Here is a 72089-nt window from a genome sequence, read left to right as displayed (position 1 = left end):
GGACATTTCATAATGTTATAGGGGCCAATCCAACAAGGAGATATAACATTAAAAATATTTATGTACTTCACCATGGAACACCCAAATATATAAAGTAAATATTAACAGCCTAACAGAATGTAATGCAATAATAGTAGGGATTGTTAACACTCCACATACATCAACTAATTGATCATCCAGACAGAAAATCAGTAAGAAAACATTAGCCTTAAATGACACAGACCAGATGAACTTAACAGATATACACAGAACATTCCATCAGAAACAGCAGGAAAGAACAATGAAAACCCAGCAGAATACACATTCTTATCAAATGCACATGGAACATTCTCCCAGGTCATATATTATGAATACTGAAATCCTATCAAGCATCTTTTCTGTCCACAATAATATAAAACTAAATCAACCACAAAAGAAAACTAGAAAAATCCCAAATGTGTGTGGATTAAACAACATGCTGTTGACCAACCAAGAGTTCAGTGAAGAAAGCTAATGAATAATTAAAGTATACCTTGAGAGAAATGAAAATTAAAATAGAACATAGCAAGATATATGGGATGTTACTAAGACAATTCAAAAAGGGAAGATCTTAGCAATACAAGCTTATTTCTAGTTAAAAAAGCCAAAAGCAAAAAAACAAAACCCCAAATCTCTCAAATCAACAAGCTCATTTTATATCTAAAGGACCTACAAAAGAATAACAAACAAGTTAGTAGAAGGAAGAAAATAATAAAAACTCAGAGTGGAAATCAATGAAATAGAAGCTAAAAATGTAACAGAAAATATCAATGAAACTAAGATCTGATTCTTTGAAAAAAAATAAAATTACATATTTAGCTACAGTAAGGGGAAAAGATGTATCTCAAAATCAGAAAATAATGGACATTACGGTGATATCGGGGAAATACAAAAGATCATAAGGGACTACTATAACTTCACGCTAACAACTTAGAAAACCTGGGAGAAATGAATAAATTCCTAGAAATATACATTCTTCCAAGATTGACTTAGGAATAGAAAATCTGAACAGTCCAGTTTATTTTCAAGAATATTGGGATGTTTTTAATTACTGATTCAAATAAACCAGAGCTTCACTGCTGAATTCTATCCAAAATTCAAAGAAGAGTAAAACCTGTTCTCAAACTGTTCTAAAAAGCTGAAGAGGTAGACATGTTTCCAAGCTCATTCTCAAAGGCTTGGATTATCCTGACATAAAAACTAGACAAAAACACCATAGAAAGAAAGAGAGAAGAAAGAAAGCAAAGAAAGAAATGGGAGAAAGAAAGATGATTACAGGCCAATATCCATGATGAACACAGATGCAAAAATCCTCAATGGAACATTAGCAGACTGAATTCAATAACACATTCAAAGATAATACACCATGATCAATGGAAATTTATTCCAGGGATGCAAGGATGGTTCAATATCTGTAAATTAATCAGTATGACACACCGCATTAACAAAATGAAGGAAAAAAATCTTATGATATTCTCAATAGATATAAAAAAAGCATTTGACAAAATTCAGCACCCATTTATGATCAAAACTGTCAGTAGAGGTAGTATAGAGGGAATGTACCTCACCACAATAAAGAGTGGCAAGCCCACAACTAATACCATACTCAATGGTGAAAATCTAAAAGCTTTTCCTCTAAGAACAGGAAAAACATAAAGATTGTCCACTCTTGCAACTTCAACTAAACATAGTATTGGAAGTCCTAGCCAGAGCAATTAGGTAAGAAAAAGAAATGAAAGTCTTCCAAATTGGAAAGGAAGGACTAAAACTGTTACCATTTACAAATTAAATGATTTTATATATAAAAACCCTAAAATCTGCACCAAAAAACTCATTCCCATTTGAATAAATGAATTGAATTTGTAGCACACAAAATACGCAGAAATCTATTTTATTTTTGTAAATAACAAAAATTAATAAAATATTCTTTTTTACAATTGCATTGAAAATAATAAAAAAAGGTAGGAATAAATTCATCCAAGGAGGTCAAAGAACTGTAAACTATAAGGCATTACTGAAATAAATTGAAGATGACATAAACAAATGGTAAAATATTCTATGGTCATAAATTAGAAGAATTAATATTGGTAAAATGTCTATATTGCCCAGAGCAATCTATCAATATGACAAAATCCCTATTTACAACCCAGGACACTTCTCAAAGAAATAGAAAAAAACAATCCTAAAATTTTTATGGAACCATAAAAAAAAGGAAATATGGTACTCTCAGGTATATCGTCTGTCCTAGATCCCTATTTTGTCCTCCACGTGTCCCTATTTTGATACTTTGTTTTCGGAATGGAGATTGGCAAACTCCAACCTGCAAGCTAGGCCTAGCCTTGTCTGTTTGTATACATATCCTGTGTAACTGCCTCAGATAACCAAAGCAATCTTGCTGAACAAGGACAAAGGTGGAAGCCTCAAGCCCACTGATTTCAGAGTAGATTACAAACTTGTAGGAATCAAAATATTATGGTACTGTCATAAAAAGAGATACATAGAATGATATAAAATAATAGAAAACCTAGAAATAAACCTGTGCATATAAAGTCAATTAATTTAAGAAAAAGACAAGAATATAGAATGGGGAAAAGTTAGTCTTTTTAATAAATTTCATTAGGAAAACTGGAATGTCAAATGAAAAGAATGAAACTGGACCACTGTCTTACCCCATATGCAAAAATTAATTCAAAATGGATTAAGGACTTGAGTCTAAAACCAAAAATCATAAAACTCCTGGGGGGGCAGGGACATAGAAAGTAGGCTCCTTCATATCATTCTTGGCAGTATGTTTTTGGACCTGAATCGAAGTGCAGTGGCAACAAAAACAAAAATAAACAACAACAACAATAAAAAATATCTCAAACTAAAAAGCTTCTGCAGAGTGAAGGAAGCCATCAACAAAATAGAAAGCCAACCTACTGACTGGGAAAAATCATACACCCAGTAAGGGGTTAATAGACATGAACAGACACTTCTCCAAAGAAGACATACAAATGACTAACAGACACATGAAAAAATGTTATCATCATTAGCCATCAGGGAGATTCAAATCAAAGCCACATTGAGACACCAACTTATATCAGTTAGAATGGCCAAAATTAATAAGACAGTAAACAACGTGTGTTGGAGAGGATGTGGAGAAAGGGGAGGCCTCTCACACTGTTGGTGGGAATGCAAGTTGGTGCAGCCACTTTGGAAAACAGTGTAGAGAGTCCTCAAGAAATTAATTATAGAGCTTCCCCATGACCCTGCGATTACACTACTGGGTATTTACCCCAAAGGCACAGATGTAATGAAAAGAAGGGCCATCTGTACCCCAATGTTCATAGCAGCAATGGCCACAACCGCCAACCTGTAGAAAGAACCAAGATGCCCTTCAACAGATCAATGGATAAAGAAGATATGGTCCATATACACAATGGAGTATTCTGCCTCCATCAGAAAGGATGAATACCCAACTTTTGTATCAACATGGACAGGACTGGAAGAGATTATGCAGAGTGAAATAAGTGAAGCAGAGAGAGTCAATTATCATATGGTTTCACTTACTGGTGGAGCATAAGGAATAACAGAGGACACTGGGAGTTGGAGAGAAGTGAGTTGGGGGAAATTGGAGGTGGGGACAAACCATGAGAGACTGTGGACTTTGAGAAACAAACTGGGGGTTCTGGAGGGGAGGGGCTGGGGGGCTGGATGAGAATGGTGGTGGGTATTAAGGAGGGCATATATTGCATGGAGCACTGGGTGTGGTGCATAAACAATGAATCTTGGAATACTGAAAAAATTTTTTTTAATAAAATATAAAAAGAACTCATACAGCTCAATAGCAATAACAACAACAAAACTCCAATCAAAAGAGGGCAGCAAATCTATTTTTCCAAAGATGACATATAGATAGTCAAGAGGCATATGAAAGGATGCTGAAGAGCACTAAATACCAGAGAAATGCAAATCAAAATCACAACGAGATATCTCACACCTATCAGAGTGACTATTATCCCACACTGGAGACTATTATCCCAGAGTGACTTATTTCCTACACTGGAGATAGTTTGGGAAATTGGAAACCCTTGTTCAGTGCTGTGAATAAAAACTGATCCAGCCACTATGTAACAATATGGAAAGTGATATGGAAGTTTCTCAAAGAACTAAAACTCTAACTGTAATACAGTCCATGCAATGCTACTACCTGGGTATTTATCTTCAGAAAGTAGAAACACTCACTTGAAAATATATACATATCCCTATGTTTCCTAAAGCACTATTCATAACAGCCAAGATAAGGAATAAAACAGTGTCCATCAATGGATGAATGAATAAAGAAAATTGGGTATAAATACATACAATCGATATTGCTAATATATAAAGACAGAATGAAATCTTGTTATTTGTGACAACATGGAGGGACCTCGAGGGTATTATACTAAGTGAGTGAAGACTGAGAAATTCAAATACCACACGACTTCCTTACAGGTGGCGTCTAAAAAGCAAAACAATTGAACAGTCCCAACAAAACTCGCAAATGCAGAGTATAGATTGGTGATTGCCAGAGGGGAAGGGTATGATGTGCTGGGTGAATTGGAGAAGGGAATCAAGAGGTACAATCTTTCAAACATAGAATAAATATTGTAGGCAAATAATGTACAGCATGGTGACTAAAGTCAATAATATTGTATTGCATATTATGTAATTTTGTATAAGAGGAAACTAAGCTTATTGGGGTGGTCACTTCACATTGTATACAAATGTAAAATCATCACATTGTACACCTGAAACTAATGTCAATTATGCCTCAATAAAAATAGTGGATAATAAAGAGACTATTGACAAATGGCGCTGGAATTGCTGAGTACTCATCTAACAAAAACCCACAACAAGAGCAAAATTATTTCCTTTCCTCTCTCCCTCTTTTTAAAATTTTTATTTTATTTTTAGATTTTATTTATTTATTTGACAGAGCAAAAGAGCACAAACAGGGGGAGCAGTAAAGGGACAGAGAGAAGCAGGCTGCCTGACAAGCAGGGAGCTAGATGCGGGGATGATCCCAGGACCCTGGGATCACGACCCAAGCTGAAGACACTTAACCATCTGAGCCACCCCGGCACACCTCACTCTTTTTTTTTTTTTTTTAAGATTGTATTTATTTATTTGACAGAGAGAGAGAGAGAGAGAGAGAGAACAAGCATGGGAGCAGCAGGCAGAGGGAGAGAAAGAGCCCGACATGGGGATCCATCCGGGACCCTTGGATCATGACCTGAGCCAAAGGCAGATGCTTAATGGACTAAGCCACCCAGGTGCCCTCTCTCATTCTTTATAGCAATTTAACTGTAAATTAATCATATATATAGATTTGAACATTAAAAATGCACCACAAAATTTTTAGAACAAATCAGGGATTTTAAATAATCATAACCTTGAAATCAAGATATTAAAAATACATAATCTTTTTTAAAGGATTTTTTTTTTAATTTTAGAGGGAGAGAGAGAGCCTGTAGTGGGGAGGAGCAGAGGGAAAAAGAGAGTGTCTTAAGCAGACTCCACGCTCAGACCAGAGCCCCTGTCTTACCACCCTGAGATTATGACCTGAGCAGAAACCAAGAGTACCACACTTAACTGACTGCACCACCCAAGCATGCCTAAAAATACATAAACTTGTCATCCAAGTTCACAAATCCATTATACATAAAAGTATAACTTTTCAATGGAAAATGCTGCTGTAAAAAGAAAAACCTCAAAGCATAAAAATTTGAAGCTGAAAAAAACATCTGCAACCCGTAAGCATGAATAGGGCTTGTTTTCTTTGATTTTTTTTTTTTTTTAATTTGACATAGAAAGATCACAAGTAGGCAGAGAGGCAGGCAGAGAGAGAGAGAGAGAGAGAAGCAGGCTCCCTGCCGAGCAGAGAGCCTGATGCGGGGCTCGATCCCAGGACCCTGAGATCATGACCTGAGCCGAAGGCAGTGGCTTAACCCACTGAGCCACCCAGGCGCCCTAGGGCTTGTTTTCTTAATAGCAACTGGTATGATTGCACGGCAAACAAATAGGAACTTAATTGACAAATCACCAGAAAAAAATAAATTCTGAGAAATATATACCAAAAAAATTTTTTTAAATTAAAAGTATTATTATTGCAAGTAATTGTAAATTAAAATCATAAAATATACTTTCTCACCATACATTAAGAAGATACATATAAGAAATATGTAAGAAATAAGAAACATATTTCTTATATGTATATATATGTATATGTATAATATATATGTATATTATATGTATTATATGTATAATATACATATATGTATTATATGTATAATAATAATAATAACACTATTATAAATAAATTTGGAGTCCATGATCAGAAAAATAAGTATAATATGCTCAGGCAATAGGGTACTATGAAACAAATTAAAATAAAACTGTATGCCACAGCTGTCACTGACAAACTCTACCCCCAAAGTACAGTGTTCTGTGGAAAAACAACTTGTAGACCAATATTTGTAGTGTGCAGCATCCAGAATTAGAAAGGGAATGGAAAAGATGATTGACAGATCCTGAATTAACACATAAGAAACACCTAGCAATGGCTACCTCTATAGTAGTAACTATGGAAATTTGATTCCCAAAAGAATGATCTGCTTTTTCTTTTACTTAGACACACACACACACACACACAACCTATACTGTTAGAATTTTATGTGTGCATATATTATCTATTTTTTAAAAACCTAATTAAAATATATTCAAAACACGTGAATTTGGTTGATCTTACTTGAAACCATACCTTGGTGGCATTGAAATTGTTACATTCTACTTTATTTTTGAAAGAATTATATTTTAAAAGCTCACCAAATTGAAACACTTATTAGTTATAGAAAATGTTACTTATAAAATGTTTTCCAGGTACATTCTGTAACTTTTATGAAATCAAAGTCCTATACAGTATGAATATGCTCTGGGCTGAAAAACAAACATGTAAATAAATAAGACAACCAGTTATAGCAACTTGAAGATTCTTTGAACGACTGACGTATATTGCCACGCATTTGAGATGCTGACAAAGGAACATGGAAACGTCTACTCTCCATAATAAAGAATTCCCGGGTATTTTATTATTTTTGTAAGTGACATCTGACTTTCAAGAACATCATTTATTTAAACAGCAAGACAGACCATAGAGGTAGGTTTCCTTTTGAAATGTGACTTTGAAATTATGTATTAGATCCAATACATATTAGATTATCTTGACCCAAGTATATATTAGACTATCTATTTCCCAAACTCCTGATATTTACTAATGAATCAAAGCCACACTTTATAGCCAGCAGCATTACCTTACTATGATCCATCTAGCTGCTTGAGGCTTTGGAACAAGTAAGTACTTTTGAGTGGAAGATAGTTTTCTTCATTGTTCAAAAGTGCCCAATTTCAATAGCGGCTCTGAAATATGTTTCAACTCACATTAACATACTATTAATGTACATAAGGTGTTTATATATATTCAACATGGAAACTGAATTTAATTTAAATCAGAAACAGGTTACTATTTCTAAACAAAAAAATTATGAATATATGAATGTGAGTCTAAATCATAGTATGGAGATCTTTTTTAAGAGATAGTCCGTAGTTAAATGAGTTAATACTAAGGATGTATTTAAAGACTCTATTATAAAAAAAGTGAAATAGGATATGGAAATAGAAAGGACTTGGAGGAAAGAGATTACCTTTAGCATGGACTCTAGGTACTTTGCTGACTTTCACTTCTGATTTTTCTTGATTAGCTCTTAAGTAGTTATAATAATACATGCATTCCTCTTGCCATTATTTTTGTAATGATAAAGAAAACATATGTGGATACTATGTTAAAATTTTTAAAAACATCAATTATTTTCATAATTTGATAGCCATGATGGCATTGATACCAATAACTAATAAAAACAGTATCTCACCATTCATGTAGTAACATACACATTACTGAATTTGGCACTTACTGACCTGGTAAAAGAGAAGGAAGTTTGGTTTTAGCACCTCTTTCCATTAGAAAGGAGGAAACTGGCAAAAAGCATTAAACCTTTTGTTTATTTATTTTTTAAGATTTTATTTATTTATTAGACAAAGAGAGAGATCACAAGGAGGCAGAGAGGCGGAGTGGGGGGGAGCAGGATCCCTGCTGGGCAGAGGGCCTGATGCAGGGCTCAATTCCAGGACCCTGAGATCATGACCTGAGCCTAAGGTAGAGGCTTGACCCACTGAGCCACGCAGGCGCCCAATCATTAAACCTTTTAAAAGAGAGTTGGAAAAGTGCTCATGAATATCTCAGTATCCTGTTTTCCCTTGAACTATAAATGTTCTATGTAAGTTAGGGGAAAAGAAGGTTTTATTTTGTCTGAGTAAGCTAACTATTTTGGGGAGAGGCAGATACACATTCTTTTCCAAGGTTTTTCCTGGCGGTTTTGGGAAAAGCATTTTTTCTAATTCTGTTCATTGGTACCAGCAACAGCTGGTTCTCCTCCCTCTCATGGAGATTGCCACCATTTCCTTTCCCATCCCAGCTGATGAGGGTGTCTATTATTTATGATCGTTAGATTACACTCATCCCTCAGCTTTTGGGCAGGTATACAAACACAAATCGGCACATCAATCTTTTCCTCCCTGAGTTTCCAGTCTACAGATTCACACCTGCCCTTCTCCCATATTTATCAGGCAAAAGCCTGTATTCACAGATGGGCCTAGCACCATGAAGGAAAGGGATATCAAAATTTAAAAGAATTAAAATTTGCAGATAATTCTATAATCTTATTCACATTATTTAAAAAAAGAACATTAGCCCTTGATAATCTATGGTTGCAAATGATCATTGGCAGTGTTTAATTCCTAGTGAATGTCTTTTATATGTAAATACATCATTATCTATAATTAATCATGGATAAAATTTGTATCTTCAAATCATTAAAAATATACAGAGAGAAAATATTTTTGATATAGTAAATAAACAAATAAAGTTATTTGTAATAAAGTTAGTAGCCTGAAAGATATTTTAGAAACACTTAGAGAATTAAAACACAGGTATTCCCCAAAGCAAGTGCATTACATTGATTTGACACTAATGCACCAAGTTGTCCTTATTTAAAGGGCTCCACAGCATTAAAAATATTATTCTCATTTTTACCGGAGTTACAAGGCCTAACAGATTTCTACAGTTCTCTCCACTTGTATAAAATCATCGTGATGTTTTCAGATAGTAATTGTACTACCCACTGTGGTTTTTAGTGAAATAACTGATTTTTTTGTTTGTTTCCTATAGGAAACATGATGGATACTATGCCTATCTTTAAATTTTTTTTTGTTTATTTTTTCAGCGTAACAGTATTCATTGTTTTTGCACAACACCCAGTGCTCCATGCAACACGTGCCCTCCCTATTACCCACCACCTGGTTCCCCCAACCTCCCACCCCCCACCCTTCAAAACCCTCAGGACTATGCCTATCTTTAATGTGAGAAATATAAAACTAAGTTCACTGACTTTTGCAATGTAATAGCATGAATCAAAACTGAGTCCAGAGCTTTATTTTAGGAATCTATTTACAAGGCCACTATAAATGAATGAAAAGTAAAAAAATGGTAAGGGTACGACCCTTAGATCATTCTTATACTAAAGACAGATTTTTAAATACATGCCCTCTGACCTGGGCTCCACCTGAATTTCTAATAGCAACTGTGCTTTAAAGTGCATTCAGCAGTGAAAAAAACTCTAGAGAAAAAATAAAAACAAAGATCTTAAAAATTAGTTTTAAGATGTGTAAGTCAATACTATAATTATGTAGAAACAAATACCACTTAAGTCTGAGAATATCCTTAATATTTTATCTATTCACAATATACCATCCATCAAATAGATTATATGGAATTTAATATAGGATATAGTGAAACTAAGGCCAAAGCTATCATAATAATTGGAGTTTTAAAAATTAGCTTATAAGATAATTCAGTTTTCACTATGTTTAGACTCCATAGAAATGAATTAATGGTGTTTAAACCCGCTTAGTTCTATTAGTATAAGGATTTTAAAGTCCAAAATTTACCTCAAGTATCTATTTCTCTATCACTATATCTAGATCTACATCTTACAGCAACATTTACATATACTTACTATGCTCCTCATTATATCCCTATATATACTCATATGTATATAACTCTTATTTCAAAGGCTGTAGATAAACACTAAAACATCATTAGTTTTTGTTCTCCTTGATATGATCAGTTAGAAGAGATAAACCTATATAAATGATATTGTCTCAGGAAACAGAATATACCATTACTGTGAAAATCATGAATGTCTTCTCTAACTTTGGGGTGTACTGAAATTTCTATGAAGAGTTCAAACTAAGCCATTAGATTACTTCTGCTAATAGTATTGTGTCTTATTATAGTCTCAACTGAGAGCTGTAGGAAAGATCACACGTTGGCCTAAAAATGGCGAATAATAGGGGCACATGGGTGGCTCGGTGGGTTGAAGCCTCTGCCTTCGGCTCGGGTCATGATCCCAGGGTCCTGGGATCAAGCGCCGCACTGGGCTCTCTGCTTGACAGGGAGCCTGCCTCTCCCCGCCTCCCCCGTGCCTGCCTCTCTGCCTACTTGTGATTTCTGTCAAATAAATAAAATCTTTAAAAAAAATGGCGAATAATAAACAATTTTAAAATATAAGAGAAATAATGAACTTTAAAAGACTGCATTTTGACTATAAGTCCAAGACAGCTAAATGGATAAAAGACGTCAATGTGAGGCAGGAATCCATCAGAATCCTAGAGGAGAACATAGGCAGTAACCTCTTCAATGTCAGCCACAGCAAATTCTTTTAAGGTATGTCTCCAAAGGCAAAGGAAACAAAAGCGAAAATGAATTTTTGGGACTTCATCAAGATCAAAAGCTTCTGCACAGCAAAGGAAACAGTCAACAAAACAAAGAGGCAACCCACGGAATGGGAGAAGATATTCTCAAATGACACTACAGACAAAGGGCTGATATCCAAGATCTATAAAGAACTCCTCAAACTCAACACCCAAAAAACAGATAATCATGTCAAAAAATGGGCAGAAGCCATGAACAGACACTTCACTTCTGTGAAGACACAAATGGCTAACTGACACATGAAAAGATGTTCATCATCACTAGGTATCAGGGAGATTCAAATCAAAACCACATTGAGATACCACCTTATACCAGTTAGAATGGCCAAAATTAACAAGACAGTAAACAACGTGTGTTAGAGAGGATGTAGAGAAAGGGGAACCCTCTTACACTGTTGGTGGGAATGAAAGTTGTAGGCACCTTGGAAAACAGAATGGAGATTCCTTAAGAAATTAAAAATAGAGCTACCCTATGGCCCTGCAATTGAACGATTAGGTATTTATCCCAAAGATACAGATGTAGTGAAAAGAAGGGCCATCTGTACCCCAATGTTCATAGCAGCAATGGCCACGGTTGCCAAACTGTGGAGAGAACCAAGATGCTCTTCAACAGATGAATGGATAAAGAAGATGTGGTCCATATATACAATGGAGTATTATGCCTCCATCAGAAAGGATGAATACCCCCAACTTTTGTATCAACATGGATGGGACTGGAGGAGATTATGCTAAGTGAAATAAGTCAAACAGAAAGAGTCATTATCATGTGGTTTTGCTTATTTGTAGAGCATAAGGAATAACATAGAGGACATGGGGAGATGGAGAGGAGAAGTGAGTTATGGGAAATTGGAGGGGGAGACAAACCATGAGAGACTGTGGACTCTGAGAAACAAACTGAGGGTTTTGGAGGAGAGGGGAGTGGTAGGTTGGGTAGGCCTGATGGTGGGTGTTATGGAGGGCACATATTGCTTGGAGCTCTGGGTGTGGTGTATAAACAATTCTGGAACACTGAAAGGAATAAATTAAAAAAAAATGATAGTGAAAAAAAAAAAAAAAAGACCAAGACAGCAGTATAGGAAAAGGCTAAAATCACCTCCCCTCAAGGATTAAGCTAATTCTCTGCCTAAATGTAGACAAATTTCTCCTGAAGAACTGTGACCTAATTAAACAGCTTCTGTACCACGAATGATAGAGGGACCACATATTAATGAGAAGAAAAGACAGAGACACAGTACTAATGAAATCCCTTCCCCTGATGTGGCAGTAGAGAGAAATACCACTGAGGGGCTCATGCACGGACTTGCCTGCTCTAGGAGCAGCAAAATGGTAGTGTGTTGTATCAGTTGTGTTTCTATACACTATTCCCAAGCTATCAGAAATAAAATTTTTTAAAAAGTTTAACTGCATCAAAAAGAATAAAATACTTAGGAGTGTATTTAACCAAGGAGGTGAAAGATCTGTTCTCTGAAAACTAGAAGACATTATTAAAAGAAATTGAAGATGACATAAATAAATGGAAAGATATTCTGTGTTTATACATTAGAAGGATTAATAGTGGTAATATATCCACACTACAGAAAATAATCTATAGATTCAGTACAATTCTCATCAAAATATCAATGGCAGTTTTCATAAAACTAGAACAGACAATCCTAAAATTTGTATAAAACCCTTAAAAGATCCTAGATAGCCAAAGCCATCTTGAGAAGGAGAAAGCTGTACTATTACAGTATCAGACTTCAAACTATACCATAAAACTACAGCAATCCAAACAGTGTGTACTGGTCAAAAGCAGACACAGTCATCAAAGGAATAGAATAGCACATCCAGAAATAAACCCATGAATATACAGTTAATTAATCCATGACAAAGACAGGCAAGAATATACTATGACAAGAAGACAGTCTTTTCAATAAATGATATTGGGAAAACTGGACAGCCCCATGCAAAAGAATGAAACTGGACCATTATCTTATACAATATGTAAAAATGAACTAGAAGTTGATTGTAGACTTGAATGCAAGACCTGAAACCATAAAACTCAGAAGAAAACGCGTGCAGTAACTTTTTGACATTAGTCTTTGCAATACTTTTCAGATATTCTCTTCAGGTAAGGGCAACAAAAGCTAAAATGTTGAATGAGATTCATAAAAGTAAAAATCTTCTGCACAGTGAATGAAACCATCGACCAAACAAAAAAGTAACCTACCAAATGGGAGAAGATATCTGCAAATCATACATCTGGTAATATCCAAAATATATGAAGAACTCATACAGGTTAACATTTATAAGCAAACAGACAAAAACCCTGATTAAAAAAATAGGCAAGGGGCGCCTGGGTGGCTCAGTCAGGTAAGCATCTACCTCTGGCTCATGTCATGATCCCAGGGTCCTGAGATGGTCCACCACACAGGGCTCCCTGCTGAGTGGGAGGTGTGCCACTCCCTTTCCCTCTGCCCCTCCTGCCCATGCTCTATCTCTCTTAAATAAATAATAAATAAATATATATTTTTTGGATAGAGGACTTAATAGACATTTCTCTCAAACATAAGATTGTCAATGGGCCTGTAACAAGATTACAGGCCACTAATTATCAGGGAAATGCAAATTGAAGCCACAATGAGAGAGCATCTCACAATGGTCAGATCAAGTTTTAAAAAGAAAAAATACCAAGTGTTGGCCCTGATGTGGATAAAAGGCAACCCCTGTACACTGTTGGTGGGCATGTAAAATTAAAATATAACTACAATATAATCCAGCAGTTTGTACTGTGGTATTATCTGAAGAAAAAAACCCATCTTCCAATTTTTTTTTTTTTATAAACATATAATGTATTTTTATCCCCAGGGGTACAGGTCTGTGAATCGCCAGGTTTACACACTCCACAGCACTCACGATAGCACATACCCTCCCCAATGTCCATAACCCCCTCCCCATCTCCCAACCCCACCTCCCCCCAGCAGCCCCCAGTTTGTTTTGTGAGATTAAGTGTCATTTATGGTTTGTCTCCCTCCCAAGGAGGCGAACCATAAGAGACTATGGACTCTGAAAAACAACCTGAGGGTTTTGAAGGGTCAGGGGTGGGAGGTTGGGGCAACTTGAGGGTTTTGAAGGGTCAGGGGTGGGAGGTTGGGGGAACAGGTGGTGGGTAATGGGGAGGGCACGTTTTGCATGGAGCACTGGGTGTTGTGCAAAAACAATGAATACTGTTACGCTGAAAAAATAAATTAAAAAAAAAAAGTTAAAAAAAACCCCCATCTACTCACAAAGATATATGAACTCTATAATAATAAATAATAAACTATGTTTATTGCAGTATTATTTACAATAACTAGGATATAGAAGCAATGTACATGGCCATTGTTAGATGAATGGATAAAGATGATATAATATTCATATATATATACATATATATATGTATATATATATATATAATGGAGTACTGCTAACCCATATAAAAGAATGAAATCTTGCAATATTCTACAACATGGGTGGACCTAGAGGGTATTATGCTAAGGGTAGTCAGTCAGAAAGAGAAAGACAAACACCGTATTTCACTTATATGTGGAATCTGAAAACAAAGCATAGAAAGGAAACCAAACAGACTCAGACATAGAGGAAAAAAAAAACAAACTATTGTTTACAAGAGGGGGGAAGAGGTTGGTGGGTGGACAAAATTAGTGAATGGAATTAAGAAATACAAACTTCCAGTTGCAAAACAGATAAGTCATGCCAATGTAATGTATGTCATGGGGAACATAGTAAATAATATTGTAATAACTGTATGGTGGCAAATGGTATTTGGACTCCTGAGGATCATTTCATAATGTATAAAATATCAAATAACTAGGATGTACACAGGAAACTAATAGAATATTGTATGTTATATTTCAATTTAAAAAATTGTATTACTATATCTATTATGAAAGTGACCATATATACTGACTCATGTGTGGAGTCACTTAAGTAAGATTTCTTAGTTTTAATTTTTTTGTTTGTACAGAAAATGTAATTTACTTTTTTTTAAAGTAAGTGCTTTCTTAAAAGGTCACACAATAGGATTGTAACCTTTCAAAGTAGTAGTACCATAATATTAGAAATACATATGATCAATAATAGGTAGGGAAGACTCAAATTTTAATGGAAATTAATCTACTGTTAAGGGACAAGGACATGGTACCTGTTAAAAAGTCAGAGACGTGCCTGGGTGGCTCAGTTGGTTGAGCATCCAATTTTTGATTCAGTTCAAGTCATTATCTCAGGGTCCTGAGATGGAGCCCTGTGGTAGCTTCATGCTTAGTGGGGAGCCTGCCTGAGATTCTTTCCCCCTTCCCTCATTTTCTGCCCCTCCCCTGGCTAGTACACATGTGCTAATGCTCTCTTTCTAAAATAAATAAATAAAATCTTTTAAAAAAGTCAGTTTCTATCCAAGCCTTCACTCAACCAAAATGTGATGTGGTTTGCAAGTTTATCCACATTAGTTACTTAACCTACCAACTAAAGTATTTTTATCTCACAGAAGAAATACCACTACATGAAAAGCAAACTTGTTCAAAGATCTCATTTTTGGATTAGTTTCAATCAGTCCGTTTGTAGTTGTATTTTTAAAGTTTTTGTGGTGGTACAGGGACCTGGAGCTTAGTCTACCACCTTAATGACTTCACACTCTGGTAGTTATTTTTAATGAAGTATTTAGCCCCATGAAACAAAACATCGACACTTTAAACTGATGAATGGGTTTTGCCCTAAAATCATAATGTCAACATATGACTTTGTATAGCATATTAATCTTGTATGTTTGAAGTTAAAAAGGCAATTAAGTTTCTACCCAAAAAGTTATATGGTGAAAAGTTAATGGTACCCCATGTTTAAGAGGTAATTCTATATAAGGATCACTTTAGAAATCCCCCTTTGAAAAAAAAAAAAAAAAAAAAAAGAAATCCCCCTTTGATTACCATCATCGTTATTCAACATCTGAGATAATATATTGCCACAATTCATTTGCCATCTCAGTGATCTACTTGCTCTCAGTTCTTGGGCAGAAGATGTCTCAGAGAATTACACTATATGACCTTTTATATCACAATGTGGTTAGTGAATTTGCCTTTTATTAAATGCTAGACTCAATAACAACATTCCTAGCTAATTGACTTAATATCAACTTCTCTGATGGAAAATGCCATAAGGAAAGAGATAGAAAGTGGCATTTCAAGGCTCAAATACTATGTGATCCTGAACGTTCATAGGTAAATATTGGTAGTCTTGAAGATCTACTTATTTAAAATCCTTGAAATCCACTATTGCTTATTGCCATAGTAATTAATCTTATTAATATATTTTAATATATTCTCCTCCCTTAAATGCTTCTTATTCCACGATATGTATTTTAGCTTATCATTTTATATCAATATTTCAATAACATATAAATCTTATCTTAAAGTAACATGTAATGATTTTGAATATTATAATGAAATTTTTATCACTTAAAACAAAAATGCAATCTTCCTGGGGTGCCTGGGTGGCTCAGTGGGTTAAAGCCTCTGCCTTCAGCTCAGGTCATGATCCCAGGGTCCTGGGATGGAGCCCTGCATCGGGCTCTCTGCTCAGCGGGGAGCCTGCTTCCTCCTCTCTCTCTGCCTGTCTCTCTGCCTACTTGTGATCTCTGTCTACCAAATAAATAAATAAAACCTTTAAAAAAATGCAATCTTCCCTTTTAACACATGTGAAATAAAGCTGTCTCAGCACTTACTAAAGATGCAGAAATGTTTCACTAGTGGAAAAAAAAAATTTTGCCCTTTGTCTAAAAAGACATCACTATTTCTTAATCACATTTTAATTTTTTTAAAGGCTTTATTTATTTGAGAGAGCATGAGCTGGGATTGAAGGACAGAGGAAGAGGGAGAGAGAGAAGCAAACTCCCCACTGAGCTGGGAACCTGCCTGGGGCTTGATCCCAGCACCCTAGGACCATGACCTGAGACAAAGACAGATTTGCTTAACTGATGGAGTCACCTAGGCTACCCTGGGTGACTTTAGCAGATATATATTTTTCAGTATTTACACATATTTGTCATCTTAAATTTGATTTTTCTCTAAAAATTAGGACTTAAATGTCTAGGGTTTTAACATCTATTTTACATAGTAAAAAGTTTAAACATTTAGTACCTGTACTATGTTAAGTATCCTATAAGTTACTTCTATTAGGCAGATTAAATAAAAAATATCATGTTCAAATAAATATAAGAATCTCAAGTATTTCAAACATATTTAATGGAAGCAAACACTGATTTTATATTTAAAGGATGTTGACTTTTAATGAAATAGCTCATAATTTTTCAATATTCACCCAGTTCTCTCTTCACATTATAGTTGCATTTTGGGGACAAAATAAGTTCAAATGTTCTTTGAACCAAAAACTAAAATATGCTCTTCTGGAATCAGTGAAAAGGGCAGCTAAACAAACATTATAAATCATCAGGTAACTATTTTAAGAAAGTATCCATCTATCCCTAGAAGTCAGTTACATCCTATCACCAGGCTAATGTCAACCTGTTTTTTTTAAATGTTCAAAACAAGTTTTTTCAAAGACATGTACTCAGCAATGACTTCTGCCACTCTTAGTCTGGAATCGCAGAATATGTATCCCCTGGGGCTTGAGAACCACAGGTTGTGCTTGAGCAACCCATGGTTCCAAGTGGATTCCTTTACTTTAATGCTTAGATGGTTGCTTTTTATAGAGAAAACCACAAAACTAATCATAATTATAAATTTGGGTCAACAAATTTTAATTTTCTAACACAAGGGTCCTTAAATGAGTAGTCAAAATTACCACCCTGTCTTTCTTTGGCCACTTTTTTTTTTTTTTAAAGATTTATTTATTTGTCAGAGAGAGAGCGTGCGCGCACACAAGCAGGCAGAGTGAGAAGCAGGCTCCCTGGCAAGCAAGGAGCCCGATGTGGGACTCGATCCCAGGACTCTAAGATCATGACCTGAGCCGAAGGCAGTGGCTTAACTGAATGAACCACCCGGGTGTCCCATTCTTTGGCCACTTCTAATGATGGCCTTCTTCACATTGGCTTTTTCCCCTACATGTACTATCAATACATTATTCTGAATGCCTTTCAACCTAACTAATCATTATTTTGTTTTATTCGTCGGCTATTTCTGTTTTGCTTCACCCCTGGGAATTTTCCAAGGGTTGGCCCTTAACTTCTGTTTCTATATACATTCTGTCCTAACTAATGTTTAGTCTTGTGCTTGCTATTACACTCCTAAAGTAATGACTTCAAAAGTTTTGTTTCCATTCTTGCCCGCCTTTTATTTGTGCTATGTTTATGGTTTTAAGAACAGAAATTTTAGTATCAGTGAAAATGAATTTTGAAAAAGATAAGCACAATACATATTGTACTAACAATTTTGGAAAGAATGACCACATTTTGTAATGAGCCAGTACTTATCCCCAAGCATATACCTAGACTACTAAGGTGATGATGTATGTTATGTGCCACTGTGAATAGAAACAAAATCTTAAAGAGTAGAAAGCAAAGATTGTAGCTAACCAAGTAAAGCTATCCTAACATTTCTTTCCAAGAAGCCATGTCTTCATTGTTGAAAGCAACATATGTGATACTTTCTTTTCTAAATATCACTAAGAGGTATAAATGCCCCTTAAAATTCTCCTTGGAGTCAGATTTTTGGCTTTTTTTTTTTTTTTTCCTGACTCACCATTTTCCTGACTCACCATTATGTAACATGAGTGAATTTTATTTTCCTTAACTGACTGGATAGAAATCCATGTCATAGCTAAAAATAATAATTATAATCATACTAAGAATTATACTTATCACGTCACACAATTTCTCTTAATTTAATAGTTTACATAGAATTGTAAAATATATATTATGTTGCTATATATATATTGACATTATTTATCAATAATTTTATAAGCTGATTATATACCAGTATAGTTCTTAAAATAATCCTTCTTTCTAAAGCTCAAAAACTCAAAAACAGCAAGTATAAACTTATTCATAAATCAAACCCCAAATTCCTTAATTTTCAAAGATTTCTATAATTGTGCATGACATCAACTATTCAATATCATCATCAGATATCTTTGACACGCTTTCTACCTTATTGCTGGATCTCCCTATAGTCTCTACCTCCTTTCTATAACCATGAATTTATAACCTGTCATTTTGCTTGTCTGTAAGATTAATACCATCTCTCCTTCAAAACACCCTATGTCTCACCACTTTCCTTTACACTACATATATGTACTTATTCATTCCATATATAGCAAGGGCTTCAACTATTTTATATAACTACGCTATAAAGAATTTCACAAACAATATAATTTGTCACCAGATGTTTTTATTGAGATTCATGTTACAAGTAAATAATTTCCAATATATTATAGATATGGTTACTCTAAAGAAAAAATAATCACATGTAATCAATAAAAATATAATTTCCCTCTGACCTCCCCTCTCATGCTCTCTCTCACTCTCTCTCAAATAGTCTTTTAAACATATATAATCAATACTTTATGTGCCATAGATATCACCTTTTCCTTAACTTAAGATCTATGTAAATAAATCTCTGTAAGACAAAAAAAATTGTCTTTTCTTTTTGAATGCACACATACGTAAGTCCAAATATTTTTTTTTTAAAGATTTTATTTATTTATTTGACAGACAGAAATCAAGGTAGGCAGAGAGGCAGAGAGAGAGGGAAGCAGGCTCCCTGCTGAGCAGAGAGCCTGGCATGTGGCTCAATCCTAGGCCCCTGAGATCCTGACTTGAGCCAAAGGCAGAGGCTTAACTCACTGAGCCACCCAGGCACCCCTGTAAGTTCAAAAATTTAAACAAAGGTACTGTATGTTTAAAATATTTTATCAATTTTTCATAACAAAATATATACACATTGAGGTGAGTTAATGTGTGTATATAGGTGTACGTATTTATGTCTACACACATTTTTAAAACTTATATAATTCTAAGTGTTTAGAGGAGTTTTTCTCCGGATTAAGTTGTAATAATTATTTGTTTTATATCATTTATTCAAATAAATTCTTAAATCATGTATTACTAATTTTTTTTTAATATTTATTTATTTGACAGAGAGAGAGATCACAAATAGGCAGAGAGGCAGGCAGGGGGGCGGGGAAGCAGGCTCCCTGCTGAGCAGAGAACTCAATGAAGGCTGGATCCCAAGACCTGAGTGATCCCAAGAATTCCTGAGCGGAAGGCAGGGGTTTAACCCACTGAACCACCCAGGTGGTCCTAATTCTTTTTTTTTTTTTTTTTTTTTTTAAAGATTTTTTTTTTATTTATTTATTTAACAGACAGAGATCACAAGTAGGCAGAGAGGCAGGCAGAGAGAGAGGAGGAAGCAGGCTCCCCAAGGAGCAGAGAGCCCGATGCGGGGCTCGATCCCAGGACTCTGAGATCATGACCTGAGCCGAAGGCAGCGGCTTAATCCACTGAGCCACCCAGGCGCCCCAATGGTCCTAATTCTTAAATATAAACAAACAGTTTTCAAAATGCATCTTAATTATGTGGATTAAAGCCTCTGAAAATATAGTATATGGATCTCAGAGTGAATACTGCTTATTCGTTGAATATGACAGGGTTCTGCATCAATTACATCCTTATTATTTTCAAATTTATAACCACAACTACTGAGAAAACTTCTTTATGTAAAAAAAGCAAAAGGGAAACAACGTTGTCATGCAATTATTTAAACCCTTAGTGATTTGAAAGTCAAAAATCATATAGTACTCTACCATCAAAAATAAACCCTCTATTTTGTTGGTTAATAAGTTATTGTGGTTTCACCTTAATTCTGTACTAATCGAAGAATTGGATACCACTTGACTTGCATATAAGTTTGTTCCCTAGGCATTAATCATACACTTTCCAATACCAAGACCAATGATATCATGCATTTTGTTTGCCAGGTGCTCCAGTATCTTTTACGTAAATGTAATGGCTAAGCATGAAGAAATGCCTGTCTTTAGAATGGGTAGAGTGTTAACTCTGGCAGATTAATTTTAATATTAATTTTAATATTAATATTCTTAAAACTAGGGGCACCTGGGTGGCTCAGTGGGTTAAAGCCTCTGCCTTCTGCTCAGGTCATGATCCCGGGGTCCTGGGATCGAGCCCCTGCATCGGGCTCTCTGTCCTCTCTCTCTGCCTGCTTCTCTGTGATCTCCGTCTGTCAAATAAATAAATAAAATCTTTAAAAATATATACATATTCTTAAAACTATCCATATCTACAATACCCCAGGAAGTGTTTGCATAACCCCATAAGTATGCAAACCTCATTTTTAAGACTACTCTCTAACCCTTGAAATGCAATCCAAAATTAGGCCTTCATTTCAAACTGCTCCTGCTACTTGTTTCATGAGCATTTGCTTAAAATCCTCAAGTAGGGCAGAGTTGCTTGAGTAACATTAGTTTAGTTAATGTATTTCTTGATGCTCAGCCACATCTTTCAATGCAAATTAGAATCCCAAATATGTTTTTTAATTGAGATTTTAAAAAAGCATAAATAAAAAGGGCAAAAACAACATGACATGGATATTTTGAAATGTTAATGCCAAAAATATTTTACATTCCAACTTCAGATCATCCTAGTGTATTTGAATACAACTATAAATTAGATTACAATTTTCTTCTAAATGGGAAGTTACACAGGTTGCAAATTAGTAGCAGTCATTACATTTAAATTCAGTCTGTAACACAATCAAATCCACACACATACTGTTTCCCCACAGGTGTCCACGTTCATTCAGACAAATATATGGGTACAGATATATTTTACGTATGTATCTATTATAGATAAGGCTTTATTTTATTTTCCCAAAGAGATATTCCTTGAGGGGTATTGTCACTTTAAAAAATAAACTATATTTGGTTTTAGAAATAGTAAACAATTATAAATTTTTTTTAAGATTTTTATTTATTTGACAGAGAGAAATCACAAGAGAGGCAGGCAGAGAGAGAGGAAGGGAAGCAGGCTCCCCGATGAGCAGAGAGCCCGATGCGGGACTCGATCCCAGGACCCTGAGATCATGACCTGAGCCGAAGGCAGTGGCTTAACCCACTGAGCCACCCAGGCGCCCCAACAATTATAAATATTTTTGAATGAACAGGTATTTTAAAAAGTTCAAAAAAACCCTATATTTAATGTTTTAGAGTTTAATATAGGTCTTTTTCATAATTATCCTCATTTTCATATCTTACTAATTGTGTATAACATATTGAACATTTACCTATAGAATTCCTATTGTAACACATTTACTTAATTTCAATTTTAATTTATGTTTTAATGTTTATTTCTTGATACTCAGATAATTGGGATAATCTTTATTCTCTTAAACTTTATTTTACATCATAAAAGTGCTTATCAACACTATTCTCAACCCCTTAGTTAGTGCTTAACCAGTCAATGGTTTTCAACTTTATACTGTAAACTCATCCTCCACATTCTTTTTTTTTTTAATAAAGATTTTCTTTATTTATTTGACAGACAGAGATCACAAGTAGGCAGAGAGGCAGACGGGGGGAGGGGGAGCAGGCTCCCCACTGAGCAGAGAGCCCAATGCGGGGCTCGATCCCAGGACTCTGAGATCATGACCTGAGCTGAAGGCAGAGGCTTTAACCCACTGAGCCACCCAGGTACCCCATCATCCTCCACATTCTTAATCATATTTTCATTCGATTGAGTTCCAATATTTCTACTTAGTTATAATTTAAGATTTGAGAACTATTCACTATTTGATTTAACATTTTCAATGTTAATTCAATATTCATTCTGTGCATATTATTACAAAATGCATTAGTCTTTTTTCCTGGTAGATAATTTTTTAAATCCCCAAATTGTTGACATTGCATTTCAAGGTAGTGAGATAAATTTAACTATTTCTACTCCTTCTCCAGGTACAATTCAAATAAACACAAACATAAAAATATGATCTGTTGTAGTTCTGACAAACAGGAGTATTGACTTTTTTTTTTTAAGATTTTATTTATTTGACAGACAGAGATCACAAGTAGTCAGAGAGGCAGGCAGAGAGAGAGGAGGAAGCAGGCTCCCTGCTGAGCAGAGAGCCTGATGCAGGGCTCAATTCCAGGACCCTGAGATCATGACCCGAGCTGAAGGCACAGGCTTTAAACCACTGAGTCACCCAGGTGCCCCAGGGGTGTTGACTTTTTAACAAGAGTGAAATATCTTGATATTCATGGGAGATGTAATGCTATGAAATGAAGAATTTACATATTTTACAAATATGGCCATATTTCATACACAGAGAGAAAATTCATCTAAAGCATAATAACATCAGGTGCCCGGGTAGCTCAGTGGGTTAAGCTGCTGCCTTCGGCTCAGGTCGTGATCTCAGGGTCCTGGAATCGAGTCCCGCATCAGGCTCTCTGCTCAGCAGCGAGCCTGCTTCCCTCTCTCTCTCTCTGCCTGCCTCTTTCTACTTATGATCTCTGTCAAATAAATAAATAAAATCTTAAAAAAAATTATTTAAAGCATAGTAACATCACTTTTGGTTTCAGCTACAACATGTAAAAGTAAGTTACCACGGCTATCCTTATAACAGGAAATTGGATAAACTGAAAATTGGCAAATCTTTGTGGATCCATTGAGGAACAGAGGTTGCAAGGTGATCTACAACTCTGAGATTTGGAGATGAAGTCTTATCTAGTGAGACCCAGCCAAGACTTCCTTACCTGGAGCAGTAACTGTGGGAACCATAGTTGGCAAGAATATTCATTCATTCATTCATTCATGATTTTATTATTTATTTTAGAGACAGAAATAGTGAGAGACAGCAGGAGCAGGGAAGAGAGAGAAGCAGGCTCCCTGACCAGCAACAAACCCAATGTGGGGTTTGATCCTAGGACTCTGGGATCATGACCTGAGCAGAAGGCAGCTGCTTAATGACTGAGCCACCCAGGCGCCTGATGTTACTATTCCTGTCAGGAATGTTTAAATGGTAGTTTTGATGAACTGCTGGAGAATGAATGTAGACTTGTATTAGAAGTAAAAATTCTTGAAAACAACAGTTTTAGAAGTGTTCCATGCTTCTTTAGGTTTTCCCTCTGAGAAAATCACCTAGTTATTATGATGAATATATAATGAATTTTCCCCATGGCTCTAGAAAGTGGAAGGTAAAAGTAGTCATTGTAAAGTATATGCAGAGACTTCCCCGTAACAAATATCCACTCTCTGGGGGGAGCTTTGCCAGAGAATTATCTAGTTTGAAGCGTTCATTCCTTCTACTCTGGCTCCCTCTATCTTTCCTTTCTAATGAGGGACAAAACCACCCAAATCATTAAGTTTCAATGCCTCGGAGTCGTACATAAAGATGCTGCAGCCAGAGAAGTAAGCTGGTGAAAAAAAAAAAAAAAAAAAAACTTAACGAAAGTCACATTCACAAGAGATGAGCTCATTAAAAGACCGAGGATTATAGAACACTTCTACTACTCCATACCTTAGCACCACCACAACAGAGCACCAGTATAATAACAATGGTTTATACCTGAAAAGCTCCAAGATGCAGACTCCGTTTGAGGAGGAGTACATACTTAGAGAAGCCCAAAGTCAAGAGGTAAAACAAAACAAGGATCTAGGGGAATGTGAAATCTCTGGCTCCTATAGCTATGGAAAACATTAAACACAGTCTAACCCTTAGCCAGAGAAACCCAAAATGTCACACCATAACTGATTTTAAACCACAATGAGATATCACCTCACACCAGTCAGAATGGCTAAAATTAACAAGTCAGGAAATGACAGATGCTGGAGAGGATGTGGAGAAAGGGGAACCCTCCTCCACTGTTGGTGGGAATGCAAGCTGGTGCAACCACTCTGGAAAACAGCATGGAGGTTCCTCAAAATGTTGAAAATAGAACTACCCTATGACCCAGCAATTGCACTACTGGGTATTTACCCTAAAGATACAAACATAGTGATCCGAAGGGGCACGTGTACCTGAATGTTTATAGCAGCAATGTCTACAATAGCCAAACTATGGAAAGAACCTAGATGTCCATCAACAGATGAATGGATCAAGAAGATGTGGTATATATACACAATGGAATACTATGCAGCCATCAAAAGAAATGAAATCTTGCCATTTGCGACGACGTGGATGGAACTAGAGCGTATCATGCTTAGTGAAATAAGTCAATCGGAGAAAGACAACTATCATATGATCTCCCTGATATGAGGACATGGAGAAGCAACATGGGGGGTTAGGGGGATAGGAGAAGAATCAATGAAACAAGATGGGATTGGGAGGGAGACAAACCATAAATGACTCTTAATCTCACAAAACAAACTGGGGGTTGCTGGGGGGAGGTGGGATTGGGAGAGGGAGAGGGGGCTATGGACATTGGGGAGGGTATGTGCTATCGTGAGTGCTGTGAAGTGTGTAAACCTGGCGATTCACAGACCTGTACCCCTGGGGATAAAAATACATTATATGTTTATTAAAAAAAAAAAATTTTGGAAGGGGAGGCGAACCATAAGAGACTATGAACTCTGGAAAACAACCTGAGGGTTTTGAAGGGTCAGGGGTGGGAGGTTGGGGGAACAGGTGGTGGGTAATGGGGAGGGCACGTTTTGCATGGAGCACTGGGTGTTGTGCAAAAACAATGAATACTGTTACACTGAAAAAATAAATAAAATGGGGAAAAAAAATTGTCAAGGTTGCAAGACAGGACAAAACATAGTCCAAGGTGATGAAAACAATCACGAAAACAACACTCAAATATGACGTAGATGTTGGAATTATCAGCAAGGGGACTTAAGAAATTATGATGAATATGTTAAATGTCCTAATGGTAAAAGTAGTTCAGCACGTATAAACTCAAGAGTGAAGAAAGTAGAGATTTAAAAATTCTAAGCAATACTTAAAATGAAATCTTAGACAAAAAAATACTGTAATGGAAGTGATGAATGCATTTAATGGTTAATAAACTTAACATAGCTTGTGAAAAACTCAGTCTTAAAATAGGTGATTTAAAACTTCCCAAGTGTAACTCAAATGGGGGGGAAACAGTACAGAATATGCAAGAATAATGGGTCAAAAAGTGTAATGTATGTAGAATTAGAAACCAGAAAGAGGAAAAGAGAACACAACAGAGGAAATATTTTAAGTAATAATGGCTGAGGACTTTCTAAAATTAATGACGAACACCAAGTTACAGATTCAGTACGTTCAGAGATCATCAAGCAGGAAAAAAGCAACAAACAAAACAAAATCCTACATCTAGGCATATTGTTTTCAGGAGAAGGCAAATAAGAGAAAAAGAAAATTTTGAAAGACTCTGGAAGGAGTGAAACATTACAGAACAGTAATAAGAATGACAGTGGGTTTCTTGCATAAACCATGAGATCAATAAAGTGTTCATTTAGTGTTACAAGAAAAAAAATACCTTATGATTCTAAATTCAGTGGAGGTGTCCTTCACAAAGGGAAGGTAAAGATTTTCATAAACTAAAATAAATGTAAAAATATCCATGACTAGAAGACCTTCCCAGCAAGAAATGTTAATTCTTTCAGAAAATGATATAGGTCAGAAATTTAGTTTCATAAGGGAATATCACTAGAAAAGGATTAAATGGAATTTAAGTTATTTTTCTTATTCTTAATGTAAGTGAAAACTTTGTTTAAACCATTAATAATAAGAATTTACTGAGTGATGGGAGGGTCCAAGATAAGTAATGTACAAAGACTCTGAATTCGCTTCCTCCATGGACACTGAACCTATGCCTAACATATCAAGAAATTCTTCCTGAAAAAGAACTTAATGTGTGTGTAACAAAGTATAGAGAGACCGCACAGAAGATACCAGAAGAGAGGAAGGCACAGTAACTATGGTAATCCCAGACCCAATGCTACAATCTGCAGTTGGGCAGGGAGTGTGGGGGGACTGTACTAAAGGACCAGGAGTGGATTTGTTAGTGCTGGGTCTTTGAAAAAAAAATTACAGCTTGAAAGGGTAACTAGAATATAAAGAAATTAAGCCTCCATCAAATGGTGGTAGGGAAGGAGTGCTTATATTCTCCCTTCACCTTGATAGCAAAAAAGTAGGAGCCCTCACTGGCCTGCTACCTCAGCAAGTCTCAGGGCAACACCAGCCCTGGATGCCCTGGGGCACATAAAAATAGCTGCAGTTTAAAAGAGCAATTATGATATAAAGGAATGAGCCCCAAAGCACTACCAAATGGTGGGCAAGCTGCTAGAAGAGTCTCTGGGGTCAAAGAGTCTGGGGAATAACACTTTACCATTTCCCATCCATCTTGGCCATACTGAGAAGAATAAGGTCCAGGAACCCTGGAAAGTCTGCTATCTCAGTGAGCCACAGTTGCATAGCACAAACCAGCCCTAGCCATCCTCCCAAGGAAGCCAAAACAAGGTGGCCCAAGTGTGATATACACTGGGACAACTCTAGACAGTAACCACACAGCTCCAGTCATCTCACCAAAGTGACAGAGGTGCATGGCATCCTGGAACACTTCAGGCTCACACCTACTTCAGCTCCAGATGACTCCCCAGGGTGCCCATTGCATGCATCGCCCCAGGACTTACTCACTGGTCTCATCTCCTGTTTCCCTGCCAGGCTGCTCCTGTTTCCCTGCCAGGCTGCTCCTGTTTCCCTGCCAGGCTGCTCCTGCTTGAAACAATCCAAGTCATTTTGCTCTGTATTTGCCACAGTGCCAGCCATGGGCAGTCCTGTGTGGAGTTCCCCAGAACCCCCAGCCTATGCCAGCTGAAGCTCCAGCCAAACAGCCAAAACTACCAGGCACACATAGTCTACACAGGGGATGCTCCTATGTAAGACCAGTCCTTCAAATCTGGGAGAAGCAGTTGTTCTGCCTAAATTTAAAAACAAATACAGAAAGTCAAACAAAATGAAGAATCAGAGGAACATATCCCAAATGATGGAATAAGACAAAACCTCAGAAAAAGAACTAAGTGAAATGGAGATAAGTCACCTACTAAAGAGTTCAAGGCAATGGTGGTAAGAGTGGAGGAACACAGTGAGATCCTTAAGAGAGAAAATATAAAAAATACCCAATCTAAGTTAAAGAATACAATAAGTAAGATGAAAAATATACCAGAGGGAATAAACAGCAGATAAGAAGATATAAAGAATAGATGGGCAACCTCAAAGACAGTGTAATGGAATTCACCCAAACTGAGTGTTAATTAATCAGTTTAATCAATGTAGGTTAAGGGATCTCTAGGACATCAAGCATACTAAAATGTAAGTTATAGGTTCCTAGAATAAGGGAGAGATAAAGGGGCAGAAAATTTATTTGAATAACAAATAATAACAGAAAATTTCCCTAACCAAGGGAAGGAAACAGATGCCCAGGTCCAAGATGCACAGAATCCTGAAAATGGTGAACCCAAGAAGGTCCATATCAAGGCACATATTAAAATGTCAGAGATTGAAGATAAAGAGAGACTTTAAAAAGCAGCCAAAGGAAAACAACTGGTTACATACCAGAGTAATCCTATAAACCCATGAACTGATTTTATAGCAGAAACTTTGCAGGCCAGAAAGAAGTGTGGTACATTCAGGGTGCTGAAAGGAAAAGATAAACAAAAACAGAAACAAAAACAAACAACCAAAAAGCCAAACCTACAACCAAGAATATTGTACCAGGAAAATATTTCATTCAGAACTGATATAGACATAATTTTCAAAACAAACAAAAGTTAAGAGTTAATCACACTAAAATGGCCTTACAAGAAGTGCTGAAAGAACTTCTTTTAGAAAAGACCATAATAAGAAACAGAATTATGAAAGAAAATAATTTCATGAGTAAAAGCAAATGTACCATGAACTTAGTAGATGAATGACTTATAAAGCTGCTATGACTGTTAAAAGACAAAAGTAATAAAATTGTATCTAAATTAATTAGTTAAGGAACTCACAGGATAAAAAAATGCAAAATATGACATACATACAACATAGAGAGGGGAGTAAAAATGTAGTTCTTTTATAATGTGCTTAAACCTGAGCAACCATCAACTTAATATAGACTGTTAGGTACTAAAGAAGTTATATATGAACGTCATGATAACCACAACCAAATTATAAATATATAAAGAAGAAAAAGAAATCCAGATATAAGTAAAAAGAAATCATCAGATCAAAGGGGGAGAGAGCAATACAAGAAGAATGGCACAGAGAGAACTACAAAAAACAAACTTAACAATTGACAAAATAACAATGAGTACATAACTATAAATAATTACTATAAATATAAATGATATAAATGTTCCAGTGAAAAGACATAGGGTTCCTGAGTAGATAAAAACATAAAGCCAGGGGCGCCTGAGTGGCTCAGTGGGTTAAGCCTCTGCCTTCAGCTCAGGTCATGATCTCAAGGTCCTGGGATCGAGCCCCGCATGGGGCTCTCTGCTTAGCAGGGAGCCTGCTTCCCCCCTCTCTCTGCCTGCCTCTCTGCCTACTTGTGATCTCTCTCTCTCTCTCTGTCAAATAAATAAATAAAATCTAAAAAAAAAAAATTTAAAAAAAAAAAACAAAAAACATAAAGCCAATCTATATGCTGCCTACAGAAGACTCATTTCATCCCTATGAACACATACAGTGAAAGTGAAGTAATGAAAAAAGATATTTCTTGAAAATAGATGCCAAAAAAAAAAAAAGCTGGGTTAGCAATACTTATGTCACACTAAAGTTTAAAGACTATAGCAAGAGACAAAAAAAATTACATAATAAGAAATCAAAGTCCCATACTATTGTATTACTATCAATTTCTCCTGATAATATTGTTTTATATATTTAGATGCTCCTATTTGGAGTGAAAAAATATTGTTATATCCTCTTCTTAGGTGAACACCACACATACACCAATGAATAGACAGATCATCCAGACAGAAAATCAATTTGAAAAACTGGCTTTGTATGATCATAAGACCAGCAGGACTCAACAGAAGTACACAGAACATTATATCCAAACACAATAGAATGCACGTTCTCTTCAAGTGTACATGGAATGTTCTTCATAATAGAACATACTGGGGCACAAAAATGTCTGATTTATGATAATTGTAATTATATCCAGCATCTTTTCTGACCACAACAATATGAAACTATAAAATCATTTCTAAAAAAGTAACTGGAAAAAAAAAAACCCAAAAAATAGTGAAGTCTCAGCAACATGCTACTACAAACCAATGGGTCAAAGAGGAAATAAACAAAAATACATGGAGATAAATGTAAATAAGAAGAAAATTCCAAAATCTGAGGAAACAGTAAAAGCAGTTCTAAGAGGAAAGTTTATAGTGATACAGGCCTATCTCAAGAAACAAGAAAAATTTCAAGCAGTCCAACTTTTACACCTAAATGAATTAAGGAAAAACAAGAAAAAAGTCCAAAGTTAGTAAGTAGAAAAGAGGAAATAATAAAGATCATAATGGAAATAAATGAAATAGAGTCCAAAAATTAATAAAAAGTATCTATGAATACAAGAGCTGGTTCTTTGAATAGTTAACAAAGCTGATATACATTTAGACAGATCGATCAAGGAAAAAAAAAGAGCATTCAAAATCAGAAATAACAGAGAGCTAACAACCAATCTCAAAGAAATACAAAGGATTATGAGACTGCTATGAAAATCATTTTGCCAACAAACTGGAAAACCTAGGAGAAATTCTAAATAACTTCCTAGAAACATAATTTTCCAAAACTGAGTCAGTGACTGGGAACAATTTGAATTGATAATTAAAAAACTCCCAACCAATAAAAATCCAAGACCAAATGGTTTCCTGCATGGATTCTACCAAACATAAGGAAGAGTTAATACCTAGTCTTTTCAAACTATTCCAAAAAATAGAGAATAAAGGAAAACTTCAAAATTCATGCTATGTGGACTTTATTAAAAATACCAAAACCAGATAATGACACTACAGAAAAAGAAAACTACAGGCCACTCTCCCTGATGAACACAGATACAAAAGTTCTCAACATGTTATTACAAACCAAATTCAAGAAATACATTAGAAGAATCATTCACCAGCATCATGTAGGATTTATTCTGAGGATACAAGGATGGTTCAATATCCTCAAATCAATCCATGTGGTACATCACATTAACAAAATGAAGAATAAAAACCACATGAACATCTCAATGGGTGCATAGAGATTTTAACAAATTTCAACATCCATTCATCATAAAAACTTTCAACAAAATGGGTTTAAAGAGAACATAACTCAATATAAAAAAGCCACATAAGAAAATCCCACAGCTAATATCATAGTGAAGGGTAAAGAAACTGAAATTTTTCTCTCTAAAATCAAGAACAAAGCAAGGATGATTCCTCTCATCAGTTTTATTCAAGATAGTACTGGGGTGGGGGGGGGTGCCTGGGTGATTCAGTGTGTTAAACCTCTGCCTTTGGCTCAGGTCCTGGGATCGAGCTCCTCATTGGGCTCCCTGAGCAGGGAGCCTGCTTCCCCCACTCTCTCTGCCTGCCTCTCTGCCTATTTGTGATCTCTGCCTGTCAAATAAATAAATAAAATCTTAAAAAAAAAAAAAAGTACTGGAAGTCCTAACTACAGCAATCAGACAAGAAAAAGAAATCAAAACATTTACTTAGTAAGGAAGAAGTGAAACTGTCACTATGTGCAAAAAGCATGATATTATATGTAGAATTTCTGAAGATCCCATTGGTAATCTATTAGGACTAATAAATTCAGTGAAATTTCAGGATACAAAATTAATATGCAGAAATATATTGCATTTCTATAATCTAATAACAAAGTAGCCAAAAAGAAATTAACAGTCCCATTTATAATTCCACCAAAAAGAACAAAATACCCAGAAACAAAGAGGTGAAAGACTTGTACTCTGAAAACTATGAAACACCGATGAAAGAAATTGGAGATCACACAAATGGAAAAATACATGTTCATGAATTGGAAAAATTAATATTGTTAAAGTGACATTACTTGGAGCAATGTACATATTCAATGCAATTTTGATGAAAATACCAATAACATTTTTCACAGAACTGTAACAAACAATCCATAAATATGTGTGGAACCACAGAAGATCCTGAATAGTCACACCTATTCTGAGAAAGAGAAACAAAGATGGAGATACCACATTCCCAGATTTCAAGACATACTACAGAGCTATATAATAAAAACAGCATGATACTAGTGTGTGCGCATGCATGCACGCACGCGTGTGCACACACACAGACACACACAGACACACTCATAATGCAAAGGAAGATGATATAGAGCCCAAGAATAAACCAACAGTTATATAGTCAATTCATCTATGACAAAGGAGACAATAGGCAATGGAAAAAAGATTATCTCTTCAATGAATGGTACTGGAAAAACTATACCTACATGCATAAAAATGTAACTGGGCCATTTTCTCACTCTACACACAGAAATAAATTCAGAATGTATTAAAGACCTAAGTGTAACACCTGAAGCCATAAATCTCCTAAAAGAAAACATCATAATCTCTTAAGTATTCATCTTAGCAATATTTTTCTAGATATGTGTCTTTAGGCAAGAGAAGTAAAAGCAAAAATAAGCTATTAGGTCTATACCAAAATGAAAAGTTTTGCATAGTTTAGGAAATCATCAATAAAACAAAAAGGCAACCTACCAAACAGGAGAATGTATTTGCAAATGATATATGAAATAAGAGGATAATATGCAAAATATAAAACATTATACTACTTAACTACTTAGCAACAAAAATATGATTATTTCAATTAAAACATGGACAGAGGTCCTAAATAGACATTTCTCTGAACAATGCATATCAGCAGCCAATGACACACAAAAAAGATGTTTAACATCACTAATTATCAGGAAAATACAAAGTAAAATCATAGTGAGATATCACCTTACACTTGACAGAATGCATACTATCAAAAAGACAAGAAATGATAATGTTGGTGATGATATGGAGAAAGAAAACCTCATCCACTGTTGATGGAAATGTAAATAGTGCAACCACTGTGGAAATCAGTATAAAGTTTTCTCAAAAAGTTAAAAATAAAAACACCATAGTACCTAGTCATTTCAGTACAGGGTATTTACACCCCAAAAATGAAAACTAACTTGAAAAGATATATGTATCCCCATGTTTACTGCAGCATTATTTACAATCATCAGGTTACAGAGGCAGTCTAACTGCCCACTGATATATAAATGAGTAAAGATGTGACTCACACACACACAGCTTACTCAGCTATAAAAATGAGATCTGTAACAAGACAGATGAACATACAAGGTATTATGCTAAGTGAAAGAGGTCAGAAATAGATAAAACTATCATTTTACTTATACGCAATCTAAAAAAAAATCAAAACAAAAGGGAACAGAATCATAAATACAGAGATCTGGTAGTTGCCAGAGGGGAAATGGGTGGGGAATGGATGAAGTAAGTGAAGAAATGAAGAGGTACAAATTTCAGTTATAAAGAAAAAAAATAGGTCATGAGAATGAAAAAATTACAGTATAATAAAGATAGTCATTAATATTTTAATAACATTTTATGGTGAGAGATGGTGACCACACTTATTGTGGTGAGCATATCATAATGTACAGAATTGTCAAATCATTGTGTTTTTACTGAAACTAATTTTACATTGTATGTAAAATGTACTTCAATAAAAAAATTAAAGAGTGTATTGAGTAGTTATAGCACATGAATAAGAGAAATGAATGACAGCAGTAACCCAAAAGACAGAAGATAGGAAATGGGAACATTCTGTCATGAGATACTTACACTATACATGATATGATATAGTATTACTTGAAGGTGGACTTAGAGTAATTAAAATATATATAGTAAACTTTGGGGCAACGACTTAAGAAAATGAAATTAAAAACAAGTGTTATTGACATGGTAAGAGAGGAGTTAGTATAGAATCATATAAAATACTAAATTAAATCCAGAGAGAGCAGTGAAAGAAGGGAAGAATGACAAAAAATATACCACTTAAAAGACAGTGATTGTCAGAATGGATTAAAAAGATGAATCAAATATATATTGTTTACAAGAAACCCGCTTTAAATATAAAGACTGATGTTATAATTAAAGAACTCTAGAAAGACATGCCATGCTAACTAATCAAAAGAAAGGTGGAGAAGATGGAGAACTATAAGAATTAAGTTAATATCTTACTTGGGAGAAATGGGATATGCAGTATATTGGAATTCTATACTGTTATTTATGAATTTTTCTGTAAATCTAAGACTATTCTAAAATTAAAGAATTCATTTTTTAAAAAGTAACTATAACAAAAAGTTAAACAGTAAAAACAGTAAAATCTAAGTTTTAGGGCAATAATATCCAAATATCTGTTTATATACAGAATAAAAAGTTATATTCTTCAAATCATTAATCATAAAATTACTTTGTAGGCCTTTTCATAACATGTCTCATTCCAATGTCTAATTTCATCATGGATTTCTTAGCCTGATTACTAGAATAAGAGCTTAGAGAACTTTTTATGTAAATGATTTATGGCAAGTGTGCTCTCTGCTAAAATGGGCAAGGAATTGATGGAGGAAAACAGAACAGAAAAAAATAGACAAATGGGTGTGGCTCAGCTTGATTCTTAAGTCTGAATAGCACTCTGCAATTGATATGCCTTAATGTTAAGTGTCTGGCTTTTATATCCCCATACCAGACTCTCATGGGCCTCAGTCTCCACTGTAACCAGGATTTGTATATCATCAGGAAAACAGAAACTATTACATGGATATATATTGCTTTTGTAATCAGAAATAATGACAATTTAATGTAGCTGTACAAGCCATTTTTTGATAGTTATGTTAGATTAACCCATTTTATATTTCTTTTGCTATTTCTCACATAACCCATAGTGCATGACTTTCCAGGATTTCTATACTCTCAAATAACCAAAAAACGCTGACACTATCTCTTGTTTGTGCAAATGTTTTTCCAAAACAGATTGCATACTGTACCTAGTTATTACTTTTTCTTTATTACTCTCTTGTGTGTTAAATGTCTTAAAATTAGGCCTAGAGTCTACAAAACAGGAAATTAACTAGTAGCTCTCATTCCAGAGGAAACCTAAATTGTCAATTTAAATGATTCTAGCTTCTATGACTTTGTTAACTACCTGATTTCACTCCATATTTCTAAAGCTAAGTCACTACTATTCAATTAATTTAAGCTTTTACAATGCAAAAGTTTAGTTGTAACAGAACAGCTGTGCGGAAGAGTTATTTGCTTACTTAAGACTATTGTTTCAGAGACACTCAGACTTTGAAGAAAACTTACTTAACGAGGTACTATCAGGAGTAAAATTAAGTGATATATTTTCTCTACAAAAATACAAAAACAGTTTTCATTCTAAAAAGGCTGCTTGCTGTCTAGGGGTCTAAAGACGGCAAAGTAGGAGGATCCTAAGCTCACCTCATCCCATGGATAGACCTAGATAAAAACCACATCAGTGTAAATAACCCAGAAAACGACCCAAAGGCTGACAGCACAGACTCTCCACAACTAATCCCAAGAGAAAAAGGCACACGAAAAGGTAGGTGGGTGAAGATGTGGTCAGAAACCAAACTAACCCATGAGACTGTCCCTGGGAGGGAGGGACACTGTAAGCACATAGAAGGGAGAGGAGGATACAGCACAGACACAGGACCCCAGATTGCAAAGACAAATCCCACTAACATTGGGCTTTGAAAGCCAGAGGGGCTTAAGTTTGCTAGTTATTACAACCAACAAGGCTCAATGCCTAGACCTTTATTTTATTTTGTAATATCTACAACTTTAGAAATCAGTCAGCTTAGCTTGGGGAGATCCAGAAGATGATAGGAAACTGAGTTCCCACCCTTAATGGAGACAGCACGATGAAGAGCCCCATGCAGATACATCATAGAAGCAGTAGTTTTAAAAATTCCTGGTGTATACAGGAGGTAAATTTATTTACTAATCTCAGAATATGTGCTGGAAAAGCAAGGATCTTTAGGAGACTTCTCCAGGAACAAAGGAGTTAGTGGGTCCTGTTTTCCTCCAGGCCTAGACATACTGACACCTACTGGAATCAGAACAAACACTCTCCACCTAGCTTGCTAACAGTGTACCCTGCCCCAGAACTGAGATGCAGTTCCACACCCACCAATCTGCCCTTGGCAGTTCTCCAAAGCTGTTCCTGGTCTTCACCCCCGTAGCAGAAATATGTAAACCTTGCTAACACTGTACACCTTGCCCCCTAGTTATTTTGTGAACCTGCCCCATTCAACCTGCCCTCAGCAGGAGTCTATCCAAAATAGCACCACATGTACAGCATCCTGCAAGCAGCCCTGATAGTGGTCAGCACTGCCTCAAAGTAACTCCTACCCCGGGAAAGGGGAAGATAATCACATGTACCAACTTCACTGTAGCCCCAGTGGTGGGCAGGGTACGCACATCGGGTCTGACTACAGGTACCACCTACCAATAAAAGCCTCTCAGGGAAAGTGCCCTGTATGACGACAGTGCAAGGAAAAACCTTGCCCAAAGCAGTCCCAGACTGACCCAATAACAACAGTGAGACCAAACCCTTAGCATTCATTGAAGATGACTGGACTGAAGGCAAACATGGCTTAGACTCAATAATTGAGTGTATGCAACATACATAGGACATACTCTTGATGCCCCAGGTTCTGAGGAACAAGGGACATTATACTGCGGGACGCTACAGGACCTCTTCTTCATTAGGCCACGACTTTCAGTGACAGGAGATGTAGTGATTTTCCTGAGCACAGAAACAGAGTCAGGCAAAGTGAAGAAACAGGAATATGTCCCACATGACAAACAGGACAAAATCAAAGTAAGAGAGCAAATCAAAACAGAGCTAAGTATTATGTCAAAAAGAGAATTTAAAATATGTCCATAAAGATAATCACTGGACTTAAGAAACAGTAAAGGACTGCAATGAAACCCTCAATAAACAGACAGAAAACATAAATAGAACCAATCAAATGAGGAACTCAATAAGCCGCTGCCTTCGGCTCAGGTCATGATCTCAAGGTCCTGGGATCGAGTCCCGCATCGGGCTCTCTGCTCAGCAGCGAGCCTGCTTCCCTCTCTCTCTCTCTGCCTGCCTCTCTGTCTACTTGTGATCTCTCTCTGTCAAATAAATAAATAAAATATTTAAAAAAAAATTAAAAAGGGAATAAATACTAGACAAGAGGAAGCAGAAAAATAGATTGGTGTTTAGAGTAATAGAAAACAAACTGAACAGAAAAAAATAATAAAAAATAAGAATAGATTAGGGGAATTTAGCAACACCATCAAGTGCAATAACATTAATACTATAGGGATCCCAGAAAAGAGGAGAAGGGGGACAGAAAATTTCCTTGAAGAAATAATAGTTGAAAATTTCCCAAATCTGGAAGGGGTAAAACAGAAACACAGATCCAGGAGAGAAAATCCCTAACAATATGAACCCAAAGAGGTACACACTAAGAAACATCGTAATTGAAATGGCAAAATATAGCAATAAAGAAAGAATTTTAGGATGTAAAAACACAGATTTGAAGGGGTATGTGAACCCTGACATTTATAGCAGCATTATCAACAATAGCCAAACTACAGAAAGATCTCAAATACCCATGAACTGATGAATGGAAAAAGATGTAGTATATCTGTGTGTACACACACACACACACACACACACACACACACAGAGAGAGAGAGAGAGAGAGAGAGAGAGAATGGAATATTACTCAGGCATCAAAAATGCAGCATTGCTATTTGTAATGAAGTGAATGGAACTACAGTGTATTATGCTAAGTAAAATAATTCATTCAGAGAAAGACAATACGGTATGATTTCACTTGTATGTGGAATTCAAAAAAACAAAACAGATGAACATATGGAAGGGAGGGGAAAAAAGAGAGCAGGAAATACACCATAAAGGTTTTTTGTTTTTGTTTTTTTTTAATTGAGCCTGAGCAGGTGTAAGGGCACCTCTGCCCCTCTCAAGAGGGAAAGAATATCAACCAGGCTCCACACTCAATGCAGAGCCCAATGTAGGGCTCAGTCTCATGACCCTGAGATCATGACCTGAGCCAAAATCAAGAGTCAGATGTTTAACTGATTGAGCCACCCAGGCACCTCAAGACTCATGACTATTGAGAATATACTGAGGATTAATGGAGGGACTTGGGTGTGGGATGGGCCAGATGAGTGAGGGATATTAATGAGGACACTTATGATGATGAGCACTGGGCGTTGTACATAAGTGATGGATCACTAAATTCTACTCGTGAAACCAATACTGCACCATATGTTAACTAATCAGAATTTAAATAAAAATTTGGAAAAAAAAAAAGAGAGAGAGAGAGAACTTTAAAAGCAGTAAGAGAAAAGAAGACAGTTACATACAAGGGAAACTTCATAAATCTATCAGCAGATTTTTCAGCAGAAACTTTGTAGGACAGAAAGAAGAAGCATGATATATTCAAAGTGCTGATTAGGACAAAGCCTGCAACCAAGAATACTCATTCAGGCTATCATTAAAAATAGAAGGAAATATAAAGAGTTTCCCAGACAAACAAGTTAAAGAAATTTGTCACCACTAAATCAGTCTGATAAGAAATGTTATAGGGGATACTTTGCATGGAAGGAAAAACCATAAGCAGGAGCAAGAAAGGAAGCACAAAAGCAGTAAAATTAAGTAAATCTATAAAAATCAGTGAGGGGATCCACAAAAGATTGTAAAGTATGATACCATATACCTAATGGGGAGGACAGAGGAATAATATTTCTTGCTTTTAGAAAAGTTTCAAACTGAGTTACCATCAACTTGAAAAAGATTGCTGTATGCATAAGATGTTATATATAAACCTAATAGTAGCCATAACTCAAAAAATAGTAATAGATATGTAAAAAATAAGGAGAATGAATCCAAGTATATCCCTAAAGAAAGCCATAAGCCATAAGAGAGAAGGCCAAGGGGAGAAAGGAAGAAAAAGTATAAAAACAACCATAAAACAAGTAATGAAATGGCAATAAGTACTTAATTATCAAAAATTACTTTGAATGTAAATGAAATAAATGCTCCAATCAAAAGACACAAGGCTATTGGATGGATCAAAAAAAAAGCAAGATCCATCCCTATGCTGTCTACAAAAGACTCATTTCAGACCTAGAGAAATACGCAGATTGAAAGTGAAGGGATGGAAAAATATTTACCGTGCAAATGGAAGTAAAAAAAAAAAAAAGCTGGCTTAGCAACATTTATATTAGACAAAATAGATTTCAAAGATCGTAGCAAGAGACAAAGAAAAACAATTACATAAACACAAAGGAGAAAATACAACAGGATATAACAATTTTAAATACTTACGGATGCACATGATAGCACCCAAATATATAAAGCAACTAGTAACATACATATAAGTACTTGGTAATAATACAGTAGTAGTAGAGGACTTTAAAACCCCACTTATATCAATAAACAGATTATTCAAACAGAAAATCAACAAGGAGATGGTGACTTTGGATGACACATTGAACCAGATAGATCTAACAGATATATTCAGAACATGCCATCCTAAAATAAAAACATTATTTTCAAGGTCACTTGGAACATTCTCCAGAAGAGATCACATTTTGGCCACTGAACAAGTCTTAACAAAATAAAAAGAACTGAAGTTCCATCATGCGTCTTTTCTGATCACAACACAATGAAACTTGAAATCAGCCACAAGAAAAAAATCAGGAAAGAGCACAAATACATGGAAGTTAAATTACAGTCTACTGAATAATGAATAGATCAAACAAGGAATTAAAGAGGAAATAAAAAAAATACAAGGAGACAAATGACAGTGAAAATAAAAACACAGTAGTCCAAAATTTTTGGGATGTAGCAAAAGTTGTTCTAATAGGGAAATTTATAGCAATACAGGCCTATCTCAAAGAGCAAGACAAACCTCAAAAAAACACAACCTACCCTTACACCTAAAGGAGCTAGAAAAGAAGAACCAACAAATCCCAAAAATAGAAGAAAATAAATATCAGAGCAGAAATAATTGAACAAGAAACTAAAAAAATAGAACAGATCAATGAAATCAAGAACTGGTTCTTTGAAAAGACCAACAAAATTGATAAACCTTCAGACACACACACACACACACCCCTTCAAAATCAGAAATAAATGAAGAGAAATAGCAACTGATGCTACAGAGATACTATGAAAACTTATATGCCAACAAACTGGACAACTGAGAAGATACTGATAAATTCCTAGACATATATAATCTCTCCAAACAATCAGGAATAGAAAATTTGAACAGACTCATTACTAGCAGAGAAATTGAATCAATAATCAAAAATTTCCCAACAAACAAAAAGCCAGGACCAGATGACTTCACAGGCAAATTCTACCAAACATTTTTTTTATTTATTACAGTTTTTATTTATTTATTTGACAGACAGAGATCACAAGTAGGCAGAGAGGCAGGCAGAGAGAGAGAGGAGGAAGCAGGCTCCTTGTGGAGCAGAGGGCTCTATGTGGGGCTCCATCCCAGGACCCTGGGATCATGACCTGAAAGCAGAGGCTTTAACCCACTAAGCCACGCAGGCGCCCCACTACCAAACATTTAAAGAAGAGTTAATACCTATTCTTCTCAAGCTATTCCAAAAAATAGAATAAGAAAGAAAATTCCTAATTTATTCTGAGTCTAGCATAACCCAAAGGGCAAAACATGATGAAGCCTCTACAAAAAAGGAAAAATACAGGCCCATATCTCTGACAACATAGGTGCAAAAATCCTCCACAAAATATTAGCAAACGGAGTCCAACAATGTACTTAAGGAAAGTCATTTGTCTTAATCAAATGGGAATTATTCCAGGGATGCAAGGGTAATTCAGTATTTACAAATCAATCAACAAATATATCACTTCAATAAGAAAAAGGATCAAAAACCATATGATCATTTTAATAGATGCAGGAAAAGCATTTGGCAAAGTACAACAACCATTCATGATAAAAAACTGTCAACGAAGTAGGTTTAGAGAGAACATACCATGATATAATTTAGGCCTTATATGAAAAACTCACAGCTAGCATCATCGTCAATGGAAAAAAAAAAAAAACTAAGAGCTTTTCCCCTAAGGTCAGGAATAAGACAAGGATATCCACTGTCACTACTTTTATTCAACGAAACCCTGAAGTTCCAGCTACAACAGACAGACACGAAAAAGAAATAGAAGTCCTCCAAATTAATTGGATGAAGTTAAAATAATCATTGTCTGCAGATGACATGATACTATATGCAGAAAACCATACAGACCCCACCAAAAAACTTTTAGAACTCATAAATTAATTCTGTAAAGTCTCAGGATACAAAATCAATGTACAGAATTTGTTCCTTTTCTATACATTAATATTGAAGTAACAGAAGAGAAATTACGGAATCACTTCCATTTGCATTTACACCAAGAATAATAAAATACCTAGGAATAAAATTTAACCAAGGAGGTGAAAGACCTGTACTCCTAAGTTATAAAACACTGATTAAAGAAATTGAAGATGACATAAACGAGTAGATATGTCATGCTCAAAGAATATGAAAATAATATTAAGACATCTGTATTACCAAAAGCAATCCACAGAATTAATGCAATTCTTATCAAAACACCAATAGGATTTTTCATAGATCTAGAACAAATAATCCTAAAATTTGGGTGGAATCACAAAAGACCTCAAGTAGCCAAAGCAATCTTGAAAAGAAGAATAACACTGGGGATATTACAATCCCAGACTTCAAGATACACTACAAAGCTGTAGTAATCAAAACAGTATAAAGACAACTATCATATGATCTCCCTGATATGAGGACATGGAGAAGCAACATGGGGGGGGGGGGGGATAGGAGAAGAATAAATGAAACAAGATGGGATTGGGAGGGAGACAAACCATAAATGACTCTTAATCTCACAAAACAAACTGGGGGTTGCTGGGGGGAGGTGGGATTGGGAGAGGGGGAGCGGGCTATGGACATTGGGGAGGGGAGGCGAACCATAAGAGACTATGGACTCTGAAAAACAACCTGAGGGTTTTGAAGGGTCAGGGGTGGGAGGTTGGGGGAACAGGTGGTGGGTGATGGGGAGGGCACGTTTTGCATGGAGCACTGGGTGTTGTGCAAAAAGAATGAATACTGTTACGCTGAAAAAATTAATAAAAGGGGGAAGTAAAAAAAAAACAAAAAAAAAAACAGTATAATAATAGCACAAAAGTAGATACATAGATCAATAGGACAGAATAAAGAATCCAGAAATAATCCAGATTTATATGGTTAATTAATCATCGACAAAGTAGGCAAGACTATGCAATGGAAAAAAAAAGACAGTTTCTTCAATAAATGGTGCTGGGAAAACCAGACAGCTACATGTAAAAGAATGGCACTGGGCCAATTTCTTTTACTACCCACAAAATAGACTCAAAATTGATTCAAGACCTAAATGTGAGATCCATAAAAATCCTAAAAAGAGGGCACAGGCAGTAATTATCTGACATAGGATATAACAACATTTCCCTAGATATATCTCCTGAGACAAGAGAAATTAAATAAAAAACAAACTTTTGGGATAAAACACTTCTGCACAGCAAAGGAAACAAACAAAAGACAACCTACCAAATGGGAGAAGATTGTTCTAAATAACCTATATGATAAGGTGCTAGTATTCAAAATATATAAAGAACTTATATATTGCTCAACACCAATAATAATAATTCAATTAAAAATGGACAGAAGACGTACAGATGACCAGAAGATACATGAAAAGCTGCTTAACATGACTAATTATCATGGAAATGCAAATTGAAACCATACTGAGATATCACATCAAACCTGTTAGAATCCTAAAATTAGTAACGCAAGAAAAAACACTGCTGGTGAGGATGCGCAGAAAAAGGAATCCTTCTGCACTGTCCTGGGAACGCTAAATGGTGCAGCCACTATGTAAAACAATATGGAGTTTCCTTACAAATAAAAAAAGAATTACCTATGAAACAGTCATTTCACTACTGGATATCTACCCAAAGAATGCAAAAGCAGTGGGGCGCTTGGGTGGTACAGTTGGTTAAGCATCTTACTCTTGGTTTTGGCTCAGGTTGTATCTCAGGGTGATGAATTTGTGTTCTGCATCAGGCTCTGCACTGGGCAGAGAGTATCCTTAAGACTCTCTCTCCTTCTGCCCCTCCTCCTATTCTCTAAAACAAACAAATAAATCTTTTTTTTTGTTCAAATAAATCTTTTTTAAAAAAAGAAAACAAAAGCACTGATTCAAAGGATTATATGCATTCTTATCTTTATTGCACCATTATTTACAACTGAAATATAGTAACAACCCAAGTTCACCAATAAATGAAGATGAAATACACACACACACACACACACACACAATGAAATATTACTCAGCAATAAGAAAGAATAAACTCTTGCCATTTGTAACAACATGGGTGGAACTTGAGGGTAAAATGCTAAAGAAAATAAGCCAGACAGATTGGGGCACATACCATACGATTTTGTGCATGTGGAATCTAAGAAATAAATGGACAAAGGGAAAAAAAAAGGAGACAAAAACCAAGATTCTTAACTCTAGAGAACTGGTGGTTATCAGCAGGGAGGTAGGTGGGAGAATGGGTGAAACTGGTGAAGGTGACAAGGAGTCCACTTTTCATGATGATCACTGAGTATGTGTAGAATTTTTGAATCTGCTATCTTGTTCACCTGAGACTAATATAACACTGTACATTATACTGGAATTAAAAATAATTTTTAATTATTTATATATATATAATATATTTTATATATTTTATATTATGCCATTTATTAAATATAGTAAATTCATAAAGTATTAATAGCTGTTTTGGGTATTTTGTGTCAATAGGATAGAACTGCTATAATCTAGCACCATTTATATGATACTAACCATTGGCTAAATCATAGGTATAAATTTTGTTCTTCTTCCAGTAGAAGTGAAATCATGATTGACTGTTCACTTAAAGATGAATATAGACAGAATGTGTTGTATAAATACATCAATATGTTTATACATGTTTACACTCTGTGTGTTGAACACAGATGACTCTAGACTTGATTTTAAGTTCAACAGCCCTCATTCCATCCCTTAACTTTCCAAGTCTAAGAGAAAAAAAATGTATTCAAGTTAAGAAAATATCTACAAAAGATTATGAAAGATAAAGTATTGCTTGAAGCAAGTATCTTCCGCTTACCTCCTGAATGTGATATATTTTAGAGTCTAGGTTATTTCTTTATTGTATTATACACAAATAAACCCAAGTTCGATTTAATCAAGCTACACATCATACTCCTGTACTTATATATTTTTAATGCTATCATATTTTAGGTATCTTTTTTTATGAAGAATTGATACTTGCCATCCAGACTTCTTTAATTATTAATTTATCTTAGGAGTTTTTTAAAAATCTTCAAAAGATAAACTAGTTATCTGCAAAGAACTATTCTGTCTTTAATCAAAGATACATCAAGTCTCTTTGATCTGATGAACAATGGTTTGAGAAAAAAAAGTAAACCTTAGTTTTGGTCAGTTGATTAAAGTAGTTTCTAGTTTCTCAATGTTCTATCACGTCAGAGATAAAATTTCAATTTAATTAATGATAGATTCCAATATAAGTTGCGAAAACAATCTTGAATTGATTTAAAGACTAGGTTAGAAAATTTTCACAAACAATAATTTGGAATTTGGATTATTTTAACACACTTTTCTACTTTAAAATAATACAAGTTGGATTGCACTCAGAAGTGCAATTTAAGTCCTAATACATTTAGTGAAGAGTATAATAGTTAATTAAGATGCATATGAATAACTAAAAAAAAGAAGGTATAATTTAAGAGAGAAAAGAAACATGGCTATATTGACCTAATTTACCAATCATGTTTTAAATCATACTTATGTAATAAATTTTCAATTAATAAACTTAACATCAAGATACTGAGGTATTGGTTTAAATTTGCAGCACTTAATTTGCAATTATATTTGTATCACTCTACCAGATTTTATGACAAACTATATATTATACAGAAAATACATGTTTTGGTATGTTCTCTATATTTTTCTAATACTCATATAAAGTAGGATATAATATAATATTTTTAAACATGCGTATGGATTTTAATCAAGAAGAAAATTCTAGACATCTGAATAACATGCAAGGAAAGCTGTTCCAGAGTCAAAGTTGTATTTACATACAAAATTTGAATTCACTTAACATGCTTTGAATAACATATTTATCCAACTTCCATTATATAACACTGAACTACCAGCAGTAAATTTCTCTTTATTATTCTATGTTACCATAGATGCAAAAATAAATAAATAAAAGGCTTTTATAGATGTATTTCTAAAACCTCCCCCTCCACACACAAACTAGAATGTCATAAACCTGAAATAAAATTTCTTTGAGGAAGTAAACTATTTGGCCACTAACCCTTGCTAGTGAAGCATCCATATCTTGCATTTACAATTGAGGATCATTTTTGGCCTATTATGAGTATGCCCTATCTTGAATTCCCACAAAAGCAGATTTCAAACAACATGTTTAAGGTAAATTTGAGAAGAATCTGTAAAAAGCACATACGGAGAAAAGGACAAGTGAGACATATAATGGAAGTGCATATAGTTTGCACTGATGAGCACAATGCCATTATGGTCACCTGGGTCTCAGACCTGGTATAGACTCTAGGAAATGATTTGGATCCAGTCTAAGAGTAGCTTACTTGAGGAGCAAGGAAACCACAATGTTTATGTACCAATTTCCATTCATCATTGTAAGAAATGTTCCTCAGAATCATTTTTTATAGGTAATTTGTTACAGTATCAGTAGAAAACCAATACAGTGTCAAATGTATCTTTGATGATATGATTGGTAGAAAATTTGTCCCCTCTGCACTGTTGGTAGGATGACAGGGTTCTGTTGTTTTTGTTTTGAGAATGCTATATTAGTCTTCACGTTGATTAGTATCTACATTTCCTTGAGCTTACTAATTACACTTCTAGAGAAATAGGGTTCATTGTGTGTCACAAGCATTTATCCAGATACTCACTGAAGCATTATTCATTCACCATTATTTATTGGACACTGTGCTATATACCTTCGGTTTACTCTCTACATCTCCCTTCACTGTATCAGAGTTCCTTTGTCATCTGGCTTCCCTTTGGAAATGGGCAGCTATCAGCCCTGCATGTTATCACAGAGAGAAAGAAGAGCACAATCAAAGGATGTATTCTCCCAACACCCTTCTTGCAAAAAGCTGTCATGGGCTGGCTATATCACAATACCTAAGCCCCAACTCCAGTGAGATGGCATGCTCTGCAGGACTCTTCTCCTCCCTCCCTTTGGCCCTTAGTGAATGACAATTCACTCAAATTACTAGATTCCAGCGTGCATGCTGTTTTTTGCCAGCCAGGACTTTGGCTAATACAACCATTTATGATATGACAGGTAGTCTAGTTGCCAGAATTAAGTCACTGAGCTTAAATTCCAGTGAGGAAGATGAACAATACAACAACACAAATGTAAATGACTAAAATTTGTAGATTTAAAAGAGAAAGCCAAAAAGAAATGAATTTTGTGGGCATTGAAATTAACCAAAGAGATATTCTAGAAAATACTTCTGTGAGTAACCTAAAGGAACTGAGGGTTCGTCTGTGATTTTTCTGGGCAGGGAAATGAGAAGGGAAGCATTTCATCTACAGTGAGATCCTGTGAAGAGCAAAGACCCCGAGATAAAAACATGACTAATGTATTTGAGCAATCGGGAGTCCAATGAGACTGGAGGAGAATGAGCAAGAAGACAAGCACAGGTGGTCAGCTCGTACAGAATTTTGTAAACTATCTTAAGGAAAGTGATGTTTAATCTGAGTGAGAGGACTGAAATGATGGGTGCTGTTTTAATAGAAGCACTCTTTCTCCCACTTGAAAATGGAGTGAAATGGAGGAATTGCCAAAGTGGGACGACCACTTAGGCGGCAATGGAAATAATCCAGCAAAGATGTTGCAAACTGTGACCAGGGGAAAGTGTGTAGGTGATTTATTTCTGCATACTTTTGAATGTTGAGAGAAAAATGCAATTTCCTAATGTTTTAGTTGAAGAATGTAGGAAAAACAACAGTTAGGGTTAATGTTAAGATTTTTTTGCTCAGAACAACAGAAAAGTTTTAGTTGACTTTTACGGAGATCAGAAATACTCTTGTTGGAGCTGGTTCATGGAGGTCCATCAAGAGGTCAATTTTGGATTTAACTTTGGCATATCTAATATATATGTAAGAAAAAAACAAGTAGGAGATTAGAAACATAAATCTCACTTCAGAGGAACAGACTAGTCTGGGTTTATTAATTTGGGAGTTGGCACTATATGACAGTTTAAAGCTGTGAGACTAGGTAAGATCAACTATGGATTTTATATAGATATACAAGGGAAACAGTGACAGGACTGGGTTCTGTAGATGCTGGCTCTATGACAGAGGGGAACAGGACAAGAAGAACAGAAATAGCAGCAAGTGGGCAGAAGGGTCAAGACTTTGTGCTGTGCCAATGAAATGAGCCTTTCAAAGAGGTAATGAGCAACAGTGTCAAAAGTTGTCAGCAGCATAAGGACCCAAAATACCATATGTTGTTAGTAGTCCTGAATAAGATCACCTCGGGGAATTAGCTACTCTGAGTATTAATATAGATGGTATTGGGGGTCTTTTTAAGTGTCAAGGACTAAAAATCTGTTTGGATGAATTTAAGAGAAAATGGAGAGTATTTTCAGAGAACTGAAAGGGCCAGTTTCTGGGGAGGGTAGTGATTTCATTTTCTGTGCTAATTTAAAATTGAAGAAATAAAAGTACATTTGTATGCTGAATCGAATGGTCCAGGATAGAGGGTAAAATAGTAACATAAGAAGGTAGGACTGGGGTGACTGGGTGGCTCAGTCGGTTAAGCCTCTGCCTTTGGCTCAGGTCATGATCTCAGGGTCCTGGGATCAAGTCCCGCATCAGGCTCTCTATTCAGCAGGGAGCCTGCTTCCTCTTCTCCAGCTCTCCTCACTTGTATGTGTGCTCACTCTCTCTCTCAATCTGTCAAATAAGTAAATGAAATATTTTATATTTAAGAAAAAAAGGAGGAGGAGGAGGAGGAGGAAGAGGGAGGACTAAATGCATTAAAAAAAAAGTACTGGCTTTAGCTAGGAACAAGGATTGTTTGACCTCTGTAAGAGGAGAGAACAATATACAGGCATGAATTCATGTACAGGAGATTGGGAGCTTGAATTTCTCATACAGTGTCTTCTGTCTTATCAGAGAAAAAAGAATTTAAAAAGTCAGCCCCTGAGTATTAGAAAAAGAAATAAGATATTAGGCAGTTTTGAATAAAGAGGGTAATGCAGCAGACGGACGTGTAAGAGATTGGCAGAGTGGATGGAACAGAAATGTCTGAATTTTTATAAAGCTAAATGGCCAGTGAATTCAATAATCATGAATCAAAAGTGCGATTAATCAGTAAATGTTTTTCTTCTTCTTCCTTAGCCACCTTCAGCTGCAATGCTGTGGTCACTGAGAAGGTGAAGAGTTAGATACACCTAGAGTTAGTATTTTGCAAAATGCTTATAATTAGAAAAGTCAAATTTGGTAATTATCATAATAGAAATATATCATTTCAAACTTTTATTTTTTATTTTTGTTCAAGATTTTATTTATTTATTTAAGAGAAAGAGAGAGAGTACCAACCCAAGGGGAGAAGCAGAGGGAGAAACAGACTCCACTGAGTAGGGAGTCTGATGCAGGGCTCCATCTCGGGATCCTGGATCCTGAGATCCAGTGAGCCAAAGGCAGACTACTTAACTGACTGAGCCACTTAGGTGCCCTTGTTTTAAACTTTTAACAACAATGTGATTATGTGTGCAAGGAAAGTGATTAAAGGGTACAGGCTTATAATTTTAAAGAGAAGTTTTTGGAACACTGCATCAAAAACTATTGATGTATTTTATGGTGACTAACATAACACAATAAAAAATAAAAAAATAAAACGTTTATTCAATCAAAATATCCTTGCATTTCTGCTTCCATTTAAATTACCTGGCAAACTCCCTTTGATAAGTTTCTTATATATCCTTGGAGATATTTATTTACCCTGTGAATATGTTTAGAATGTTTTACTCATATAAAGCACATGTTTAGAAAAGTGAACCTCAGCTTTGTATAAATTTAGAAGTGGATATATTGTGCAACCAAAGAAATAAAAAAAAAAATAGCCCACAATCCAAAACTACCATAGATACTAACACTATCCTGACTTATAACACAGTAAATTTTTATTGCCAAATTTTAACTTTATACAGATGGAATCTTATCTTCTTATATTTGAGAAATTTATTCATGCTATTAGAACTAGCTATAATTTTCATTTCTTGAAGATTATATTGTGAAAGCATACCACTAGTATTTGTTGATTATTGATTTATTGATTATTGATGCACGTTTGGTATATTTACCTCATTAGCTTTTAAAAATTACTGCTGTGAATATTCCTGTAGACATCTTAATCTACACATTTACCTAGTTTCAATATAATTACCTGATTTTACCAGTAAGTGGAATTCTGTTAGATATCTTCTTTTTGAATGTTCTTGTTATATTAATGTTTTATTGCTTATGTTACTTTTTTTCTTTAGTCATTTTTATTTTGATATAGTTGATAGTATTTTGGCCATGAAAAATATTTTAAGCATGTTGAATATAGGAATCTCTAAACACATTTATTCTTGCTCAACAAGACCATATCTTATAGAAAACTTACCCAATATTTTTTTAATTCCCCTCTATCTCCAATTATAATTAGTCTAACACTTGTTCTGTAAAACTGTTTTAGAAACTTTATCTTTTCTCTGGAAAAGTTTAAATAGTATTAGATTAATTTGCTCTTTTTAGATTAGGTAATTAAACTATAAAATTTTGTGGGCATTATCTTTATCAGGTACTTAGATTTTGATAACTTTTACAATTATTTTATAATTATTGGACTATTAAGATCTCATGTTTCTTTGATAATGACACCCTTTAATGTCACTGAAATTCATCAATTGAATAGAGGTTTCCAAATCTGATTAAAATATTTTTTAGACATTTGCAATTTTCTGTTTTGTTCCATATACAATTTCTAAATTTTGTATATTTTCCTATCTGTTTTTGTTGCTTAGGGTAGGTCATTATTTATATTTAATTATATTTTCCAAAAAGCCATTCTTTTATTTACTAAGTCTATTTCTTAATAAAAATAATTCTATTTTTATATTAGACTCTTCATTCTTTTAATGTATTGATTTTAATACTTGACAATATTTGCATTCTGGAGTGATTTTTTTAATTGTCATTATTTCACTTTAATTGTGTGTTTACTAACAGTTGTTTGATTTTAAGTTCCCTGTAGTATGGCATTTCATTCATTTTTCTTACTTAAAAAAAAATCTTACAACATAATCAGAGAATATGGTACTTATTATTCTTATTTTTGACAATTAAGATTTTCTCTATGATCCTAATATATGCTGACTTTTTATAAAAGGTTTTGCATAACAATATAAATATAAATGACTAGATATTGGTTAATTCAACAAATATTTGAGGGCTCACTATATCATTAGTACCAGGAAGTGATGGAAAAAAAAAAACAAAGCAGACAAACATTCCTGTCCTCTTATAGTTTACATTCTAACTGGTAAAGAAATAAAAAATCCTGCACATCTCAATGAAATGCATTAGACAACCTCTTTTAAATGCTGTGGGGGAAGAAAGTAAAAAGATAGCTTTGCAGGGCATGCACTGAGGGTTTGCTTTTTTATGTGTGATGGCTTTGAAGACCTTCACTGATAAAGTGGTATTGAGCAATGACTTGAACTAGTAGAAAAGAGATCCTTGTGCGAATCCGGAGGAAAGAGCTTCATTGTGCAAACAGCCGGTAGAAAGTCTCTAACGTCAGAGTATATTTAGCATAGCTGCGAAACACAAAAAGACTGGTGGGGCTGAGGAGGAGTAAAGGAAGGGGTACAATTGTAGGAAATGAAGTGAGACATGTATTAAGCTAGAGGAGGGGAAGATGGTGGAGGAGAAAGATCCTGAGCTCACCTCATCCCATGTACACACCAGAGCTGCAACCAAATATAGAGCAGCCCTCTGAAAAACCTGAAGAAAAGCAGGACAGCTCTTCCACAGCTGAGGTTATTTTTTAAAAATCTACATTGAGGAAGGAAAGGGGCAGAGACATGGGTGTTGTAACACAAGTGGGAGGGATACTGGAGGTAGAGAAAACCTCCCTGAGGAATGATGGGCTCCAGCCCCACGTCAGAGAGCCCCACCCTGGGGATCCTGCATGGGCAGATGAACCCCCATAACATCTGTCTTTGAAAGTCAGTGGAACATATTTATAGGATACCCACAGGGCTTTAAGAAACTGAGACTCCACTCATCAAAGGCCTGCCCACAATCTAACTTGCTCTTAAACCCAGCACAAAGGCAGGAGTTTGAAAAGCACTGGATCACATATGAAGCTTTTGGATTAATTTTAGGGCATGTGGTGCAAAAACAGGATTTGTAGGTACTTTTCCAGTAATAAAATCATTGATGGGAGCCATTTTTCTTGCCTTCCTTCAGTCTACCTGGCCTAAAATTGGTAATCTAGTTCTGAAACTCTCTGTCTACCTTACCAGCACCCCTCACTGCCCCCCAGTATTTCCATGGAGACCTGCTTACCCAATCTGAAAATCTGGCACCTTCCAAAGTGACTCCCACCCTGTGATACTCAGTGGGCAGCCTTGATCTGGAGCAGCACCTCAGCAAAGCAGTTAGTTGTCCAAGAAGATGGAAAGACCAGCTCTTTCAATCAGTAAGACAGCAACAGTCATGGCCAGACACCGTAAACAGTCACACCAGGGTTAACCTCCCCTATCAATATACCCACAGCAGTTAAACCTGAGCTCTTCAACCAGCTGACCTGGAGAAAGCCCAATCCACATTGTGCCTGAGGCAGTCATGGCCCAAAAACAAAGGAGGGAACATGCAGTCATATATGGGACCCCTCTGGAGTACCTGCTTCTGATAAAAATGAGTTATTGTGCTACTGGGCCCCACAGCATGCATTTAATGTAGGACCACTACCTTCAAGACCAGGAAAAGTAGATGACTTACTCAATACATTGAGAAAAAGCAGTCAGAGAAAATGACCAAAGGATTACGTTTTGACCAAAAGGTGAAGGCAAAGCCTAAGAAAAAGAACTAAGTAAAAGATAAGCAATCTACCTGGAAAAAAAAATAGTTTACATTAATAGTCATAAATATGCTCACCAAACTGGGAAAGAGTGTGGATGAACTTAGTGAGAACTTCAATAAAGAGATAGAAAATAAAAAGAATCAGAGACAAGAAGAAGAAGAAGAAGAAAGAAGAAAGAAGAAGAAGAAGAAGAAGAAGAAGAAGAAGAAGAAGAAGAAGAAGAAGAAGAAAGAAAAAAGAAAAATAACTAGAGGAAGTCAACAGGTAGATTACAGGAGGTATAAGAATTGGTCCGTAATCTGGAAGACAGAAATCGTCCACACTGAACAGAAAAAAAAAAAAAAAAGAGAAAGAGAGAATTTTGAAAATGAGGGTAGGATAAGGGACATACTACCGGGACAACATCAAGTGTGCAACTATTCATATCATAGGAGTCCAAGAAGGAGAAGAGAAGAGAACAGAAAATATATTGGAAGAATTAACACCTGAAAACTTCCCTAGCCTCAAAAAGAAAACAGACATTCAGGTGAAGGAAGCACAGAGTCTCAAACAAGATGAGCCCAGAGAGATCCAGAAGTAAGGAACATCTATCTCCAATTCATCCTATGAAGCCAGCATTACCCTAATACTAAAGCCAGATAAACACACTCCAAAGATATACATACACGGCAGGTCTATATCCCTGATGAATGTAATGCAAAAATTCACAACATATTAGAATTCATCAACATATTAAATGGCTTATTCCCCACAACCAAATGTAATTTCTTCCAGGGATGTGAGGATGGTTCAGTACCTACAAATCACAAATGTGATAAACCACATTAACAACACAAAGGTTAAAAATCGTATGATATTTCTCAATAGGTGCATAGAAAGCATTTGACCAAATTCAATATTCATTCATGATAAAAATCCTCAAGTAAGTAGGTACAGAGAAAATAAAGCTCAGCATAATGAAAGCCACATGTGATAAACACACAGGTAACGCAACAGTGAATGATGTGAATGCTGAAAACTTTCCTCCTCTAAGACTGGGAACAAGATAAGAATGCCCATTCTTTTTTAAAATTTTTTTTAAATTTTTTATTTTTAATATTTAAATATTTTTAAAATATTTATTTATTTATTTATTGGGCAGAGAGCAAGCGAGCAGGTGGGAAGGAGAGGCACAGGGAGAGGGAGAGAGAACCTTAAGCAGACTCTGCCCTGAACATGGAGCCCAAGGTAGGTCTCACCACCTGAGCTGAAAGCAAAAGCTGGAAGTTTAACTAACTGAGCTGTGCAGGCACCCCAAGAATGCCATTCTAAATGCTTTTATTCAATAGAGTATAGGAAGATCTAGCCACAGTAATTAGACAAGAAACAGAAATAAAATACCTTTATGGGTGCCTGGGTGGCTCAGTGGGTTAAGCTGCTGCCTTCAGCTTGGGTCATGATCTCAGGGTCCTGGGATCGAGTCCCACATCAGGCTCTCTGCTCCGCAGGGAGCCTGCTTCCCTCTCTCTCTCTCTCTGCCTGCCTCTCTGTCTACTTGTGATATCTCTCTGTCAAATAAATAAATAAAATCTTTTAAAAAAAATAAAAGACCATTGGGGAGGGGAGGCGAACCATAAGAGACTATGGACTCTGAAAAGCAACCTGAGGGTTTTGAAGGGTCAGGGGTGGGAGGTTGGGGGAACAGGTGGTGGGTGATGGGGAGGGCACGTTTTGCATGGAGCACTGGGTGTTGTGCAAAAAGAATGAATACTGTTACGCTGAAAAAATTAATAAAAAGGGAAAAAAAAATAAAAGAAATAAGACCTTTAAATTGATAAGGAAGAAGTAAAACTATTCTTTTTTGCACATAACATGCTAATATATACAGAAAACTGTAAAGACTCCACCAAAAAGTAAAGACAGTTGACGGATATATGAATTAAGTGTGCAGAATACAAAATTTATAAATAAAAGTCTGTGATTCCTTGATATACTAATAATGAGCTAGCAGAGAGATTAATAATCCCATTTATAATTACAGCAATTAGAATAAAATACCTAGGAATACCTTTAACCAAGGAGATGCAAAACCTGTATTCTAAAGACCTTAAGGCACAGATGAAAGAAACTAAAGACAACACAAACGGATGGGAAGATGCACACATGCACACAGACTGGGAGAATCAATCTTATTAATATGTCCATACTACTTGAAGCAACTTGAACATTCAATATAATTCATATCAAAATACCAGTAACATTTTTTCACAGAGCTAGAATAAATAATCCTAGAATTTGTGGAATCACAGACCCCAAATAGACAAACCGATCTAGAGGATGAAAAACAAATCTGAAGGTATCACACAGATCTCAAACTATACTACAGAGATGCAGTAATCAACACAGTATGGTACTGACACAGAGCAAACACATACATCAGTGGAATAGAGTCCATAAATAAACTCCTGTTTATATGGTCAATCAATCTACACCAATGCGGGAAAGACTATGCAATGGAAAAGAGAATCTCTTCAATAATGGTATGGAAAAACCAGACAGCTAATATGCAAAAGAATGCAACTGCACTACTTCCTTGCACCATAAACAAAAATACACTAAAAATGCATTAAAAATTTAAACGTAAGATTTGAAACTACAGAACTCCTTAAAAAAATAGGTAGTGAACGCTTAAATATATATCAGTCTTAGTAATACTTTTTTGGACCGGTCTCCTCAGGAAAGGGCAACAAAAGCAAAAACAAACAATTTTGACTACATCAAACTAAAAAGGTTTTGTATCAAATAGGAAAATAATCAACAAAACGAAAAGGCATCTGACTCAATGGGAGAATTTTGTAAATGGCATATTCAATAATAGGATAATATCCAACATATATAGAACCATACAAGTCAACATCAAAAAATAAGACTATGTAATTAAAAAAATGGCAGAGAATCTGAATAGACATTTTCCCAAAGATGACATATAGATGGCCAACAAACACATGAAATGATGCTCAACATCACTAATCATCAGAAAACTGTGAAACCAAAACAATAACGAGATATCACCTCAAATCTGTGAGTATGGCTAAAACCATAGAGACAAGAAATAAGTGTTGGTGAGGTCATGGGGAAAGGGAATCTTTATGCACTGTTGGTAGGAACGTAATTTGGGGCAGACACTATGGAGAACATTATGGAGGTTCCTCAAAATACTAACAATAGAAATATCATGCAATCCAGTCATTCTCTACTGGATATTTACCCAAAGAAAATGAAAACAGTAATCTGAAAAATATGTATGCACCCTACTGCTTGTTGCATTATTGTGTACAATAACCAAGATGCACAAACAACCCAAGTATCCATCCATAGATGAAAGGATAAAGAAGATGCACCCCCCGCCCTACACACAATGAAATAATACTCAGCTATTAAAAAGTGAAATCTTGCCATTTGTGACAACATTGCTAGACCTAGAGGGTATTACTAAGTGAAATATGTCAGAGAGGGAGAGACAAATACCATACGATTTCGTTTAATGTGGAATCTGAAACACAAACTAGAAAATGGTTTATAAATACAGATAATAAATGTGATTGCCTGAGCAGATGGGAGGTGGGGACAGGTGAAATAGATAAAGAGCATTAAGAGTTACAGATTTCCATGGGGCGCCTGGGTGGCTCAGTGGGTTAAGCCGCTGCCTTCTGCTCAGGTCATGATCTCAGGGTCCTGGAATCGAGTCCCGCATCGGGCTCTCTGCTCAGCAGCGAGCCTGCTTCCCCCTCTCTCTCTGCCTGCCTCTCTGCCTACTTGTGATCTCTCTCTGTCAAATAAATAAATAAAATCTTTAAAAAAAAAAGAGTTACAGATTTCCAGTTATAAAGCAAATAATTCAGATATAAAGTGCAGCATAGGGAATATACTCATAATGTTGTATTAACTTTGTATGGTGACAGATGGTAACTACACTTACCATGGTGAGCATTTCACAATATATAATATATGTGTGTCAAATCACTATGTTGTACCCCAAGACTAATATTGTATGTCAACTATACTTCAGTCGAAAACACACCCATGTGCACAGATTTTAAAAATAAATTTGATCCCTATGTTTACTCCTGCAACCCAAGTACTAGCCAAGACTTTAAAAAGCAAATTAGCCCTATTTTCTGCCAACTACATCCTAGAAGAACCACAACGATAACCCACTTGCATAGACACAGACTGGAATAGGGTATAAACACTGGTTCTGAAGCGGACAGACTTGAATTTGAAACCCAGTTCAACTACTTATCAGCTGATGGTGTCTGGAGTTCAGTTCCTCTCTTCTAAGAGGATGACCATAAGTATGAAAAACAATGGAGAAATAGTTCCCAAATGCTGGTTCCCACTCTACTGTTCATCTTTTAAATGTTCTGCGAGTTCATACACAAATAGTAATAATTTTTTAAATTTTTTTAAAAGATTGATTTATTTAAGAGAGAGAGAGAGTATGGGGGAAGGGGCAGAGAGAGAGAAAGAATCCTGAAAGACTCCAAGTTGAGTGCAGAGCCCAAATTGGGGCTTGTGTCCAGGACCCAGAGATAATGACCTGAGCCAAAATCAAGAGTCAGCTGCTTTACAGAAGGAGCCGCCCAGATGCCTTCAAAATAGTAATAATTTTAAAAGTATGTAGAGAAAATGTAGGACATAAAGTAAGGATTTTATGAAAATTAAATTTAAATACTGGTTTTTTTTTTTAAATTTTTAGATTGTCCTTTCTACATTGTTTGTGTGGTAAAATGTCTTTCCTGTTATGAAGTAATAATAATCACAAATATGAGTTTTAAATGGTTTTACATGGCAAAATAAAAGTTGGCAACCCTAAAATGAAGAAAAAGGAAAAAAAATACAATAAGGTCCACGTAAGGACTTTGAATTATACTGTAATGGTGACAGGAAGCACCAGAGGTTTTTGAGGAGAGTGAAGTGATTGAATGAACATTACATTGGACACCCAAAACTAGTAGAACACTTGGTTAATTGCACTGGGATAAAAAATAATTTAAAGACGTTTTCTTCCCACAGTGCCTGTAGAGTATGAAGGAACGGAAGTAACAAACCACTATTGTGTTGTGAGGAGCTACAAAGGTGGAGTTCCCAAAAGAAGTCTGGCAACAGAGGAAATATTGAAAGTGGCTGTCAGGCACTGAGCCCTGGATACGTTCCGTTTTAGATGTCTACTAGATATCTGAGTCAAGTCCAATAAGCTCTTAGATGACTGAGTTTTGGGTGGTAAGTTTTAGGATGAATTTATAACCATGAAGCAGGAAGCTCTTCCTGAGGATTTTTAGTAAAGACAAATATTAGAAAAGATAGAAGGACTGATACTGTAAGTCTGGGCAAAGCACAGGAATCGGTGGAGAAAACTGAGAAGCCATGATGAGAGCGGGATGACGAAAACAAAGAGACTGAGAGAACCTGATTAGTGTTGAAGAGAAACTAGGAAGAAGGGCATTAAAGACTAAGCATACTTTCAAAGTGTCTGCCTCAAAGGAGAGCCACATAGGGGAGATGCAGCCTTCAGAGGAGAGGATGTAGCTTCCTTCCCGCCCCCCACACTCACCCCCCCTCAGCCTGTCCTGGTTTTGGTGTTTTCCCATGCGCTGTGAGTTGGAGGTGAGTTTGCCTTGAGTTGGTGTTTGTAAACTCCTGGCTCTGCTGGTTGTGGTCTAGTCTTTACCTACAGATCTCTTGACCCTATCAGCAGCTGCGAAGAGGGCAATAGCTTCCAGTCTTTCCCTCCTCTCAGCACTTTTCAGGCACTTTCAGTAGGAGTTACGTTGGGTGTATCAAGTTTCTTCTTCAGCCACTTCGATCAAAACATTATGAAAATATAAGTTTTAAAGTAAACTACAAACTATATTACTTTATGATATGATTACAGAGATTTCTTTTTTTCTGTTGTAAATGTGGTGCTCATTTATAAAAGAAAAATTATCAATAGCCTATTTTAATTAAAAGTTAGATATAAGTTAAAAAATAGGCACACTCATAATGCAATAAACATGTGCAAAATAAAGGTGCAAAATTAGGGTGCTGTTTCCGACTGGCCACTTTTGCCCCCAATGCCATGCTAGGAAAATTATTCCTTTTTTTTTGAGACTTCTAACATATTTATCTGTTATGTTCTTTCTTGAGTCACCTTTTCAAATTAAAATCTTAGCTAAAAGTGAAAATTATTTTGTCACTGACTTCTTAAGGATAACAGAAATATTAGGTATTAATTGTTCTTATCATCACAGTAAATTTTTAAACAAGAAATGTACTATTAAAAAAATACAAGGATGAGTGGCACTTTGAAAGCAATCTAATATAGCTGGAAAATAATGTATTTTTTTATCAATTCCAATTACATGGAGTAATAAATTCCAGCACAGATTTTTCTAGCCAGTTAATTTAGGACTGAATTAAATATTTCTCCTCTTCCAGATTGGGATGCAAATTTAAAACTCAAATATCTCAACTAAGATTTCAAAAAGCTTATCCTGACCATCTTCTTTAAGTTACATAAGAAAGTGTTTCTAAAACTCCTCACTCAGTGGAAAGTCTTGCCTGCTACATTTAAATGCCTATCAAGAGATAACAATGATCAGTGACCTCTTCAGAAATGGACATGTCTGTCTTCATATTCCATTTTGTTGCTTTATTACACAAATAAAGTTCTGTTAATTGCTGCCTCTGGAGTTTTCAAAAAATATGTAATGCAGTAGAAAATAAGCAACTTCAATAATTTTAAATGTGTAGTAGTGAGCATAGTGATAAAAAGCTTTACTTTTCTAAAAGCTTTTCTCTAATATTTGACAAGATGTGATGATAAGATGTGAGTTGCAAGTATCATTTCTAGTCTGGTCACATGGCTCCCCTGAGGTCAGAAGTCTTTTCTCATACCCACAAATCGATCATGTAAAATAACAGCATTGTGATTTAAAAAAATATATATGGGATGGACTTAACTCAAAATCTGCTTACATTTTGGGGCACCTGGGTGGCTCAGTGGGTTAAAGCCTCTGCCTTCAGCTCGGGTCATGATCCCAGGGTCCTGGGATCAAGCCCCACATTGGGCTCTCTGCTCAGTGGGGTGCCTGCTTCCTCCTCTCTCTCCTTGCCTGCCTCTCTGACTAGTTGCAATCTCTATCAAATAAATAAAATCTTAAAAAAAAATCTGCTTACATTTTATAGAAACTCTATATATGTCTGGGAATAGCCCTCAGTAATACAAGAAGAAAATCCTTGACTTCAAATGAGATACAGTGAAAGGAGATAGATAATAAAACTACAATACTTAAAAACAAAAATAAAGCTTAATAAAGGATGCTCATTGCTGTGTAAAATTTGAAAAAAATAAAGAGGAAGAATGTTGGTGGATGGTGTCAACATTAAAAAGAGCTATCTTCTCACCAAGAAGAGAAGAGGCTCCGAGTTTCACAGGAAGTAGCTTTCCTGGTAGGGGCCATGTATTTGAAGAACAAAGATATCCTTCTAATGTAAATGAAAAACGCAGGGAACATCACACGGATCAGGTGTCTCCATATTCTTTAGTCTCAGAGAGGGTCATGAGAGCAAGGGGCAGCAACCAGTTAGTAGACGAAAAGATAAAAGATGGCAGAGAAATAAGATGCTCAAAGCAATTTTGCCTTAAGGTATTTATGTCCAGATACAAGTAAGCCATAGACAAATATAATCCTAGTTAGAATAATCTGGCAACCAGTTAAAAGCAAGGAACCCAGTCTCCACCTACAAAATCCAGTCTAGAGCTCCAGCGCACTGAAGAGGTCTCAGTATCTGGTTAGGAAGAGCCTTCAGCTACTCCGTCCTGCTGCTGTGTTAACTGCCACTCCCTTGATTGAGAAAACAGCTTGGGAAAGAGAAGCCTTTCTTTTTCAAAGTCCTTTATTCTGACAGTCACCACAGTGGGAATATTCATCTCAACACTGATATGATAGTATCAGTGATATTATTAAACACACACGGACTCAAACATGGTCACACAAAAATACACATTTTTTTCTTAAGCTTAATGAGCTACAGTAGGATTATTAATTTTAAAAAACAGAAGAAAAAAGGATGCGAGATTTGAAGTTTTATGAAGATTTATAGTTTTTAGCTCATTGGAATCTAATGTTATGATTAAAATTCTTGATTATAGGAGACTATGAAATTATTTTACTCTGAGTATTTTGCACATAAGAATCTCTCTCCAAAAAAATCTCTTTCTCCCCACACACTTATAAAAACAGATACACAAATGTCACTATCAGTGGTCGCATGCTGATTTTTTTCCCTTTCAACATCATAAGGTACACAGGAATTACTTTAGCATCATCCTGATCTTAATACTTTATAAATATCTATACACAAAATACATACGTGCACCTAGAGAGATTTCATGAAATTGCTGTATTTCTACAAGTCTTGCTTTACCTGATGTTCCTTTTAAATTCTGCTCAATCATAAAATCCATAGGCATCTTATAATGATTACAACTAAGCCTAGTGTTATATACTTATCTGATTAATATGTTTCAATGTCACAATGGAATTATACCCACCAAATTGTCATAAAGGAACTTTTAGAAGTTTTGGCCAGTCTATAAAATAAAAGGTTCCTAGGGAGTAAAGATTAATGAATCAAATTTATTCCAAAATGCCACACATTAACAATGAACTTCTAAATATTAATTAAAATAAATAAACATTAATTTAAAAAACAAAATATGACACCTACTGAAATTCAGTGTGGGAGAAAGTGAATAAAAATCTTCAGAAACAAAAGGATTAATGGTATCTTGAGAACACCTGAAGACTATTCAGTACCATACTGTTCACCATGATAAATAAACTATATATAATGTTTTGGCTAATCTTTCCACCTCTTTAATGTCACTTCTTAATACAAGTAAACAGAGTCATACAAGTTAGATAATTTTCTCAAATTTACACAAATGAAAAAGGATAGATTTGTTTTTAGGGGTTGTTTTTACATCAGTAAAAACTTACAAAGATGACAATTCCATGTGTGGGTTCTAGTTTAATACTTGTTTGTGAATGATTTTAGGTAAATAACTTAGCAAAAAAAAAGTAGAAAAGTCTGGTGGGACATAAATATTTGTACTTCTGGAAAACTGTTGATATAGGTTCATGGAACGATTTTTTAATCAGGGTCACAAAAGCCCTTTCCCTGGAAACCTGGCGCTTTAAGAAACTTGTTCTCAATTTAAATGCACGGATTTCAAATCCCAAGTCTACCACTTTCCAGATTTTTGTCCTTAGAACATTTATTTCATGTGTCTGTAGCTTAGCATCCATATCTATGAAATAGGAAAATAATACTATTACATTTGCCCTTTTCATTGTGTTGACATTTGTGGCTTACATTATAGCACAAAATCTCCACCAACCTGTGCTTGAAGCCCTCTCATGCTCCACTGGTCCTCACATAGACCCATAAATACAAAAAAAAAAACAAAAAAAAACCAAAAACCTAAAATAATCATAATAATCAATGCCAGTTTCACTTAATATTTTAATTAAATCAGTAAAAACCAAGAAATCTATTAAATTTTGACTCCTAAGTACATTTATTTTTAATATGCTATGTGACAATTTAATATGCTATGTGACAATTCATGTATATAGCATTTCTGCAGTAAACCAAAAGTCACGGTTGCCTGGAGCAGAGATTGGTAAACTTCTGTTTTCTTAAAGGGCCAACTACTGTTTCAGGCTTTGCGGGAAATGCAGTCTCTGTGGCAGGTAGTTACCTTTGTTTGCCAATAGAGCATGAGGGCAGCAAATCAGCAAGTTAGCTAGTGAGAATGAAACTATGTTTACAAAAGCAGGTGACAGGTCAGATTAGGTCTGCTGGGCTGTAGTTTACAATGTACTCATCCAGGAGAAAGTCTTACATGGTTGTTTGAGTTGCAAGCTGAACTGGATTTTTTTGGAGGAAGAAAAAACTGGCAGAAAAAAACTGTTGTTAAGCAAATTTGGGTATTGCTAGATGGTTTCTCAAAAATAAAGTTTATTTCACAACAAAAAATTGACAACATTTGTTACCACATATAAAATTTAAGCTTCCAGGGAAAGAAAGTTCAACTTAGAAAGTTTGTAACCACTTCTGTGAGCCTGACTGTGGTGGTTGTTTTGTTTTGTTTTGTTTTGTTTTGTTTTGTTTTACGTTCAGCTAGCCACTGTATAGTACATCATTAGTTTCTGATGTGGTGTTTTAGTAGTTAAAATTTTGTCTAGGAGCAAGGATTTAAGATGACAGTGTGGGGGACCCTGAACTTACCTCCTCCCACAGAGACAATAAACTTACAGCTACATATGGAATAATTTGCCTCTGGAAAGGATCTGAGAGCTACATCAACAGTGCCTTCACAATCAAGAGGCATTGATAAAAGGGTAGGAGAGGCAGAGACACAGTTTCATCTGGACTCATACCAGGATGGTGACCCCACAAGTGACAGAGATCCCCAAAATACAGAACACTCCCTCGAGGAATAAAGGGATTTTGCCCCACACCAGGCACTTGGAACCTTAGGGCCTGGCACCAGAAATGCTAACTCCCAAAACGTCTGGTTTTGGAAATTAACACTAGGGAAACCATGTAACTATAGCAGATTGTGATCTCACTTTAAAAGGGTTTGAGTACAAATCCACAAGTCTGAAGATCCAGCATGAAAATAACAGGTTGAGGGGCACCTGGGTGGCTCAGTGGGTTAAAGCCTCTGCCTTCGGCTCAGGTCATGATCTCAGGGTCCTGGGATCGAGCCCCGCATCGGGCTCTCTGTTCAGCGGGGAGCCTCTTCCTCTCTCTCTCTCTAACTCTGCCTGCCTCTCTGCCTACTTGCGATCTCTGTCAAATAAATAAAAATCTAAAAAAATTAAACATGGTTTAGCATTGCTATGGTGTGAAATACTTGAGAAAAGATGTCCACCTCCATGTGTACAATATCCCTTTAATAAATTGTATTTTATTCTTAAAAAAAGAAAAGAAAAGAAAAGAAAACAACAGGTTGAAAAGTGCCTAAGCATAAGGGAGAAAGATCTCCTTCTAATTTTAAAGTGTCTGACAGAGGAACGAACCTACAGGGACCTTATGCAGAGATGGAAGTGCTGGCAGATTCCATTTATGCAATCTCATCCTACTTTACTGGTAAATGAAACAACAGGTGCCATTTTGGGTGCATGGCCTCTAGCCAGCTAGCACCATAAAACAGGTCCTGCCTACCCTGTGCTATAATCGGCCTGGATGAACACCTCACATGCTAGCCACCTGATCAGAGACCCTGCTGCAGTGAGGACAAGCAAGCATCTTGAGCCCTGTCACCCTTGTTCGGCAACAGACATATAATCAGCCTGATTGGGTATCTTGAGCCTTGCACAACACACACAGTGGTGTAGCCACAATAGGCCTAGGGGATGCCTCAAACCCCCACCAGCACTACGCAGTCATCCTTGAGGGGTGCAAGGATGAGACGCAATAAGGATGGACAATACCCTGAGCCCCGCCCTCCTTGCATAGCAAGAAAGCTGCAAAAAGCTCAGGCAACACCTTGAACTCCGCTATCCCCATGTAGCAGCTGACCTATGACCACCCAGGCAAGCACACTGACCCTCATTCAATCTGCACAGAGACAGGCACAACTGGGATGGCGAACATCTCAAACCCACACTCCCAACATAGCTGAGCCACAACCAGTCTGAGTGAATGCTCTAAGCCCTGACATCCCTGTGCAGCAGTCAGGGCCTGATCATAGCAAGAACTCTCCCCTCCACCCCCCACCCATGAAGGACAAACAGAGTTTCTGGGTCTAGTGGCCAAGGCATAATGAGCTTCTGGGCCACATGGAACAGCTCTTAAACAAGACCCCTCCTTCAGGACTGAGTGAGTTAGCCACTTCGCCAGATAAATACAGGCAAACACAAAGAGACAAACAAAAAGGGAAGACAGAGGAATATGTTCCAAACAGGAAGAACAAGGCATATCCCAAGAAAACCATCCTCTTGGAAAGGAGGTGAGCAATCTACCTGAGAGTTCAAAATCATTGCAAAGAAAAAAAAAAAAGTGCTCACCAATCTCAGGAGAAGAATGCATGAATACAGTGAAAACTTTAACAAAGAGAAAATATACAAAGTACCACATGGGAGTTATACCTGAATTGAAAAACACCGTAGAGAGATTCAACAGCAGAATGAATGGAATAGAAGCATCCATCAGTGATCTGGAAGACAAAGCAATGGGCCATACCCAGAAAAAGCAGCAAAATAGAAGAACTGAAAGAAATACAGATTCATTAAGGGGACCTCAGGGACATCAATCAGAGTAAGGTTCACAATGTATGATCTCTGAAGGAGAAGAGAAAGGGACAGAGAATTAGTTGAAGGAATAATGGCTAGAAACTTCCCCAGTCTGGAGAAGGAAACAGACATGCAGGTCCAGGAATCCCCCAGAGTTCCAAATAAAATGAGCCCAAAGAGGGGCGCCTGGGTGGCTCAGTGGATTAAAGCCTCTGCCTTTGGCTCAGGTCATGATCTCAGGGTCCTGGGATCGAACCCCACATTGGGCTCTCTGCTGGGCAGGGAGCCTGCTTCCCCCTTTCCCTCTGCCTGCCTCTCTGCTTACTTGTGATCTCTCTGTGTCAAATAAATAAATAAAATCTTAAAAAAAAAAATGAGCCCAAAGAGAAAACGCCAGGACACATTATAGTTAAAATGGTAAAAGGATAAAGAGAGAATTTTAAAAGAGCAAGAAAAAAGCAACATATTACATACAAAGGAACTCCCACCCCCAAGAAGAAAGGAAACCCCATAAGGCTAACAAGATATTTTTCAGCAGGAACTTCACAGGACAGAAGGGAGTAGCATGCCATATTAAATGCTAAGAGGGAAAAAAAGAAAACAAAACAAAAAAACAAAAAACCTGGCTAAGGAAGAATTCTCTATCTGGCAAGATTATCATTATCACAACTGAAGGAGATAAAGGCTCGAACAGATAAATAAAGCTAAAGGAATTCATCACCGCTAAACCAGCCTTACAAGAAATGTTACATAGACTTCTCTAAGCTAAAAAGGAAAGGAATTTATTAATAAGAAATCATATGGAAATAAAAATATCACAGAAAAGTAAGTAAAAAAGGTAGTAGACCAACCACTTATAAAGTATGAAAAGTAAAAGCGGAAGTAGTAACATTGTTTAAAAACATAATTAGTAATGTAATATTGTGTCATCTATAGCCAAATAAAAACAATTGAATATTTTAAAATTATAATAATTAGTCAAGTGACATGGAAAATAAGAAGATGTAAAATGTTTCATCAAAATACAAAATGTGGATGGGGGAGTAAAATTATAAAACTTCAGAATGTGTTTAAAATTAATTTATTATCAACTTAGACTTTTAAACACATAAAATGCTGTATGTGAACGTCACAGTATCCCAAAAGTATAAACTTACTGTAAACACACACACTATATCTATCTATAGCTATTAAGAGAAGTGAATTCTAAACATAACCCTAATGAAAATCAAACCAAAAGGGAAGAAAGCAACAGAAGGAAGGAAAGCAACAGAAGGAAGGAAATAAAATAGCAAAAGCAATTCTAAGAAGGATACAGGCATACCTTCAGAAATGAGAAATTTGAAATAAACTATCTAACCTTACACTTAAAGAACCAGGAAAAGAAGAACAAAATCCAAAGTTAAAAAGAAGGCGATAGATTGAGCCCCTCATTGGGCTCCCTGCTTTGTGGGGAGTCTGCTTCTCTCTCTGCCCCTCCCCCTGCTTGTGCTCTCTCTCTCTCTCTCTCAAGTGAATAAATAGAAATCTTAAAAAAGAAGGCCATAATAAAGATCACAGGATATAAAATAAATACCATTATGATCCAGCAATTCTACTTCTGGGTATTAACCCAAGGAAACAAAAAGACTAATTTAAAAAGATACATGTACCCTTATGTTTATTGTAGCATTATTTACAATAGCCAAAATATGAAGGGAATCAAAGTATCTGTCAATAGATAGTGAATAAAGAATATGTGATCTATTGTATATATCATATGTATGATACGATATATATGATATACGTGAGATATATAATGGAATATTACTCAGCTATACAAAAATAATGAAATCTTCCATATGTGACAATATGGACGGACTCAGAGGGCATTACGTTAGGTGAAACAAGTCAGAGAGAGAGAGACAAATACCTTATTTCAGTATTGTTTTTGTTCTTTTTAAAGATTTTACTTATTTGACAGACAGAGATCACAAGTGGGGAGAGAGGCCATCAGAGAGAGGGGAGGAAGCAGGCCCCCTGCTGAGCAAAGAGCCAGATACTGGACTCCATCCTAAGACCCTGGGATCATGACCTGAGCCAAAGGCAGAGGCTTAACCCACTGAGCCACCCAGGCGCCCCTGTATTTCAGCTTTACATGGAATTAAAAATCAAATAAAACAAAACAAAACAAAACAAAAAATAGATTCAAATACAGAAAATTGATGGTTGCCAGAGTAGTGGGTTGGATGAAATAGGTAAAGGGGATTAAGAGGTACATTTTCCAGTTTTAAAATAAGTCATGGGAATAAAAAGTGCAGCATAGATAATATAGTCAATAATTTGTAATATCTTTGTGAAAGCTAACTACACTTACTGTGATGAGCATTGTATAATGTATATATAAAGGTTGAATCATATACACCTGAAACTAACACAATATTGCACATTAACTATAATTACAATGAAGGTTTACATACAAAAAATTAAAATACAACTAAAAGCATTTAATAAAGTATTATTTTTAGTTCCAAAAAGTATCCTTTTCATGAAAGTATTACTGATTTTAACATCTATGTGTTTGTCTTTAAATGAATGAATAAATATTTTAAGTATGTCTCATTTTGAATATCTGATATGGGAAATATTGATATAGTCTATATGAAAAAAAAAAGTTTTGGGGGTGTTCCATAAAAGAACGCTGTAAAAGACAATAAAGAGGTTCTCAGGGGCGCCTGGGTGGCTCAGTGGATTGGGCCGCTGCCTTCAGCTCAGGTCATGATCTCAGGGTCCTGGGATCGAGCCCCGCATCGGGCTCTCTGCTCCGCAGGGAGCCTGCTTCCCTTCCTCTCTCTCTGCCTACTTGTGATCTCTCTCTCTGTCAAATGAATAAATAAAATCTTAAAAAAAAAAAAAAGAGGTTCTCAGATGAAAAAGTTTGAGAATTGCTAAAAAATAAATAAATAAAAGTTTGAGAATTGCTAAAATAAATGCAGATAAATTAAATATTTAGTTTGAACATGGTATACAGCAAGCATATAAATAATAGCATATGTAAAGATATATTAGATTAATTTGCTTGCATTTTGGGAATTGTTGATAGTGATTTTTCCATCATTGTTTCCCAATGTTTTCATGTGTACTTGTGATTGACCAGCCTCAGTAATATTGGATTGAGGTCTGCCAGAGACAAGCAAATAAGATTAGAAATGTAGAATATTGTCCTTATTTCACTATTTAATGTAATTATTCATTTCAAAAATGAATATAAGAGGACTTATTGAAAATAATATGAAAATAATAGAGAATATATTCTCTATACTATGTAAAATATATAAGGCATATATAATAAATGGAATATAGAAATAGTTTATGCTCAATTTGGAAGAGATATTTTAGAACAAAAGGAATTTTATCTTGCTATGTGTAGCTGATTTCTTTGTTTGGTTTTCTATATTATAGCTGGAAAGACTGTATAAATCATAAATTTGTTCTTGCTATTTAAAACATCTATTAGTAACTTATGTTACTGAAAAAGATTGATTAGTACTAGGTTTGAAAAAGAGAACATATGAACAATTATTATGCAAATGTAAAATTTAGTTGGTTTTACTAAACAGAAATGAAAACCAAAATATGTTTTATTTTTTAAATTCTTAAATATTACTTAAACTAAGAGATTTTGCAATATTGTAAAACAGACTTAGCTTTTCCCTACAAATGTGGTGAGAATACAGAAAAATAATTATTTCAATGGGAAAATGACTTCCCATAAGAGAAACATCTGTAGAAGAAAGGATAATTCAGGAACCACAACTATGGAAGGTTTTTTGTGGGTAAATACCTCTCTAACAATCAGTGTACTAGAGAATATGATTTTAATTAAGCTTGGAATGAAAAATGTGTAACTTAACACATTTTCTCCGCAAGCACAATTTACAGGTTTGGAATTTTTAATAAATTCCAATGACTGATAGTGAAAGTCAAAAAAATACATTACTGTAAACTTCATTTTCTGTCAAAAATAAATTATTCAACATAAAATGCAATGGGAATCTTAGACATATCCTGTTTTGGAACCAGCTGCATTCAGAAATTATTTCTGTATCTGTAAAGGAAATAAAATGAACTATATCATTCCATTTAATGCAATGAGTTTAAGATGGAAAATATGTTTGAAGTGTTTTGGACATACTCTTGCTTTAATCCCATTTTGACATTGTTTCAAGTATCAAAATCAACCGGCTGCTATATAATGTTATTTGAAATGTAAATTTTCATAGTTTCTTGCAATGTCCCTCAAAGTAATAAGGATATTCATTCTCTCTGATCTACATTTATAGTACTTTTAAAGGTGTATCATGTGGATATTACTATGGAACTAGAAATATTTTGCTCAAACTCCGTGTATCACTGCTTTATCTGAAAGACCCTCAGATTAGAGAAATCTTCATGGGGTCTGAACCCTGTTGATTTCTCTCATCTTGCGTAATTGTGAAATCAGAATGTGCTTTTGTGTGGGAAGTGAAAATGTAGGAAGTTGACATTTCAAGACAGATACTGTAGTTGGCAATTAATGTTTTACTTTACTTTTTTTCCCCATCTCCTCACTCCAGCAAGAGACAGCAGAAAATTGTTCCTATATCTCTGATGGAAGATCACTGTCTCTCCCATCAAGAAGAAAAAACAAATTATTAGCGCAAGTAGAAAAAAAAATTCTATTGATAAAAATAGAGAGCTGGGGGGAAAACGGAGATTTTGATATATACATAGAGATGAAAAAAGTTGTAACTGTTTCAATAGGTCACATTATAAAAATTGTACGAACTACATCATTTATAACAAATAAATAAAATGCAATAATATTGGGGGACTTTAGGACCTCAATAGGACCTCTCACTCATTTGAGGAAGGATATAAATTTTTAAAAAGATATAGAACATGTAAATAATGTATTTCATTAAGTTAATGTAAAGTGACATGCTATGTGTATTCTCTGTCTCACACACACACCCCTCTACAAAGCTTTAATACAATGTACATCATGTTGATACATCTTATTTTTTTCCCCTGGCTATGACAAATTAAGAAAAGTAAAAATGATTTGACTAAATATAAATTCTCTCAATGCAGTAAAATTGGAACTTAATGAGAAAAATCCATTTAAATGAAACAGTTTGAGTAAATGTTAGAGAAAACACTCTCTAGATCATTCCCATGTCTAGATTATCCAAGCTGCAATTACTGACTTTTAAGAAAGATCAAATAAAAGGTTTACACTACATAAATCATATTTGATATGGACAGTGCTGAGTGGAAAGAAACATTTATAGCTCTAAATGCTTTATTATACTAAAGAGACTACAATAAATGAATCAATAATTTAAGGAGATAAAAACACCAAGGGTGAACCATAATACAAACTATGGACCTTGTGTGGTTATGATGTATTTAAGTGGGATCATCAGTTCTAACAAAGCACCACTCTGATGGGAGATGTTTTTATTGGGGAAGGTTATGGATGTGTGAGGGCAGACAGTACACAAAACGTCTCTGTATCCACCCCCCTCAATTTGCTGTGAACCTTCAAATGATCTAAAAAAGACTTAATTTAAAAAAAAATGGTAACACACATAAAGTGAACCAAATAATTTTAAAAATAAGGCCTCAATTGAATGTTTTTTAAAGCCCATAATTTCTTGAAAATATAGTTATCATAAATGGAAGAAAAGCCAATGCTTGGCATAATAAAAATTTTATAAATCCAGATATAAGGCTATGTTTCCTTTCAACTTTGATTTTTCTCTAATTTTGGATACATTTCAAAATATGTGCAGTAAAATCGAAAATAAAATAGGAAATGATAAAGCAGGAAATAAGCAATACAAAAGCAACAGCTTTTAACTGCTCTCTTTTTATCCACTCAGAGGTATTTACCTTCAAGACTTTGAGTCCTTTAAGTCATGCTGATAAATTACTTTGAGTGGCAAAGCTACCTAATTTGGCTAATAGGAATATGAAACAGTAAGGCCAAGTCCAGGATGCAAGACTGAAGGACTGTGATGTGTGATGTTAGTATGTCCTGTTATTGGTGATGTTAATACTAGTAATTGAAGTGTTGTCCAGGAAGCTTTTTCACTGTAAACTTCCTACTTTTATGTAATTGATAATTGAGGAGAAATAATTTGAGACATTTATGTAAGTTTTCTGTTCTCTTCAAACTTTTACCCAGAGGCGCCTGGGTGGCTCAGTGGGTTAAATCCTCTGCCTTCGGCTCAGGTCATGATCTCAGGGTCCTGGGATCGAGCCCCTCATTGGGCTCTCTGCTCTGCGGGGAGCCTGCTTCCCCCACTCTCTCTGCCTGCCTCTCTGCCTCCTTGTAATCTCTGTCAAATAATAAATAAAATCTTAAAAAAATAACTTTTACCCAAAAGTTACCTTTTGTCTTGGACTTAGTTTTATGCTTTTTGGAGGCATCCTTTTATAGATCTTATCTATAAAATCTTGTTTATTCTTTTTATGGTGATAATTCCATTATGGATAAATTCTAATTTATCCATTTACCATAGAACACACTTTCAGGTGATAACAAGTTTACATAGTTATAGAGAAGGCTGCTATGAGCACTGGTGTTTAGGGCTGTAGGTCTTTTATCTTTAGTGACTACCTAGAAATGAGGAGGACAGATGGCATAGCAAGGTTATGGCTCACTTTGTAAGAGATTAACAAATACTTTCAAAAGTCTCTATCATTCTTTTTTCTTAACAGGACCATATGAGGGTCAAAGGTGCCTTTCAACCTTCCGAAGCCTTCATTTTTTTTTTTCCTTTTTTTCTTTTGTCTTTAATTTTAGCCATTCTGGTCAATGTGTAGTGGTATCTTAGATTGTTTTCAACTTCCATTTTCCTAACAAATAATTGTGAGTATTTTCCATCTATCTTCCATTCATATCTCATCCTTGTTAAAGCAACTGTTCAACTATAACAATTTTTTAGTTGGCTTTTTTTCCTTATGAATGAGTGTAAGAATCTTTCATAAACACTGGGTATAAATCTTTTAGAGGTAAGCATTTCCAAATATTATCTCCCAAGTATATAGCAATAGATTATTAATAAACAGGAGTTTTGAAAATAAATGGTGTTATCTTCATAATATCTTACGAAGAGCCAAATATTTAAAGTATATCTCTTTTTTAAAAGTTAGCTTTCAACATTTTGAGGAACCTCCATGCTGTTTTCCAGAGTGGTTGGACCAGCTTGCATTCCCACCAACAGTGGAGGAGGGTTCCCCTTTCTCCACATCCTCTCCAGCATCTATCATTTCCTGACTTGTTAATTTTAGCCATTCTGACTGGTGTGAGGTGATATCTCATTGTGGTTTTGATTTGTATTTCCCTGATGCCGAGTGACGTGGAGCACTTTTTCATGTGTCTGTTGGCCATCTGGATGTCTTCTTTGCAGAAATGTCTGTTCATGTCCTCTGCCCATTTCTT

The sequence above is a fragment of the Meles meles genome, chromosome 2, assembly GCF_922984935.1.
Source record: "Meles meles chromosome 2, mMelMel3.1 paternal haplotype, whole genome shotgun sequence".
Classification (NCBI taxonomy): Eukaryota; Metazoa; Chordata; class Mammalia; order Carnivora; family Mustelidae; genus Meles; species Meles meles.
The sequence above is the reverse complement of the archived record's forward strand: the minus strand, read 5'-3'. Positions refer to the sequence as shown.